Raw genomic sequence first — 72,089 nt, forward strand, 5'->3', positions numbered from 1 at the left:
TCAAGGGAAGAGTAGAGGTACAGCAATATTAATAAATAAAACGACTCCATTTATTGTCTCAAAAATAATGCCAGACTCCTATGGGAGATACATCATTGTGACCGGCAAACTTTATGATAATCTAGTTACATTAGTAAATATATATGCCCCCAATGTGGATGATGAACAATTTATATCTTCATTATTGTAAAATTACCAGATATAGATTCTCACCAACTGATAATTGGAGGGGATTTTAACTCGTATTGGATACAGTCCTTGATAGTCATCGCATAGACCAGCCACTTTATCTAAAACAGCAAAACCATACATAAATTTATGAAAACCTATAAAATAATAGATCCATGGAGAACTCTGTTTCCTAATACGCGTCAGTATTCTTACTTCTCTTCGGTTCATCATACTTACACCAGGATAGATTATTTTCTGATAGATAGCAAACTTTTTTCATTAATAAAATATTGCAATTATGAAACAATAATGCTATCAGATCATGGCCCACTTGCCTTACACTTAGCCTTTGGAAACAAGTATACATCAAAGATATGGAGGTTTGATAACAGCTTATTGTTGAATAAACAGGGAGTGGAAGAAAAAAATCAAATAAATTTTTATCTGTCGACTAACGACACCCCAGATACTACAAGATCCACCCTGTGGGAAGCATTAAAAGCATATGTTAGGGGGCAGATAATCTCATGGAATAGTTTGATAAATAGAAAACAAAGAGAGGGAAACCCAAATTATGAACGAAATAACAGAAATAGATAAACAACATTCATCTGACCCCTCATTAAATTTACAAAAAGAAATTGTCCCTTCAGACTGAACTTACTTAATTATACCACAAGACCATCCAACTCATTACCAATGCAAAATATAAATATTATGAACAAGGGGAAAAGACAGGGAGGGTTTTAGCGCAACAAATAAAGGAACAAGCTGCTTCAAGAATGATTACAGAAATACGTACAAATACAGGTGAAATCACAAGAGACTTAAAAGAGATAAATAATACTTTCAAAAGTTTTTATTCAAAACTCTATGCTTCAGAATCCAAGAAAAACCCTGCTCTTATAGATACATTTTTTGAAAAACTTGATATCCCAATAATTAGTCCAGAAATAAAGAACAATTAGAAAAACCCATAACAAAAGAAGAAATAGAACAAGCTATAAACAAAATGCAAAACTCCAAGGCCCCTGGCCCTGACGGCTATACTCAGAGTTTTATAAAGAATTTAAGAGTCAGATTTCCTCCCTATTATTAGACGTATACAATGAGTCATTGAGTAAAGGCTTTACCCCCAACTTTCTACCAAGCAAGCATTTCTTTAATTCATAAAAAGGACAAAGACCCCGTAGACCCAGGTTCTTATAGACCAATAAGTTTATTGAATGTAGATAATAAAATACTTGCTAAAATTTTAGCGACACGCCTAGAAACAATTTTACCAACAATAATCTCCCAGGACCAAACTGGATTTATAAAAACAGACAATTATTTTTTAACATCAGAAGATTATTAAATATTATTCATACTAAAGATAATGAAACCCTCACCCTGAGATCCTGCTCTCCTTGGATGCGGAGAAAGCCTTGACAGGGTTGAATGGGACTATCTATTTTCGACCCTGTCAAAATTTGGATTTGGCTTTAAATTATTTCTTTGATTAAATTATTATATGTTCAACCCCAAGCCTCAGTACAAACAAATAATGTACACTCCAGTTATTTCCCCCTTAGCCGTTCTACCAGACAGGGATGCCCCCTCTCACCATTACTTTTCGCACTAGCTATCGAACCTCTTGCTATCTCTTTGCGTGCAACAAAAGAATACGTTGGGATTAGAAGAGGGGAAACAGTGCATAAAGTGTCTTTATATGCAGATGATCTTTTATTGTATATTTCGAATCCTATAAAATCAGTTCCGGTCATAATGATAATTTTAAAAGATTTTGGAGCAATATCGGGATACAAACTAAATTTGTCCAAAAGCATACTATTTCCAATCAATTCCAAAGCCCGAAAAATAAGTACCTTCAGCACCTTTCCATTTGCAAGTTCACTTCAGTTTAAATACCTGGGATAAACATTACTCAGAATTTTCTGGCCTGTTAAAACATAATTTCTCAAAACTATATGACCAAACGAAAAAGAATATAGATAAATGGATGAATCTCCCAATTTCATTAGCGGGACGAATAAATATTATTAGAATGAACATTTTACCCAAATTTCTATTTTTATTTCAAAGCATTCCAATTTTGATAAATAAAGCTTTTTTCAATAAATTAGATACCTTATTATCTGGGTTCATATGGAATAAAAAAACTCCAAGAATTAAAAAGATTTTCTTACAAAGACCGAAATCTCAGGGAGGTATGGGACTACCTAACCTTCGACTTTATTATTGGTCTGTAATATTCGCTCTTTGTTTTTGGCCTTTGTACCCGAGAACCGAGTGGACAAGATGGAGAATCAAAGCTGTTATCCTTCCTCATTACAAGCATATATTTATTCAGCTCTCCCTATTCTAAGTTAAAATTTAAGAACCCAGTAGTCTCTCACACAATTACAATCTGGTCTCAAATAAGGAAGTATTATGGATGGGATAGTACTTCTTTATTAACTCCATTGATAAACAACCACATGTTTACACCATCCCTTTCAAACCAATTCTACCAGTGGAATCTAAAGGAATAAATTCTATAAAGATTTATTTATAAATAAGGTTTTCCCTACATTCCATCAACTACAAGAACAATATAACATAGATAAAAGAGACTTTTTCAAATATTTACAGCTCCGAAGCTTTGTAAAAACTATTTTCCGTCCTTTCCGATCAGCCTCCTGATTCCATAATGGATACACTGTTTTTGATTGATCCTTTTAAAAAAGGTGCGATAGCTAAAATTCACAACATGCTGTCACAGTTGGACTGTACTACCACATGGATCATTTAAAAAGGGCTTGGCAAGAGGATTTGGGTGTAGACATTGAATATAATCAATGGTTAAAAGCCCAAGAACGTGTTCATTCCTCCTCTGTATGCATCAGACACGGTCTTTTGCAATTCAAGATTTACACAGACTTCTCTATCAAAGCTGAAACTATCAAAGATGTTTCCCTCGGTAAACCCCTCCTGTGACAGATGTAAACAGGGGCCGGCCTCACTTGCACATATGTTTTGGAACTGTCCTGTGTTAAAATATACTGGACCAAGATATTTCAGACTTTATCCGAAATCTTAAAAAAACAACTTAAACCAGATCCTGTTTTTGCTTTGTTTGGTGTGAAGCCGGCTGCTGTAGAACTTTCCAACAACCAAAACAATATGATATGTTTTGTGGTGTTACTAGCACGAAGATTAATCCTATTAAATTGGAAACAAAAAACTTCTCCCACTCATTCAGCCTTAATGAGAGAAGTAATGAAACATTTACAACTGGAAAAAATAAATTTCATTAAAAGGGAAATTAAATGCATTCCACTTGACATGGCAACCTTTTATTGATTATTTTAATAATACAAATGTGTAAACAACTTAAAATTGGCGATATACGATGTCCTCAGATTTTTTTATTTTTTTTGTTTGTTTTTGATTTTTTATGTTCATTGTTTACTGCTGTCTGTGTGTTTTTGTTTTACTACGTGTTCTCATTTTTTGTTGCATTGAGCATAGTGAATATATGTGAACACGTCTTTATTGTCATATGAAAAAAACTCAATAAAGAGAATTAAAAAAAAAAAAAAAAACACAAAATGTGCCCTAGCAGCCAGTAGGAATGTCACAGAAACATGAAACAAATGGCAAAATGTTGGTCTGATTGAGCCCAACAAATCATACACTGACACTCATGAGCTAACTCCAACAGGAAGTTGGCAATCTGCCTTTGAAAGTTACTCTATGTTTCTGCAATTACTGCTTATTCATTTCAGAGTTTTGACATAAAAGTTATACCTCATTGAATTCCCACGAGTCTGCAGAATCCAAAAGTGAAAGAATTTTTCAGATACCCTACGGTTATGGAATTATGGCGATTTTTTGAAGACTATGTTTAGTTTCACTTTTCCAAATGGCAAAATCAGATCGCGGGGGAGGCGGAACGCTCGGTGCGAGGTCCCGCCCAATGCTGCTTGCAGCTTTAATTATATTATTATTATTATTCACACACCAGTTTGACCTGGATTTTGACCCACTGAACATGCACGAAACCTCACCAAATTTGGCACACATGTCAGGCCTGGCAAAAAATTTGATAAAATGAAAAAATTAACCCCATAGGTGCCAAAATGGGCTCTCTAGCGCCACCTATGTAAAAAAAACAGAAACAGCCCTAGTGGCCAGTAGGAATGTCATACAGACATGAAACTATTGCCAAAATTCTTGTTGGATAAAGCACTATAAATCGTCCGCTGACACTTATGACCTAACTCCAACAGGAAGTTCGCAATATGCCTTTCAAAATAAAATTTTTAAAACCAACTCCGATGACACCGTTTGTCGTATTGACTTCTAAATAGCACCAAAAGATAGAGTGAAACCTCCTCAAAAAAGTGATCTCTCACTTTTTCCGGAACTGTCTTGTTTTTTTTTTTACAACCCCGCAAAGTTGCAATGTTTGGAACTCATTTTTCACTTTGGAGTTTTTCCCCAAATGTGACATATCTACACGTTCACGGGACTCAGCACAACACTTACATGCAAAAATTCTTGAGATGCGATGTACTGTTATTGATTTATACCAATTTTTTTTTCATACTTTTTCCACTTTAGACTGCCATTTGACCCCTTTAACATGCTCCAAAACTCACCAAATTTGCCACGTATCTCATGGCTGGTGAACACTTTGATTCAATATCAAATTTAACCCTTGGGTGCCAAAATGGACTCTGTAGCGCCACCTATGTGCTAAAAAAACACACAAAATCTGCCCTAGCAGCCAGTAGGAATGTCACACAGAAACATGAAAAATGCCAAAATGTTGGTCTGATTGAGCCCGACAAATCCTACACTGACACTCATGAGCTAACTCCAACAGGAAGTTGGCAATCTGCCTTTGAAAGTTACTCTACATTTCTGCAATTACTGCTTATTCATTTCAGGCTTTTGACACAAAAGGTATACCTCATTAAATTCCCACAAGTCTGCAAAATCCAAAAGTGAAAGACTTTTTCAGATACGACCTACGGTTATGGAATTATGGCGATTTTTTGAAGACTATGATTAGTTTCACTTTTCACAATGGCAAAATCCCTATAAAAGTCTTGCTGGTGCATATGTTCACATGTCTCTCTGTAGTGCAGTGGTTCATGTAGCTACCTATGGAGCTCAAGGACCCTAGTTTGAGTCCCAGGCAATCCAAATTTTTTTTTTAATTTTAAAACAGGTTTTACTGCATTGTATTGTGGATATTGGAAATTTTGAACACATTCAAAAGTACACAGACCACATTTTTTCAAAATAAAACCCCAATTAACAATAATACAAAATGTCTATTACATAACTTCTTTTCATTTTATGACCAAACGCTCAACTGTTTGTACAATGTTTCTTCATTCAAAAGTACTCTCTCACAGACACACATGCTCACACAATAGCGTTTTTCCAAATAATAGCCTTAAATGTGATAAATCATCACTTATATGCTCAATTATTCATAAAATTTCACTTCATGTTTCAAACTGATTCTTTCTCTCACATACAAAAGAAATGAACATACACACAGTAGGGTTTCCAAAATAAAAGTCTCATTTAAAGGTGATGGTGGTTTCAGAAGAGGGTCACTGGTGTTCTGTACAGATGTAAGGGGGAAAGACACTAAAGGGTGGGAACTGGTATCGGGACGGAGAGGTGTGAGTGGAGCTGAGGCGTCAACAGTCACGGGAGGCGGATCGCGGGGGAGGCGGATCGCCCGGTGCGAGGTCCCGCCCAATGCTGCTTGCAGCTTTAATTATTATTAGGGACTGAGCCAAAAGGTAAGGCCCTCTCACACAGTGAGAGGCCTTGCCTGCAAGCAAGGTCCTATTGTTCTTCGTTCGTTTTTACATTATTATTATTTTTCCGTGACGCTTTAAACTGGATTTTGACCCCCTAAACGTGCTCGAAAACTCACCAAATTTGGCACACATGTCAGGCCTGGCGAAAAATTTGATAAAATGTAAAAATTAACCCCATAGGTGCCCAAATGGCCTCTCTAGCGCCACCTATGTGAAAAAAAACCATAAAAGCCCTAGTGGCCAGTAGGAATGTCATAGAGACATGAAACATACGCCAAAATGTTGGTTGGAACATGCTCTAAAAATGTTACGCTGACACTTATGACCTATCTGCAACAGGAAGTTCGCAATGTGCCTTTCAAAATAAAATTTTTAAATCTAACTCCGATGACACCGTTTGTCGTATTGACTTCTAAATAGCGCCAAAAGATAGAGTCAACCCTCCCCAAAAAAGTGATCTCGTACTTTTTCAGAACTGTCTTAGTTTTTTTTTTTACAAGCCCGCAAAGTTGCGATGTTTGGAACTCATTTTTCACTTTGGAGTTTTCCCTCCACATGTGACATATCTACGCGTTCACGGGACTCAGCACAATGCTCACATGCAAAAATTTTTGAGATACAATCTACGATTATTGATTTATAACAATTTGTTTATTTTCATACTTATTTTATTTTAGACTGCCGTTTGACCCCCTTAACATGCTCCAAAACTCACCAAATTTGCCATGTATGTCATGGCTGGTGAACACTTTGATTCAATATCAAAATTAACCCCTTGGGTGCCAAAATGGACTCTGTAGCGCCACCTATGTGCTAAAAAAAAACACAAAATCTGCCCTAGCGGCCAGTAGGAATGTCACAGAAACATGAAACAAATGCCAAAATGTTGGTCTGATTGAGCCCGACAAATCATACACTGACACTCATGAGCTAACTCCAACAGGAAGTTGGCAATCTGCCTTTGAAAGTTACTCTACATTTGTGCAATTACTGCTTATTCATTTCAGACTTTTGACCAAAAAGTTATACCTCATTAAATTCCCACAAGTCTGCAGAATCCACAAGTGAAAGAATTTTTCAGATACGACCTACGGTTATGGAATTTCGGCAATTTTTTCAAGACTATGTTTAATTTCACTTTTCACAATGACAAAGTCCCTATAAAAATCTTCTTGGTGCAAACTTGGCTGTGTCTGTCTATAGTGCAGTGGTTAATATAACTCCCTATGGAACAAAAGGACCCTGGTTCAAGTCCCAGGCAATCCAAATTTTTTTTTTTGTTTTTATTTTAAAACAGGTTTTACTGCATTGTATTGTGGATATTTGACATTTTGCACAAATTACAAACTACACATAGTACATTTTTTCAAAATAAAACGCCTATTGAAAAAATTAAATAATGTCTATGACATAACTTCTTTTCATTTTTATGACCAAATGCTCAACTGTTTGTACAATGTTTCTTCATTCAAAAGTACTCTTTCTCACAGACACACATGCTCACACAATAGGGTTATTCCAAAATAAAAGCCTTAAATGTGACAAATCATCACTTTCATGCTCAATTATTCACACAATTTCAATTCATTTTTCAAACTGATTCTTTCTCTCACATACAAAACAAATGCACATACATACAGTAGGGTTTCCAAAATAAAAGTCTCATTTTAAAGGTGATGGTGGTTTCAGCAGAGGGTTGCTGGTGTTCTGTACAGATATAAGTAGGACGGACACTAAAGGGTGGGAACTGGTATGGGGACGGAGAGGGTGAGTGGAGTGGAGCTGAGGTGTCAACGGTCACGGGAGGCGGATCGCGGGGGAGGCGGATCGCCCGGTGCGAGGTCCCACCCAATGCTGCTTGCAGCTTTAACTATTATTATTTTTCCTGGACACTTTGATCCCAAATTTCACCCGTTAAACGTTCACAAAAAGTCAATTTTATTTGACCTAAAATTCAAGCCCGGCAAAAAATTTTTTTAATTTGAAGTCGCAGAGAAAAAAAAAATTGCAAAATGACTCGGTAGCAACCCCTCAAAAATCAAATACATTACGCGAATGGGAGCCCTCCCCAAATATTTTCATTGTACAAACATGAAACTTGCTACAGACATAACCCATGGTAGGACAAGTAAAAAATTAATATGACCCTGCCCTAAACCCAGCAGGAAGTCAGCCATATTGGGTGGAAGTGTGGACCTCTAAAATCCGACCCCTCATACTTTCATCATCTCCTCCTAGGGTTTACATCCAATTTGGACCAAACTGGGTGAAAATCACCTACACACATGTATGATCAAAAGTTACCATTTACATTTTTGATCAAATGTTGGGCGTGGCTGTGATGACCTCACAATGAAGCTGCCATTTTTAGAAGTATAAAAGTGCATATATCTCGCACACAGAGTGTCAGATTGAGTTGGACCCAAGTAACATTTGTGCGGAATGACAGCTTGAACACGATGATATGGAACTCGTATGGTTGGATCAAAAAATGGCTCTCTCACGCCCCCTACAGTTTTTGAATGGGGTGAATTTTTTTTTTGACAAAGGATAAAGAAACTTGGCACACACATCCCTCATGCCAAACTGAACCAAAGAGCCAATGAGGACACACCCGTATTTACAATTGTGTTGCCATGACAACACCAATACTTTACCATTCAAATGAATGGGGTTTTATCACAAGGATGCAATTCATGAAAAACTCTCTGTGTTCCACTAATGGTACACAGACTGAAAAGTACACTGTGGAAAAGTAGAATTTTCCAGTAAGAAAAATTTTCAAAATATTAAAAAATGACTTGGTAGCGCCCCCTCAAAATATGAACATACATTTTGCGGATCAGAACCCACCCAAAAAAAATTTCAATGTAGAAACATGAAATTTGGTATACACATAGCCCATCGTAAGACAAGTAAAAAATTACATTATGGCCCCACCCTAAACACAACAGGAAGTCGGCCATATTGGGTGGAAGTTTGAACCTCTAAAATCCATCCCTCATACTTTCATCATCTCCTCCTAGGGTTTACATCCAATTTGGACCAAACTGGGTGAAAATCACCTACACACGTGATCAAAATTTACCATTTCCATTTTTGATCAAATGTTGGGCGTGGCTGTGATGACCTCACAATGAAGCGGCCATTTTAGAAGTATAAAAGTGTGTACATCTCGCACACAGAGTGTCAGATTGAGTGTGACCCAATGTAACAGTTGTGCAAAATGTAACCCTTAACACGATGATATGTAACTCGTATAGTTGGATCGTAAAATAGCTCTCTTAGCCCCCTAAAGTTTTTGAATGGGAGTGAAAAAAATGTTTTGACACAGGAAAAAAAAATTTGACACACATCTGTCATGCCAAGCTGAACCAAAAAGTCAATGAGGTCACACCCCTATTTACAATCGTGTTGCCATGACGACACCAAAACTGTTCCATTCAAATGAATGGGGTTTCCACAAGGACATAATTGCTGAAAAACTCTTCGTGTTCCACTAATGGTACACAGACTGAAAATTACACTGTGGAAAAGTAGAATTTACCAGCAAGAAAAATTTTCAAAATATTGAAAAATGACTTGGCCATGCCCCCTCAAAATATGTAAATACATTGCGCGGATGGGAACTAACCAAAAAAAAATTTAAACGTAGAAAGATGGAACTTGGTACAGACATAGCCCATGGAAGGACAAGTAAAACATTACTTTATGGCCCCGCCCTAAACCCGACAGGATGTCGGCCATATTGGGTGGAAGTGTGGACCTCTAAAATCCCACCCCTCATACTTTCCTCATCTCTCCTAGGGTTTACATCCAATGTGGACCAAACTGGGTGAAAATCACCTACACGCATGTGATCAAAAGTTATCACCTACATTTTTGATCAAATGTTGGTTGTGGCTGTGAGGAGCTTGCGATTGAGCGGTCGTTTTGAGAAGTATAAAATGATTTTCTCGCAGAATGTCAGATCCGCCCACGATACAGTGTCCTCTCACTGTTGGTGTACTCGGCGGTCGCATGGGGGAGACGGTCGAGCGGGAAGGCGAGGGCCTTAACACTGCTTGCGGTTTTAATTAGGGGGCCAAGCCCGCGGGGACTGGGGGACGCGTATGCCAGCATACGCGTTCCACAGTTCCAGCGGTGCTGTGGAACCCTATTGTTTTTGTACGGATTTTTATTATTATTCTTCATCATCGATTATTAGGGGGCCAAGCCCGCGGGGACTGGGGGACGCGTATGCCAGCATACGCGTTCCACAGTTCCAGCGGTGCTGTGGAACCCTATTGTTTTGTTCAGATTTTTATTATTATTATTATTAGGGGGCCAAGCCCGCGGGGACTTGGGGACGCGTATGCCAGCATACGCGTTCCACAGTTCCAGCGGTGCTGTGGAACCCTATTGTTTTTGTTCAGATTTTTATTCATCAATTATTAGGGGGCAGAGCCCGCGGGGACTGGGGGACGCGTATGCCAGCATACGCGTTCCACAGTTCCAGCGGTGCTGTGGAACCCTATTGTTTTTGTACGGATTTTTTATTATTAGGGGGCCAAGCCCGTGGGGACTGGGGGACGCGTATGCCAGAATACGCGTTCCACAGTTCCAGCGGTGCTGTGGAACCCTATTGTTTTTGTACGGATTTTTATTATTATTATTATTATTAGGGACCGAGCCGAAAGGTAAGGCCCTCTCACACAGTGAGAGGCCTTGCCTGCAAGCAAGGCCCTATTGTTATTCGTTCGTTTAGATATTATATTATTATTATTTTCCCGACGCCACTTTCAACTGGATTTTGACCCCTAAACATGCTCAAAAACTCACCAAATTTGGCACACATGTCAGGCCTGGCGAAAAATTTGATAAAATGTAAAAATTAACCCCATAGGTGCCAAAATGGCCTCTCTAGCGCCACCTATGTGAAAAAAATGGGAAAAGCCCTAGTGGCCACTAGGAATGTCGTACAGACATGAAACCAGTGCCAAAATTCTTGTTGGATGAAGCACTACAAATCATCCACTGACACTTATGACCTAACTCCAACAGGAAGTTGCAATATGCCTTTCAAAATAAAATTTCTAAAACTAACTCCGATGACACCGATTGTCATATTGACTTCTAAATAGCATCAAAAGATAGAGTGAAACCTCCTCAAAAAAGTGATCTCTCACTTTTTCCGGAACTGTCTTAGTTTTTTTTTACAAGCCCACAAAGTTGTGATGTTTGGAACTCATTTTTCACTTTGCAGTTTTTCCTGACATGTTACATATCTACACGTTCACGGGACTCAGCACAATGCTCACATGCAAAAATTTTTGAGATAGGATGTACGGTTGTTGATTTATAACAATTCGTTATTTTCATACTTTTTCCACTTTAGACTGCCATTTGACCCCCTTAACATGCTCCAAAACTCACCAAATTTGCCATGTATGTCATGGCTGGTGAACACTTTCATACAATATCAAAAATTAACCCCTTGGGTGCCAAAATGGACTCTGTAGCGCCACCTATGTACTAAAAAACACACAAAATCTGCCCTAGCAGCCAGTAGGAATGTCACAGAAACATGAAACAAATGCCAAAATGTTGGTCTGATTGAGCCCGACAAATCCTACACTGACACTCATGAGCTAACTCCAACAGGAAGTTGGCAATCTGCCTTTGAAAGTTACTCTACGTTTCTGCAATTACTGCTTATTCATTTCAGAGTTTTGACATAAAAGTTATACCTCATTGAATTCCCACAAGTCTGCAGAATCCAAAAGTGAAAGAATTTTTCAGATCCGACCTACGGTTATGGAATTATAGCGATTTTTTGAAGACTATGTTTAGTTTCACTTTTCCAAATGGCAAAATCCCTATAAAAGTCTTGCTGGTGCACATTTTCACATGTCTCTCTGTAGTGCAGTGGTTCATGTAGCTGTATGGAGCCGAAGGACCCCGGTTCAAGTCCCAGGTAATCCAAAAATTTTTTTTTTTTTTTTTTAATTTTAAAACAGGTTTACTGCATTGTATTGTGGATATTGGAAATTTTGCACACATTCAAAAGTACACGGAGTACATTTTTTCAAAATAAAACCAAAATTAAGAATAATACAAAATGTCTATTACATAACTTCTTTTCATTTTTATGACCAAACACTCAACTGTTTGTACAATGTTCTTCATTCAAAAGTACTCTTTCTCACAGACACACATCCTCACACAATAGGGTTTTTCCAAAATAAAAGCCTTAAATGTGGTAAATCATCACTTTTATACTCACTTATTCATACAATTTCAATTAATTTTTCAAACTGATTCTTTCTCTCACATTAAAAACAAATGCACATACACACAGTAGGGTTTCCAAAATAAAAGTCTCATTTTAAAGGTGATGGTGGTTTCAGCAGAGGGTCACTGGTGTTCTGTACAGATGTAAGGAGGACAGACACTAAAGGATGGGAACTGGTATGGGGACGGACAGGTGTGAGTGGAGCTGAGGCGTCGACAGTCAGGGTGGCGGATCGGGGGAGGCGGATCGCCCGGTGCGAGGTCCCGCCCAATGCTGCTTGCAGCTTTAATTATTATTATTAGGGGGCCAAGCCCGCGGGGACTGGGGGACGCGTATGCCAGCATACGCGTTCCACAGTTCCAGCGGTGCTGTGGAACCCTATTGTTTTTGTACGGATTTTTATTCTTCTTCAATATTATTAGGGGGCCAAGCCCGCGGGGACTGGGGGACGCGTATGCCAGCATACGCGTTCCACAGTTCCAGCGGTGCTGTGGAACCCTATTGTTTTTGTACGGATTTTTATTCTTCAATATATTATATATTATTCTTTTTATTTTTCCGTTGATAAAACTGTTACTGCAGCCTAAACCGTACATGGTACGGAGGTGCAATTTGGAGGGTTGGTCCAGACCCCTGCAGGGACCTCAGACGCAAAAATGCGCATATATTCACCAGTAGGGGGCGCTATAATCAAGGATAACGCGTTTTGGTCTATAACTCTACACCGTATGTCGCACATTCAAAACCTTACATCCTCAGATTCCCTGAATAGGACTGAATCACGTGAGCTTAGCCACGCCCATTTCCGCCATGACTTTTTTCCCCGTAAAATCGCGAAAACTGGAAAACCTTCTTTTTCGAACTCCGACTTGGGAGTTTGTCCGATCTGCGTGAATTTTGGCACATACACTCGTCTCATGCGCCTGATCTAAAGTTATTACAAGAATTTTCTTTGGTCGAAGAATGCGCATTTAAAAATAACAAATTTCTGTAGCTAGCTAAAAAAATGCTTACTCTTACATATCTCGGTCAAAATAAATGTTATCAAATCCAGATCTTAGATCCTTGGTTCTCATGTGACTCTGAGGGTATGAGCCGAATTTGGTGGATTTTGGCCACTAGGGGGCGCTGCAAATATGGAAAATTTATATCTCTGAAACGGCTGCACCGATTTCTACAAAATTTGGGGGTATGATGGAGGGCCTATCCTGAGGCCAGATCTTGAAGGTGGGTGTGGCTGAAAAATGTGGGCGTGGCTTATTTCAAGTTAAACAACAAACATTTCCTACAGCTGAACTGTTCTGCTGAGGGCTGTGAAATTTCTATGGACCCTATAGAATAGGACACAGATCTACCAGAGCAAAAACTGTGGATGTGCTCCACTAGGTGGCGCTATAACAGACAAATATGCGTTTTTGCCTCTAACTTCCACATTTTGAATGACACATTCATAAACTCTACATCTTTGTATTCCTTGGATAGAGATGAGTCTTTTGACATAGGCCACGCCCACTTCCACTGCACATTTTTCTTTCTAAGTTGCTAGATATTGAAAACATACTTTTTCGAACTCCTACTAGGGTTTAAGCCCCATTGTCTTCAAACTTTGCACAGACAATCTTCAGAGGCTTCTGATCTAAAGTTATCACAATCAGCTTGCTGCTATAAAAAATGTGCTAGTTATAAATGAACAAATTTTTTTTGCTAGCTAAAAAACACATATTGTTGCATATCTTTCTCAAAAAAAATGCTATCCACATCAAACTTTAGTTACTTGTTTTAAAGATCAACCAGAGGCTCTGTGCCAAATTTGGTACAAATCGGAAAATAGGGGGCGCTATAAACAGAGAAATATCAAGTCACAAAAAAGTTGGTCCGATTCATACAAAATTTGGTGAGTATGATGTGGGGTCACTCCTGAGACCAGCTGTAAAGTTTGGTAATGATTGGTCAACGTGGGTGTAATTTATTACAACAAATCCCAGTCCCACACATTCCTCCTTTTGCATTCCTCATGCATTGGTCCCATTCCAGTGAATGCAAGGAATCCGGCTCCAACTGTTCCTGCAGCCTAAAGCGTACATGGTAGAGCGCTGACATTTGGAGGGTTGGTCCAGACCCCTGCACGGAACTGAGACGCAAACAATTATATATGTCCACCAGCAGGGGGCCATAGAACCAAGGCATATGCATTTTGGTCTATAACTCCCACACTGTATGTCACATATTAAAAAACCTCATATCCTCAGATTTCCTGAATAGGGTTGAATCACATGGTGTGTTCAGGTAGATTTGGGGGACGACTTTTTTTCCGGCAAAATTGCGAAAACTGGAAAACCTACTTTTTGAAACTCCTACTTGGGATTTTACCTGATCTGTGTGAATCTTGGCATGTACACTCTTCTCATAGACATGATACTAAGTTATCAAAAGGGTTTTTTCGGTCAAAAAATGTTAAAATTATTAATGAATACATTTCTGTAGCTAGCTAAAAAATGTTAACTATTACATATCTCAGAAAATTTAAATGCTATCAACTCCAAATATTAGATACTTGGTTAACATGTCACTGTGAGGGTATGAGCCGAATTTGATAAATGTTAGCCTCTACTGGGCGCTGCAAATATGTAACATTTTTATCTCTGAAAACCTTTACAGATATCTTTGTAATTCGGTGAGTATGATGTGGGGTCACTCCTGAGACCAGCTGTCAAGTTTAGTAATGATTGGTCAACGTGAGTGTAATCTATTCCAACTAATCCCAGTCCCACATTCCTCCTTCCACTACTGGTGCATTTGTCCCATTCCAGTGAATACAGCGGCTCAGACGGTGGAATACTAACTCCAACTGTAAACCCTTATGAACGGGTCCCAGCCTCCACCAGCTCGGCCCCAGACCCACGTCCTTCGGGGACGACTTCCGTGGGCTCTGTGGGGCCTGGGGTCCGAGTGGGCGGGGAGGCTTGGCCCCCGTTCATAACTGCTCGCAGTTTAGTTATTATTCTTTTTATTTTTCCCGATAAAACTGTTACTGCAGCCTAAACCGTACATGGTACAGAGGTGCAATTTGGAGGGTTGGTCCAGACCCCTGCATGGACCTCAGATGCAAAAATGCGCATATATTCACCAGTAGGTGGCGCTATAATCAAGGATAACGCGTTTTGGTCTATAACTCTCACACCGTATGTCGCACATTCAAAAACCTTACATCCTCAGATTCCCTGAATAGGACTGAATCATGTGAGCTTAGCCACGCCCATTTCCGCCATGACTTTTTTCCCCGTAAAATCGCGAAAACTGGAAAACCTTCTTTTTCGAACTCCGACTTGGGAGTTTGTCCGATCTGCGTGAATTTTGGCACATACACTCGTCTCATGCGCTTGATCTAAGTTATTACAAGAATTTTCTTTGGTCGAAGAATGCGCATTTAATTAAATAACAAATTTCTGTAGCTAGCTAAAAAACTGCTTACTCTTACATATCTCGGTCAAAATAAATGCTATCAAATCCAGATCTTAGATCCTTGGTTCTCATGTGACTCTGAGGGTATGAGCGAATTTGGGGATTTTGGCCACTAGGGGGCGCTGCAAATATGGAAAATTTATATCTTGAAACGGCTGCACCGATTTCTACAAAATTTGGTGGGTATGATGGAGGGCCTATCCTGAGGCCAGATTGAAGGTGGGTGTGGCTGAAAAATGTGGGCGTGGCTTATTTCAAGTTAAACAACAAACATTTCCTACAGCTGAACTGTTCTGCTGAGGGCTGTGAAATTTCTATGGACCCTATAGAATAGGACACAGATCTACCAGAGCAAAACTGTGGATGTACTCCACTAGGTGGCGCTATAACAGACAAATATGCGTTTTTGCCTCTAACTTCCACATTTTGAATGACACATTCATAAACTTTACATCTTTGTATTCCTTGGATAGAGATGAGTCTTTGACATAGGCCACGCCCACTTCCACTGCACATTTTTCTTTCTAAGTTGCTAGATATTGAAAACATACTTTTTCGAACTCCTACTAGGGTTTAAGCCCCATTTCAAACTTTGCACAGACAATCTTCAGAGGCTTCTGATCTAAAGTTATCACAATCAGCTTGCTGCTGTAAAAAATGTGCTAGTTATAAACGAACAAATTTTTTTGCTAGCTAAAAAACACATATTGTTGCATATCTTTCTCAAAAAAAATGCTATCCACATCAAACTTTAGTTACTTTTTAAAGATCAACCAGGGCTCTGTGCCAAATTTGGTACAAATCGGAAATAGGGGGCGCTATAAACAGAGAAATATCAAGTCACAAAAAGTTGGTCCGATTCACAAAATTTGGTGAGTATGATGTGGGGTCACTCCTGAGACCAGCTGTAAAGTTTGGTAATGATTGGTCAACGTGGGTGTAATTTATTACAACAAATCCCAGTCCCACACATTCCTCCTTTTGCATTCCTAATGCATTGGTCCCATTCCAGTGAATGCAGGGAATCCGGCTCCAACTGTTCCTGCAGCCTAAAGCGTACATGGTAGAGCGCTGACATTTGGAGGGTTGGTCCAGACCCCTGCACGGAACTGAGACGCAAACAATTATATATGTCCACCAGCAGGGGGCCATAGAACCAAGGCATATGCATTTTGGTCTATAACTCCCACACTGTATGTCATATTAAAAAACCTCATATCCTCAGATTTCCTGAATAGGGTTGAATCACATGGGTGTTCAGGTAGATTTGGGGGACGATTTTTTTCCGGCAAAATTGCGAAAACTGGAAAACCTACTTTTTGAAACTCCTACTTGGGATTTTACCTGATCTGTGTGAATCTTGGCATGTACACTCTTCTCATAGACATGATACTAAGTTATCAAAAGGGTTTTTTTCGGTCAAAAAATGTTAAAATTATAATGAATAATTTCTGTAGCTAGCTAAAAAATGTTAACTATTACATATCTCAGAAAATTAAATGCTATCAACTCCAAATATTAGATACTTGGTTAACATGTCACTGTGAGGGTATGAGCCGAATTTGATAAATGTTAGCCTCTACTGGGCGCTGCAAATATGTAACATTTTTATCTCTGAAACACCTTTACAGATATCTTTGTAATTCGGTGAGTATGATGTGGGGTCACTCCTGAGACCAGCTGTAAGTTTAGTAATGATTGGTCAACGTGAGTGTAATCTATTCCAACTAATCCCAGTCCCACACATTCCTCCTTCCACTCTACTGGTGCATTTGTCCCATTCCAGTGAATACAGCGGCTCAGACGGTGGAATACTAACTCCAACTGTAAACCCTTATGAACGGACCCAGCCTCCACCAGCTCACCCAGACCCGCGTCCTTCGGGGACGACTTCCGTGGGCTCTGTGGGGCCTGGGGTCCGAGTGGGCGGGGAGGCTTGGCCCCCGTTCATAACTGCTCGCAGTTCTAGTATTATTCTTTTTATTTTTCGCCGATAAACTGTTACTGCAGCCTAAACCGTACATGGTACAGAGGTGCATTATTTGGAGGGTTGGTCCAGACCCCTGCAGGGACCTCAGATGCAAAAATGCGCATATATTCACCAGTAGGGGGCGCTATAATCAAGGATAACGCGTTTTGGTCTATAACTCTCACACCGTATGTCGCACATTCAAAACCTTACATCCTCAGATTCCCTGAATGGACTGAATCACGTGAGCTAGGCCACGCCCATTTCCGCCATGACTTTTTTCCCCGTAAAATCGCGAAAACTGGAAAACCTTCTTTTTCGAACTCCGACTTGGGAGTTGTTCCGATCTGCGGAATTTGGCACATACACTCGTTCATGCGCTGATCAAAGTTATTACAAGAATTTTCTTGGTCGAAGAATGCGCATAATTAATAACAAATTTCTGTAGCTAGCTAAAAAATGCTTACTCTTACATATCTCGGTCAAAATAAATGCTATCAAATCCAGATCTTAGATCCTTGGTTCTCATGTGACTCTGAGGGTATGAGCCGAATTTGGTGGATTTGGCCACTAGGGGGCGCTGCAAATATGGAAAATTTATATCTTGAAACGGCTGCACCGATTTCTACAAAATTTGGTGGGTATGATGGAGGGCCTATCCTGAGGCCAGATCTTGAAGGTGGGTGTGGCTGAAAAATGTGGGCGTGGCTTATTTCAAGTTAAACAACAACATTTCCTACAGCTGAACTGTTCTGCTGAGGGCTGTGAAATTTCTATGGACCCTATAGAATAGGACACAGATCTACCAGAGCAAAAACTGTGGATGTGCTCCACTAGGTGGCGCTATAACAGACAAATATGCGTTTTTGCCTCTAACTTCCACATTTTGAATGACACATTCATAAACTTTACATCTTTGTATTCCTTGGATAGAGATGAGTCTTTTGACATAGGCCACGCCCACTTCCACTGCACATTTTCTTTCTAAGTTGCTAGATATTGAAAACATACTTTTTGAACTCCTACTAGGGTTTAAGCCCCATTGTCTTCAAACTTTGCACAGACAATCTTCAGAGGCTTCTGATCTAAAGTTATCACAATCAGCTTGCTGCTGTAAAAAATGTGCTAGTTATAAACGAACAAATTTTTTTGCTAGCTAAAAAACACATATGTTGCATATCTTTCTCAAAAAAATGCTATCCACATCAAACTTTAGTTACTTGTTTTAAAGATCAACCAGAGGCTCTGTACCAAATTTGGTACAAATCGGAAAATAGGGGGCGCTATAAACAGAGAAATATCAAGCACAAAAAAGTTGGTCCGATTCATACAAAATTTGGTGAGTATGATGTGGGGTCACTCCTGAGACCAGCTGTAAAGTTTGGTAATGATTGGTCAACGTGGGTGTAATTTATTACAACAAATCCCAGTCCCACACATTCCTCCTTTTGCATTCCATGCATTGGTCCCATTCCAGTGAATGCAAGGAATCCGGCTCCAACTGTTCCTGCAGCCTAAAGCGTACATGGTAGAGCGCTGACATTTGGAGGGTTGGTCCAGACCCCTGCACGGAACTGAGACGCAAACAATTATATATGTCCACCAGCAGGGGGCCATAGAACCAAGGCATATGCATTTTGGTCTATAACTCCCACACTGTATGTCACATATTAAAAAACCTCATATCCTCAGATTTCCTGAATAGGGTTGAATCACATGGGTGTGTTCAGGCAGATTTGGGGGACGACTTTTTTTCCGGCAAAATTGCGAAAACTGGAAAACCTACTTTTTGAAACTCCTACTTGGGATTTTACCTGATCTGTGTGAATCTTGGCATGTACATTCTCATAGACATGATACTAAGTTATCAAAAGGGTTTTTTTCGGTCAAAAAATGTTAAAATATTAATGAATACATTTCTGTAGCTAGCTAAAAAAATGTTAACTATTACATATCTCAAAATTAAATGCTATCAACTCCAAATATTAGATACTTGGTTAACATGTCACTGTGAGGGTATGAGCGAATTTGATAAATGTTAGCCTCTACTGGGCGCTGCAAATATGTAACATTTTATCTCTGAAACACCTTTACAGATATCTTTGTAATTCGGTGAGTATGATGTGGGGTCACTCCTGAGACCAGCTGTCAAGTTTAGTAATGATTGGTCAACGTGAGTGTAATCTATTCAACTAATCCCAGTCCCACACATTCCTCCTTCCACTCTACTGGTGCATTTGTCCCATTCCAGTGAATACAGCGGCTCAGACGGTGGAATACTAACTCCAACTGTAAACCCTTATGAACGGGGCCCAGCCTCCACCAGCTCAGCCCCAGACCCACGTCCTTCGGGGACGACTTCCGTGGGCTCTGTGGGGCCTGGGGTCCGAGTGGGCGGGAGGCTTGGCCCCGTTCATAACTGCTTGCAGTTCTAGTATTATATTATATTTTACTTTCACCGCTTTGATCCCAAATTTCACCCATTCAGCATTCACAAAAAGTCACTTTTATCTGGCCAAAAACTTCAAGCCCCGCGAAAATTAATTTTTTGTGAAGTCGCCAAAAAAAAAATTTTGCAAAATGACTCGGTAGCGCCCCCTAAAAAATCAAAATACATTACGCGAATGGAAACCCAAACTGGGTGAAAATCACCTACACACGTGTGATCAAAAGTTATCACCTACATTTTTGATCAAATGTTGGGCGTGGTTGTGGCGAGCTTGCGATGAAGCGGTCGTTTTCGTAAGTAACACTGTGTGTAACTGGCAGAATGTCGGATCCAGCCCACGATACGCTGTCCTCTCACTTTCTGTCTCCTCGGTAGCACCATGGGGGGGCAGTCGTGCAGGAGGGCGAGGGCCTTAACACCGCTTGCGGTTTTAATTATTGTTGTACCATATTTTATTTTGTGATTTGGAATACAGTGTTACTGTTGGTAAATGAGAAAGAGTCAAAAATGTAATTAGGAAATCAATTTTATCTTGAAAATCAATATCTTTGGAAAAAAAATGCAGTTTTCTCAGTTTTTGCTCAAAATTCAGTTTTTCCTGAAAATGACCAATATTCAAATGTTCATATCTCACGAACGAATGAAGATAGAATAAAATCCTTCTTGTGTTAAAAGTTGAAGTTCTGTTCTTTCTTTTGATGTATTCAGTGTCACATACTCCTAACACAACATTTTCAGTCAGCCTCCAAAGATTAGCGAAAATGACCAAAAAGGCTAGTGCTAGCTACCAACTCACTGGAAAATGCTTGGCGGGGAAAGAGTTAAGTTCAAGTATGTATTCTTTGCACAGGCAGTGTTTACATTTGAAGCCTTGTGCATTTGAGAATGCATCCGATGGGGCATTACAATAAAATTAGGCATGATGTGTTAATCCATGACAGGAGATACAGTATGTGATGTTACCTAAAATTAGTTTAATATCCCAATATATCAGCAGTGATATCGGTATTATCGTAATCGGAAATTAAGCGTTTGAAAATATCGGCATATCGGTTTTGGCAAAAAAGCCAATATCAGACTTCCCTAATATACACACACATTATATATATATTATATAATATATATATATATATATATATATATTATATGTATACACACACATATATATATATATATATACATTTTTATATATATATATATATATATATATATACATATATATACATACATACATATAATACACACACATAATATATACACACACACATACATATATATATATATATATATATATATATATATATATAGATATTATATATAATATATATAATATATATATTATATATATATATATATACATCCACACACACACTTATACATTATATATATGTACAGTAAGGCCAAAAGTTTGGACACACCTCATTCTTTGCATTTTCTTTATTTTCATGACTATTTACATTGTAGATTCTCACTGAAGGCATCAAAACTATGAATGAACACATGTGGAATTATGTACTTAACAAAAAAGTGTGAAATAACTGAAAACATATCTTATATTCTAGTTTCTTCAAAGTACCACCCTTAGCTCTGATGACTGCCTTGCACACCCTTGCATTCTCTGATGAGCATCAAGAGGTAGTCACCTGAATGGTTTCCTAACAGTCTTGAAGAAGTTCCCAGAGATGCTTAGCACTTGTTGGCCCTTTTGCCTTCACTCTGCGGTCCACCGCTCCCCAAACATCTCGATTGGGTTCAGGTCCGGTGACTGTGGAGGCCAGGTCATCTGGCGCAGCACTCCATCACTCTCCTTCTTGGTCAATATCCCTCACACAGCCTGGGGTGTGTTTGGGGTCATTGTCCTGTTGAAACATAAATGATGGTCCAACTAACGCAAACCGGATGGAATGGCATGTCACTTCAGGATGCTGTGGTAGCCACGCTGATTCAGGTTGCCTTCAGTCTTGAATAATCCCCAACAGCATCCAGCAAAGCACCCCCCACCATCACACCTCCCCCTCCATGCTTCCGGTGGGAACCAGGCATGTAGCATCCATCCGTTCACCTTTTCTGCGTCGCACAAGACACGGCGGTTGGATCCAAAGATCTCAAATTTGGACTCATCAGACCAAAGCACAGATTTCCACTGGTCTCATGTCCATTCCTTGGGTTTCTGCCCAAAAAATCTCTGTTTGTTGCCTCTCCTGAGCAGTGGTTTCCTAGCAGCTATTTGACCATGAAGGCCTGATTCACGCAGTCTCCTCTTAACAGTTGTTGTAGAGATGTTCTGCTGCTAGAGCTCTGTGTGGTATTCATCTGGTCTCTAATCTGAGCTGCTGTTAATTTGCGATTTCTGAGGCTGGTGACTCAGATGAATTATCTTCAGCATCAGGTGAATCTTGGTCTTCCTTTCCTGGGGCGGTCCTCATTGTGAGCCAGTTTCGTTGGAGCGCTTGATGGTTTTTGCGACTGCACTTGGGACACATTCAAAGTTTTTGAAATTTTCTAGAACTGACTGACCTTCATTTCTTAAAGTAATGATGGCCACTCGTTTGTCTTTACTTAGCTGATTGGTTCTCGCCATAATATGCATTCTAACAGTTGTCCATAGGGCTGTCAGCTGTGTACAACCTGACTTCTGCACAACACAACTGATGGTCCCAACCCATCAATAAGGCAAGAAATTCCACTAAGTAACCCCTGACAAGGCACAGCTATGAAGTGAAAACCATTTCAGGTGACTACCTCTTGATGCTCTCAAGAGAATGCCAAGGGTGTGCAAGGCAGTCATCAGAGCTAAGGGTGGCTACTTTGAAGAAACTAGAATATAAGATATGTTTTCAGTTATTTCACACTTTTTTGTTAAGTACATAATTCCACATGTTCATTCATAGTTTTGATGCCTTCAGTGAGAATCTACAATGTAAATAGTCATGAAAATAAAGAAAATGCGAAGTGAGAAGGTGTGTCCAACTTTTGGCCTGTACTGTATATATCTATATATATATATATATATATATACACATATATACATACTATATATATTATATATATATATATATATATATATATATATATGAACTAGAAAAAATGAGGACAATAAAAATGTGAATGGTACATACACACACTAAAGTTTACAAAACCAAAGCCTCATTTAAAATGGTAATGATAAGTTTATGCTACCTGTTTGTACAATTTCAAGTCACTCAAACGGATGTGTCTGTCACACACACATTGCATACACACACAGCAGGCTTTTCAAAGAAAGCCTCGTTAAAAGGTGTGATGGTGGTTCAGCAAGGCGCAGGTGTTCTGTAGGGATGAAAAAGAGGACAGATGCAAAAGCGGAGGGGGCTGGGTCAGGACGGATAGGTGTGAGTAGAAAGAAGGTGTCGACGGTAACCTGGAGGCGGAAGCATGGGAGGCAGAACGCAGGAGGAGGAGTGCAAGGAGGAGGAGTGCACGGGGGCGAGAACACACAGGAGGCAGAACGTATAGGAGGCAGAAACTAACAGGAGGCAGAATGTAAGGGAAGTGGAATGCACGGGAGGTGGAAAACACGGAGGTGGATCGCCCAGTGCGAGGTCCCGCCCAATGCTGCTGCAGCTTTAATTATTATTTTCCCGACGCCACTTTGAACGGGATTTTGACCCCCTAAACATGCTCGAAAAACTCACCAAATTTGGCATGTAGTCAGGTCCGGCGAAAAATTTGATAAAATGCAAAATAACCCTTAGGTGCCAAAATGCGCTATCTAGCGCCATCTATGTCAAAAAAACACAGAAACTGCCATAGGCGGCCAGCAGGAATGTCCGAGAAGAAACCAATGCCAAAATGTTCCTTACATCGAGCACTAAAAAATATATAGGAGGACGCTATGAGCTATCTCCAAGAGGAAGTCAGAAAATTGCCTTTCAAAGTAAAACCCTCAGTTATACATATCACACATATATATATATATATATACATATATACATATATATACACATATATATATACATATATATACACATATATACACACACATATATATAATATACATACATACATATATACATATAGATATACATTATATATACACATACATATATATACATATATATACATATACATATATCTAGATATATATATATATATATTATATATATATATTACATATATACATTATAAATACTATATACATATATATATACACATATATATATACATATATATACATATATATATACACATATATACACACACACATATATATATATAATATATACATATATATACATATATAACATATATATATACACATACATATATACATATATATACATATATATACATATATTATACACTACATATAACATATATATATATATAATATATATATTATATATTATATATTAACTAGAATATAAATGAGGACATGAAAAAATGTGAATCGTATACACACACAAAGTTTTACAAAATCAAAACCATTAAAAATGGTAAAGTATGAGTTATATGCTCACCTGTTTGTAGAATTTCAAGTTACTCAAATGGATTCAGTCTGTCACACACACACTTGCATACACACACAGTGGGCTTTACAAAATAAAAGCCTCATTAAAAGGTGATGGTGGATTCAGCAGAGGGCCGCAGGTGTTCTGTAGGGATGAAAGGAGGACGGATGCAAAAGGGAGGGGGCTGGTGTCGGGATAGAGAGGTGCGAGTGGAGCTGAGTTGTCGACGGCCACAGGAGGCGGAACGTATGGGAGGCAGAACGAACGGGAGGAGGAATGCACAGGAGGCGGAATTCAAGGGAGGCAGAACGTACGGGAGACAGAACATAGGGGAGGCGGAACTCACGGGAAGCGGAACGTGCGGGAGGCGGAACGCACAGGAGGCGGAACGTACGGGAGGCAGAACGCACGGGAGGCGGAACGTATGGGAAGCAGAACGCATGGAAGGCGGAATGTATGGGAGGCGGAACACACAGGAGGCAGAACAAATGGGAGGCAGAACTAACGGGAGGCGGAACGCACGGGAGGCAAAACGCATGGGAAGCGGAACGCACGGGAGGCGGAACATATGGGAAGCAGAACGCATGGGAGGTGGAACACACAGGAGGCGGAACGAATGGGAGGCAGAACTAACGGGAGGTGGAATGCACGGGAGGTGGACCGCACAGGAGGCGGAACGCATGGGAGGCGGATCGCCCAATGCAAGGTCCCACCCAATGCTGCTTGCAGCTTAAATTTTATTTATATTTCTAAAACTGAATTTGAAGAAATCTCTCAGGAAGTTGCAACTTGGACAAAATGGACTGCAGAACAATGGTCCTAAGTATAATTCAAAAAACTAAGAGCTTGGTTTAGGAACAGAAGTAAAAAATTTCAAAATGGCTGATGTGGTTTATGCAAAGAGGTCCAGAAACCTGACTAAGTATAAGGGGGAACAGGGTCAAATTCATTTTTGGTGTGAAGCTTGAGTAAAGCTGCCTCAAGCATTTAACACAAAAACATTATTTAAAAGGTATGGCATTAAATGTTAACCCTTTAAGTATCAAAGTGGCAATATTTTCACCAGCAACATAACTGAATGAAACAGACAGCTTTTAGGAATCTTATCAAAATTGAATATTAAAAAAAAAAAAAAAAAAAAAAGATAAAATAAAATAAAATAAACATTTGACTCATGTCACCAAAATCAGATGGCAGGGCAACCTGAGCAAACAGATATATGCTGAAATATATACATTATATACTGCAATTAGCCAAGGTTTGTGTAAATATCCAACCTTAACTGTTCAGTATATTCCTGTGAAGTTATTTAATGAAGTTAACATTGATTATAGATGGTCTAGTGGATATCACAGACTGTATATGAGGATGAACACAGTGACAGCTAGGGCTGGATAATATGACAAAAAAGTGTAATAACAGACATAGCACTGGAATCCTCTAACAGCCTGATAATGCCCAAGCTAAAGAAAAAGGGTTCACTGTTTGAACTTCAGCATTTCCATTCTCTAAGTGTAATAACAGACATAGCACTGTGTTTAATTACAGGAAAACAACAATCTTTCCTTTTTTTTAAACAACTTTGTGGCTACTCGAGTCCAGAGTTTACTGGTCAAAATGATGGAGATGAATTTCAGTTTATAGGCTGCCCTGAATGCATCCATGTGCATGGTGGTCTGTGCAAAAGTCTACACAAATAATAGCAGGAACAGAAGCAGCAAATCAGTAAATGACACCAAAGCACAGAACAGCATCTCAGCAGAGTTTTTAACATCAGGATAATTTGGTACAAACATTAACCAGCCAGTATGCCAAGTAGCTTTTGAGATTTACTCAAATTCACAGATGTTGCATTTTTTTTCTTCAGAGAACAAGACAATTATTCCGTATTGAGTGAAAAAATATCCTAAACTTATAATCATTATGACTTTTTTGATCATGATCCCATTTTGAGATTGTTTTATTGCTACGCCCTTGTGATGGCTCCTTCAAATATGAAACCACAACATGTTGATCTCCTCCTGGTGGTTTGATACAAGTCATATACAAGTCATAAATCCCACCCACTTTCTATTTCACTATGGGACTTGGGTCAAAGTAAAAATCCCAAATGTAAATACAATTTTTTTTCATAAAGGCAATTTCTCAAGTTGTTCAAATCGTCATCTTTCTCAACAGTTTGTTATTTGATGTCATAAAAACAGGTGACTGACGGCTACTGATTGTCCAAAATCTCCAACCAAACAGCCAGTGGGTGAGCAGATGTAACGTCCCAGGTCTCTACTGCAGAGACTCATGACACAAATTCTGTAGAACAACATAGCAGCTCTGGTGACCACGGGAATTTTGGTTTTTTTACAAAGAGTGAAGAAACAGCATTGCTGTGTCTGCCTTTATATACAAGGATCTATGGTCTAAACACAGTAGGTCATGGCATGTGAATTGTCATGTGAACTAATTGGTTTAACATGTGGGAGTGTTAGTGTTGTCTGTTTGTAGTTTGTTTTCCATTATATGAGCTTGTTTTGACTTCCTGAGCTAGTGTTTTGAATAAACAGTTTTCTGTACTGCTCTCTATCAAATCGGCAACAATCCATATGGCATTAAAACACTGCCTGCGGCTGCTTCCAGTAACATATGTTTCAGCAGGACACCAATTTGAGGGTTTTAAAGTAGAATGGGCAGAAAGACATGTTGATTAAATCCTTTTATCAAATGATGCATCATTAAGCACACGCATGCATGTTGTGGTGGAAAAATTTACTTTTTATATTTTATACTCTTTATATTTTATACTGTTAGTACATCTTCTTTTAATGCTGAGTCATTATTCATTATGTGTGATGTTTACCACTCTGTAGCACCCCCAACCCAGGAACGGAGTTCTTGCCTTGAGTTAAAACCCAAACACCTAAATGTCTGAATGTGTAGATAGAGGATGGCGCCTGCACTCCAGATTGGATCCAAGCAAGGTTAGAGTGGAGAGGTCATGATGACCTCTTCACGGAGCAGAGAAGGAGTAGTATGGGTGGTACGATGTACGTAAGGAATGACATCATAGTTTGAGGGGGTTGGATTTGGTTCTATATAATCTTTAGTTTTCTCTTGTTTAATCAGACTTCACTTACAGAGTTTCTCTGTGATTGACTTCTCAATAAATGCATTAATTTGTTTTAACTTAACTTTCTCTCCTCCTCTTTGTGTGTGGGTTATCAGTTGAACATTTCCATAACAATGTAAACACACACACTCACCTGAGCTCATCTGGGTTGCCAATGGGCTGAGGGTTACGCAACTTAGAGTCCAAGTTGTAATAGATTCCTCCCACCTCTCGGACCCCTATCCAGTGCTGGCGTTTGAGTGGCAGCTGGAAAGGGCCCCAGCGCAGATTGGATGGTACGTTCAGAATGAAGCCTGTCACATTGGACAACTCAATGCTGCCTTCATCCCTATTAAAACGAAGAATAAAACATCCATAACAAGTATTTCACTGAAGTATAGCACACAAGCATAGTACTATGCCAAAGCCTTGGGCCACTTTTAGCTTTGTTGTTTTTGCAGGGTGTGTAAATAGCCTATATATTAATTATCAGGTCTCTTTATCCAAGAAATTGAGCAAATACACTATGTGCAGAAATATGTCCCCACAATATAAAAAATAGCTTCTACAGGTAGAAGTCACTGTTAGTGTGACCCCTAGTCTCATGAAAAGGTAGTCAAAACAATATGAAACATTTGACATGAGTTGAATCAAACCTGGTGTAAACACTAAGGCTAATGACATCTACACAAAAGATTCAAGACAAAGTAGGAGAGGCACAAATTCAATTAAAAAAAAAAAAAAAAAAAAAATCACCATAAGTGCAACACACTGGACCTTTTATTGTGTGAATTACAGGTGAGGGCAGAAGCTATGGGGGGAGCCATTGCTTGCCGTAAGTGACATACCCGCGTTGTTTCCGGATGATTGATGTGAGTAAACAAGCAGCAGTCATTCAAAAATTAACTAAATTATCATAAAAGAGTATATATAACAGTTTCAATATCATGACATCTTTGTCATGACATCAAAATTGACATCAATGAATGAATGAATATTGAGGTTTTGCATAAATGTCACATGATCACATGGTTTGCTGTTTATGACGCCATATTGGTAGGCAAGCTTTCTGTGAATCGTACAATGTGTTAAACGATGGACCTGCTAAACTCCTGTGCGCCATTATTACTTAGCTTTCACCAGGTATAACTTAGGCATACAGACCACTCGGTTCCATTGGTGGCAGCGGTGGTTCTGTTCTGCCGACCGCTGTTATAGTTATTATCGCGGTTAGTGTAGCTTCTCAGTATAGTTAGCCTGCGTGCCTGTTGCACTTAGCAGTGGGGAAAAAAAGAACTGTCATCATGTGGTTATGGCGATGAAGACCCCTTTAAACCTACCAGGAGGGCTTCCCCTGACCTATCACCCGTGTAGAGAGAGAGTGATTGTGGATTTACCTGCTCCCTTTGAGTTTCCTCGAGCTGGGTGAGGCAGCTGGAAGTGGCAGTTGGAGCTACGGCGGGTGACACTGGTGAGTTCAGTGGGGTGCTGGTGGCAATACTCCCCACCCGTCTGTGCCAAGTCTGCTTTTCTACTATGGGACAGCCTTTCCCGATGCAGTTAAGTCAAATTATGCAGCCGTGAAAGAGAAGATCGGATCAACTTTTGAACAGACAGTTAATGGACCGTTTTAAAGCCAACATATCGGCTCGTGCACGAGTTCCGGGGGAGAGCCTGGAGGTGTACGCGGCTGATGTGAGCTGGCTGGAGTTGGTACTCGTGTTTTTGCCCTCGAGTCACTGTTGTTAGTAAACATTTGAAACTCATGTATGGTGCCCTTTATCACAAGCAGACATACTCGCAAACAACAAAACACGCAAACACAAGTCCAAAGAAAAACACTATGTAAAGCAACAGTTCTGACTTTCTGGATCCAGATAGCATGCCTACCAATATGGTGTGTGTAAACAACAATCACATGACCAGTGATGTCAGCTGCAAGTCCTCAGTAGAGTTTGGTACTCAAGTGTCAGTCACTTCCATTCTAGCCTGCCTTGACAGCACTTTGTACCAGTAGAGTGAGGCACTGTAGCTTCAGGTCTGTTCCCAGACCCTCAATCATGTCTTCAGTTCTTAAGTTGTAGGTCCATTGGTCCTTGCTTTGACTACTCACATTGCATTTTAATCCCTCTTTTCAGAGTTGCAAGTTGAGAAGGCAAGGACTTGAGGAGAAAGTCAAGGCAACAGGTGTTTACAAAATGAGACATCTCATCTCTGAGCCATCATTAAATAAGTCAGTTAAATATGATCTGCAGACCACCTGCATCATTAGTCTTATTTCACAGGTGTCACACATACAGCCCACAGGCCCAAACTGGCCCACCTAAGTGTCCAGTTTGGCTGTGGAATGAATCTGTGAAATGCAAAAATTACACTGATGTTATGTACAATCATTTTAGTTGAGGTTCTACATTTCAGCCCAATTCCATCTCAAGTGGGTCACATCAGTACAATATTATCATAATAATCTATAAATACTGACAAGTCAAAATTCTTCTTTTTGTTTTAGTGTAAAAAAAAAAAAAAGTACAATTACATGAAAATGTTTACATTAACCTATTTCTTCACAAAAAATAGGACCAATGGCCCTGTAGCTTACCAGCCAAATTAAAAGCTTTGGGAAATGTATCCAGATGCCATTTATTATCACCCAGTTATGTGCATTTATTATATTACAGAAATAGCCCATGTTTTGGTCATATTCCAATCAGATCTGTAAAAAATTCAAATTCCAACTTGATATCATTGAAACTTACTGACTTATTGTATCAATCCACTTCCTATCTGTTATAATGGGAACATTTTTCTAAGTCACACCAAATCCACAATCAGATCTGGATCGAAATAATTGCAATACCTTGTGTTGACATCATCATAAAGAAGCTGTATACCAAGTTTGAAGTCAATCAGAAACTGTAGTTGGAAGAAAAAGATGATTGAAATGTTTTCCCCATAAGAGCCCATGTTAAATTTTCCGTAAGTTCCTGGATCCAGAAGAAGATCCTGATCAGCATGTGGCCATTATGTTTTGGTCATCTCCCCATCAGGGCTGCACTGTAGAAATTTCAACTTGATATCATTTATATTTACTGAGTTATTGCATCGATCCACTTCCTATCGCTTATAATGGGGAAATTTTTCAAAGTCGTACTAAATCCAGAATCAGATCCAGATCCAAATAATTTCACTAACTTTTGTTGACATCATTATAAAGAAGCTGTATACCAAGTTTGAAGTCAATTGGAACTGTAGTTTCGGAGAAGAAGACGATTGAAATTTTTGTAACGGACGACAGACGACAATGACAGACAACGCCGACGCCGATGGACGCCGCCTGACAACAATAGCTTACGGCCTGTCGGCCAGTAAGCTATAAAAAGGGAATAACCTGAACAAATATGAACGACCTGAAATGTCTTAAGCAGGGATTAAAGCAAAATTTTTCATCTAACTAAAAATTTTCTTCTGGTCAAAATCATTGGCCACTATTAAAAATGATGCAATACAATACTACTATAGCGTACAAGTTATATAGTCAAATTTGGCAATACTGTAAAACACACTGAATGGGAGAGTGTACAGGTGTAGAAAATTAGTAACATGGACAGAAAAAAATGTCATGAGTGGTATTGGTGGGGGGTCTGGGGGTCCTCCCCCAGAAAATTTTTAAAGCTTCAGGTCAATTTTGGTGCTCTCTGGTTAATTTTAAAGGGTATGAAAACCTTTGAAGCAAGTGAAAATAATATCTAGAAGAAAACCTTACGCAAAAAATGAGTGAAAAACTTTTTATTTAACAATTTAGGAACTCCTAAAACATAACTCCAACTCCAACAGCACATGAATTTTGGGGGAAAATGTCTGTGTAAATGTAACCCTAACCAACTAATCTTCAGCTTCTCAGATTGATGGCGGATCAGGACTTTTTTACCATTGGAATCATACAGAATTTTCTTGTGGCAAACTACGCACATGCACGCACCAGGCTGCTTCATTTTTTTGCACCATGATCTAATTGGAGTTCCATCATCTCCCTTCTCATCAAGCCATGCCCACCTCCATCTATTTTTCACGCATCTCTCAATAGTTACCACTTCAGCACCTTCCTCTACAAACGTGTCCATGATGTCGTATATGCTAGCCAAAATAATCTGTACGTCGTCAACCTGCGTCCACAACCCCCCCCCCCCGCCAATATCATGTTCTCTTTTGATTGGAAGAAATTACGTCAACTGAAACAGAAATTATATTCCATTACAGATACTCTGAGGGTATTTAAAATACAGTGGCTTTGCAAATACCAAGGGTGTTACTCAATTCATTCAATTTTATCTTCGTACTGTACCACACAGATAGAAATAAGATGCTAACGGGTCAAAATAAAGCACTTATGCAGTCGGGGGCGTAACCGCGTAAGGCCGCGGCACGCACAGCCGCACGCACGGGAAGGGCACATCCACACAAACACAAACACTAGTCATATACCGGCAAGAGGAGATAAGCTATGAACCCAAACATGAAGGTCCATGTAGATCAGTTCTGTCTTCTTCCCTTTTCGCTGTGGTTCTTTCATAATGAAAGCTACTTGTTAGCACTAAACTAAAGTCAGTCTGGAGGCTGAACTTCGGTAAAGCTGAACTTGTCCATGTGTTTCTGAGGCACAGAATGAGCAGCGTTTCCTTCCAAAGAGAAATAGTCATCAATCTCTCCTCCCGACATAAAAATACAGAAGTCATCTTATTATCATCACTGTTCAGCCTATCAGCCCCCTGTGCGTGGCGTGCCTGTGTTAAACACCTGCAGATTCTGGACAGGATCAAGGTGCCGACTGGACTCCACAAAACACGTGGGGAAGTTACTTCAGTATGACTTCCCCCCCCCAATTTTTTCCATTTGACGGAAATCCGTCGTGGTGACGGAGAACTTTAATTCCCTGGTCTTAAGAGAAATGTACTTTTACCAATGTTGTGTCTGTTACTAAATGTTGTTGTATTTGTTGATCCACTGTGATCTGTAAGTTGTAATGCACATGTGTAAATGATAAACTGAGGCATAATATTGGTTAAAATTGCACTTGTTTTTCTTAAGAATTTCAGGTTTTTCAAATTAAATTTTTTTAGGCTAGTTTGTGGAGGCAAACATTCCTTTAATTTCCTTAATGTATTTAAAAATTTTCCACTCTAAAATATGAGTAAAGTTTGGAATTGATATAATTTATTACAGTATTACTAGCTTAAATCCCCATGGATAAATCCACCACTCTAGCTGTGAGAACATTTCCCTATTTGAACTTGAATACACCAAGATATGAAAAATATACTGAATTATTATTCCTCCCCCAAATTTACCCCAAAAGACTTTTCCCTAATTGGAACAAATGCAGTACATTTGGATATTTTATTCAGTGACCAGTTAAAAACGTCTCAATTTGTCAGAACCACACACACACACACACACACACACACACACACACACACACACACAAACAGATGCTCTGAGACCTTCCAGTATTATGGTAAACTAGCAGAATCCACAACTAACATATGTTTCGCGTTAATGTGGTATTTTAAGCTGGAAGTGCTTCGGTGAAAAGAAAAGTCCTGCAGAGTGTGCATTATACTTTATGTCGGTCGACTAATCCATCTAGGGGTTTTTTTGTACTCAAATTTCCCAATGTGTTGTTTAGCATCTTCCATCTTTATCAGTTGGTTCTGCTGCCTGTCACTATTAACTGCCCGTTTGTGCATGTGCGAGGGTAACTTTACTTGGACAAACTGCCCCAAAATGCATTGCTAGAGACGTGATGGAGCATGAATTATTATACCAATATCAATGAATGCATGGTAGCAGTGAAGTGTTGCTGTACTGGGACCAGATTAACCATACTGTAGGTCTGATTTTTTTCCTGTTAAAGTCAAGTCAGAAAAACAGGAATATGAGTTTTCTGATAACATATACAGCACATTTTAATGATTAAAGGATGTCTGTGGTTGTTGTCAGTCACGTCGAGCTGATAACAAGGGAAGTAGGAATGCTGATAAAACAGTCTCACACACTTTGTAAACTCATGGAGCTGCTGACATATCAAAGACGCTGCTGGCCTGCTGTCTGAGGCACAGAGGACAACACGGGACATTTATTTTTACAGCATCTACCTGCCACCTTGAGTCCAAAATACCTTACATATGAGAGCTGAGATAAACATGACTGGAATAAATACATGACTACTGTCCTAATCACACATTGTTTGCACTGATTGCAAGAGCAATCATGTTTACTTCTGCAGAACATAACATTTATGACATCTTTGCTATTATTCCTTTGCACATACAGGTCAGTTCAGGTTCACACTAAAATCTGATATTGACCACATTTAAATAAAAAAAATGTACATAAATGGATGTCAGCAATAAACCTGAACAGTGCACCAATGCTTGCAGTGTAGTTGAATTAGCCATACATACCTTCTCTTATCCCACCAAACCGCCTCAAAACCCCGTGTCTGCAGGGCAGCCATAATGACATTTACATCATAGTTCCCATTTCCCAGCATGCTCTTCTTGTGAGGTGTCACTAGAGTGCTAGGAGAAAGCCTGCAATGAGTTCACAAGAGAGATTAGGTGGATCTCCACACCATTTTATGCACTCACACAAATAGTACTGATGGACAAACTGTATTTTCATCATTATTTGGACATGATGCAAATTTAACACTTTGCAAATGTCTGCTAGAAAAATGAATGTATGCTATGCACTCACCATTTGTCCAGTCAGATGAAGATTAATTGGTGTCAATATGGTGGTGGTAAGTAATTACCAGCAATTGGAAATCATTAATTCAGAAGAAGTGACATGTCACAAATGTAGATATTGTGTAAAACATGCTAGGAAACTGTAACACCTTCCACTGGAAAACAATTAAATATGTTAAAGGCTCCCACAGACTTACAATGAACTCTCTAAAAATCATGAGTCAGTGCTTCGGGCGGCTGCTCTCTTGTGAATGCAAATAAATAGGGTGGAAGAGATAGACGTGGGCACATGGGGATTGTGGTCAAAGGGGGGGAGGGCTGGGCTGGCTGTCCTCTTGCCTGCCACAGAATGTGGTGGGACCGGGAAATGTGTGTGTGCATGCATGTGTGTGTGGGCATTGGGGTGTGGTGGTTGCTGGTGGGGTGGTGAGCCGCTGTGGGGTTCCTGGCAGCTGGTGTTGCCGTTTCAGGTTCCGGTTGGTGCTGGGGCTGTGTTCGGCTGCCGCGCTTTGGGGGGGAAGTGGTGTTGCTCACTGCCTGGGGGTGTGGCAGCACTCCGGGTGCGCGTGTTCAGTTTGCGGTATTCAGCCTCTGGGGGGGACTGGTTGGGGAGGGCCACGTCAGCACTTCAATCCTAAGCATACTGGTGCCTCTGTGGGCAGGAGTGCATTGCACAGTTTTTTTTTTCTTTTTTTCTTTCTGGGGGAGGGGCCTGGTTGGGTTGTTGCAGTGGTCTTTGGGCATTTGGGGCATGGTGGTGATGGTGGCCGGGGTGATTGTGGTCGCAGGGGGCTGTGGTGTGGAGTTCTCATGTCATCACATCTCTAGTAGATGTGCAGGTGTGCGTGTAGGTGGCTGTGTGTGGATGTGTGTGCATATGTGGGTATGTTTATACATGTAGGTGTGTAGGTGGGTGAGGAAGGCTGTGGGTGGGTATGTGGGCATAGGTGGAGGTGTTTATGCACATAGGTGTGTGTGTGTGAGTAAGCAAACATGTGGGGGGGTAGGTGATGTGAGTGTCTAGCTGTCAGTAAGTTTGTGTGCATGTGCATATGTGGATGTGTCTAGTTGTGTGGTGGAATGGAGGGGGTGTGGGGTTTGAGGGTGGGAGATGGTAGGGATGGGGGCAGGGATGGGAAGGGACCTCTGGACCCTGGGGCGCTTGGCTGTGGCATTGGGGTGTGCACTGGCTCGCAGTGGGTGGCTGTCTGGGGCAGCATGGTCTCCCAGTGTGCTGGGTGGGACCCCTGCCCGGGGGGACGGGGCGCTCCTGGGCTTGTGGGCCAGCGCCTTGCATGTCCCTGGGTGGCCAGCCCCCGGCAGGGGTTCGTTGGCTGGTGTCCCTGGCCCCCTGGGGCCTGTGCTCGGCTGCTGTGGGGCCTCTGGTTGGGGCCTCTGTTGACTGTCTTCGGGGTGAGCACACTGTCACCTCTCGGGGGGCGGGTTACATCCCCCTTTCTGTGTTATCTGCTGGTTGGCCGGGCCTTGGGATCCTCTTTGTAGGCCCCTGGTCGTTGGAGGGGGTGTGGTTGCATGGCTGTGTTCTTCACTGAGTGCACCTCAGTTTCTTTGCTTTACTCTGATGCAGTCACTCTGTCACAGGAGATTAACCGTGAACAACTGCTGTTGTGTGGATTTGTTGCTGGTATAATTTGGGCTGTCATTGTTTATGATATTCTGTTCACGTTTTCTTTTTTTATGTTCCTCATTTAATTGGTCTTATTTTCTTGTAATTTTTTTTGTTTGTTTTTTCTGTCTTTCTCCCCAGTTTACTCAGTGCTTGTTCTAGTTATTGTTACCATTATAACTGTCACCATGAGATTGACAGATGCAGTGTCTGCAGTGATGCAGTCGCTGTATCGGTCGGTTGTGGTGAAGAAAGAGATGAGCCGAAAGGCAAACCTCTCGATTTACTGGTCAGTCTATGTTCCTATCCTCACCTATGGTCATAAGCTTTGGGTCATGACTGAAAGGACAAGATCCCGGATACAAGCAATCAAAATTAGTTTCCTCCGTAGGGTGGCTAGGTGCACCCTTAGGGATAGGGTGAGGAGCTCAGTCACCAGGGAGGAGCTCGGAGTAGAGCCGTTGCTCCTCCACATCGAGAGGGGCCAGCTGAGGTGGCTCGGGCATCTGTTCTGGATGCCTCCTGGACGCCTCCCTGGGAGGAGGCCTCGGGGAAGACCTAGGACATGCTGGAGAGACTATGTCTCTCGGCTGGCCTGGGAACGCCTCAGGATCCCCCTGGAAGAGCTGGAGAAGATGTCTGGGGAGAGGGAAGTCTGGGCATCCCTGTTTAGACTTTACCCCTGCGACCCGGCCCCGGATAGGCAGAAGACAATGGATGGATGGATGGATAATTATCACCATGGTTGTTATTGTTAGTATTGTTGGTAGGGCTGTGCAATTAATCGAAATTCAATTACGATTTCGATTATTACACGCAACGATTACAAAAATTATGTAATCGAGAAAAAACGATTATTAATTTTGAGTTGTTTTAATTCACACGCACGCAAGCTACCATGAGCTGCTCTGCCCTGCCCCCCTCTAAGCTACAGCTGCCAGCTAGCCAGCAGGTCCACCCCAAGAGGAAAGTTGTACCTAGCGGTCTGGAAAATGGCAGGAGAATCACAGCAGAAGTGCTTGGTAAACAAAAAAGGCAAGTCAAATTCAATTGTATGGAATCACTTTGGGTTTGATGAAGAAGACGAAGAGCAAAAACACATCACGTGCAAAAAATTGTTTCGTAGTTGTGTCCGCACCGACCACTAACACAACAAACCTTTTTAACCATCTAAAGTTTAACCACCGCCACCTTTATCATATTCTTTAACTTATGAAAAACTAAAACGCATAAAAACAACTTCGTCCGCAATGCAATCTTCAGTCTACGAATCTCTTTACGTTGCAACTCCCGTATTAACCTAACCCGTATAACCCTAACGTACGTATTCAACAGGGTGTCCCATAAGTCTCCATACATAGGAAAAATAAACGTTTCTTGACATAAACCATTTTTATTTATATAATATGCTCTATATGACTGCCATTTTGTCGGGAACACATTTCAATGCGTGTCCTCCACTGCTGAAGAACTATAAAGAAGAAATTTAAAGAAATACATGTTAGAACCATATGTATTATGTCTCCTATGTATGGAGACTTATGGGACACCTTGTAGATGGCTGATGTATACAGAAGGCCTTAACTGAAACCTCACGGCACGCCACTGAATTTACTATGTTTCATACTACATTGAACATACTTGAATTTATAATTTGCACTTTACGTGAGTTTTTTTTTTTTTTTTTTTATTGCTACAGTTCTATGGCAAGTCTATAGCAGTTTAATTACAGTGCACTATTTGTTTACAAAAGGAAACATACTTGAATTTACAGTACACTTATTTGATTTCAAAGATTTTTTTGTTTTGTACAAAAGTGAAAATACTTTGTTTTAGTGGTTAAAAGCTTTATTTATGTTTAAAGAGTATATTTTACATTGTTTTGCAAGAAAAAAATAAACAACTTTAAGTTTAACAAATAATCGTTTTTTAATAATCGTGATTTCAATTATTGCTAAAATAATCATGATTTTTTTTTTTTTTTTCTATAATCGAGCAGCCCTAATTGTTGGTATTTTGTTGTGAGGGTCTTTGCCACTTTCTTCTTCCCCTTTCACTCTTTCCTTCTCTTTTTTTCCCCTTTCTTTTCCTCTCCCCTGTTCCTCCATGTCAGGTCCGGCTCATAATGTGGTTCAAGAAAACTCATAATAAAGACAGTAGAATATCAAGGGGAGCCTCATATACTTTATAAAGTTTCCCTTGCCAAAGCAAATTTGTTCAGCACAAAAAGGCAGCCAGACTTCCATTCTGCTTTAATAATGCTGGACAAGACAAGTTATATAAAAAAAAAAAATCATGAGTCATTCATTTGTTGTAGGAGTGACTGTGGTCATTTATACCTTCTAATAAGTGTTGTGATCCTCCATCTTGAAATTATTGCTCTGTTAATAAGATGTTCTGTTGGCTTTTGATTGACTTTGACTGAAGTTGGACTTTTGGAGGATCTGTTTTTTGAATAAAATAGATTTGTATATATTTTTGCGACTGTAATTGTAGTTAACAAGTGACACTAAAAAATGTGTACAAATGTTTAATGTGTCAAGAAGCTGGAAAATATCATCATCTCTGATTTATATTTCATATATATATATATATATATATATATATATATATATATGTATAGTCTTCTAAGCAGATTTATGTTAGAGCATGGAGCACCAGTTTTCTCACCTCTGGTAAATCTCCTGTAAGGTGTCTCTACTGAAGGCCGTCCCATCCTGGAAGACATTATTGAGTGCATGTAGAGCACACAGCTCCCTCCGTTGTTTCTCATGATAAATAGCTAGAGGTGACAGAGATGACTGGGGAGGTGCTGAGGGCATCAGGGAGGAAGAAGAGGATGACAGTTCCTGCTGCTGATAATCTCTGGGATCCCTGCACCTCCTCTCTTCTGCTCCTACCACCACTTCACCTCCTCCGCCTACTCCTCCTCCTTTCTGCTTGCTGACCTTCCAGGGCATGCAGCCAGCTCTTGTAGGCTGCCTCGCCCCTTCCCCTTCAACTCACCTGCTGGATATGGAGCACTTCCCATGCCTGAGCGTTCAACGTCCCCAGCTCCAGCTCCGCCACTGCCTCCACAACTACTCCCTTGAGGACACTACATCAGCATCATGACAACCATTTCCATAGCAACCTCTCAACCTCTAGGAGGAGAGGAACTTTGTCTTTGTGTATGGTTAAGGGGAAGGTGAGGTAAATTTAACCCTCACTCTTTAACACAGCAACACCTCTTCTCCTGAAAGGACAGATGTGAAAAAAGATCACCGGAAAGGAGAGCAAAAAATGTAAGTGTAAGGAGGGATCACTGGCCAAAATTCCAAGAGCATACAGTTCAGGTGTTTCTAAATGAAAGGTACTTCCTCCAAAAACACCACAGCAGTGTTGTCAACACCCAAAAGCTACAGGCTTAAACTTCTGTGGCTCTCTGTGTGTTTCCACTTCCTCCATCCTATGGGTTTGTGAGCTCTTTCCATCCAGTTACCAAACCCACAGCTTTACAGGTCTTTCCATCACTGAACGGCAGAACATGGAGCGTCACATTCACTAAGAGTCCAACTGTGATTTTATGCTGAGCATATAAGGCTGCCAGAAAAATCCCTGAAAGAGAAAAATAGGATTGGGTCCATTGTTATGACATCCCCAAAACTATTTACTTCATATAAACACAGGTAAAACATCCTAAACAGTGCTGCTTTTGTTATTTAATTGTTCATCTACTGCAACACAAAATCATTCTCAACAGCTTCAGTGTCCTTTTGGTCAGGAGATTCCAAATTGAGAAGGTAAACATTTCTAACAGCCTTATGTGGATAGAGGAAGCAGGCTTTTCAGTAAGCTAGCAAAATATGACAACACCACCACACAAAACAAAACGCATTTTACGCAGTGAATACTTCGTTACAGAGAGTACTCACTGTTTTACACGTTAAAACATACATATATGGCTGCATCCGTGATAGTAACAGATATCTGGCGTCTTCTACGTGACTCCCGTGTCTACCGAAAACACACACAACCACAACGCCTCCTTGAACGTTACGCCTTATAACTTCATTTTCTTTCACCCGACATTTACCTGTCCTCGTCCTACCGCTGGTGCCACACCTGGGCTGCCATAAACCAGTAGAAAAACTGAGTCTCGTTGCTCCTGTGTCCCTGTTGACTGTCCAGCCCTTTGTCTTAACGACTTTTTTCCTGGTCTCTCTCTCTCTCTCTCTCTCTCTCTCCCTCTCTCTCTTTTAGTCTATCTGTAGCTCGCCCCGTGCAAACGCACGCATGCGCAGTAGCGTCTCTCTAGCTCCATATTGCTGTTACGGTCTGCGTCAGACAGAGGTGTCCCTCCCTTGAGACTGCAAAACCCTACATCTTACACTTTATATTCACCAGTGATTGAGACTCTCTTTAATTTAATAGGAATTAATCTTCAAAAATAGCATCAACATAAAAATGATTTACTAAATAAAGAGACAACTTTCACAGATCATGCATTTAAAATGACATAATTGTAACTACTGAAACACTTTTCAATACCATTAGAAGCACAAGAATGTTTAGTTTTCCTATGCAGTGACAAATTAGACAGGTTTGTGCGGTTGCCTCACACAGACAACTTGCCATTGTTAATTTTATTATGAAAAATGAAAAATGCTCCTGTACAGCCTTCAGATTTGTGCACAGCTAAAAGAAATCCATTGATGATTGAAAATATTCGATAACAATGACACCTGGCTAGATCCTTTTTTAAAAAAAATCAGTCCATTGACCTTTATGTGTTTCAGTAATTAAAATGCTTTACCTCGTTATCCAGACTGTATGATCACCGTTGAAATGTTATGTTAAGTAAAGGTTTCATCCATATTTTTCAGTGGTAATAGTAAACAAATTAGTTTATATATTTCAAGGCCATCTAAAAGTGTTGTATATAATAATAATAATAATAATAATAATAATAATAATAATAATAATAATAATAATAGTAATAATAACAAGACATGTGTTGAATTTGTGTCATATCTTACATATAAACTTTAACATATATTTAAAATAAAAGCTCTTGAAGTCAAAATGAGTGTAGAAAAAATACCAAAACTTGAAAGCACACTGTCTTTCTGCAGTACTGTGAATGAGGTCAACAGGGTTTGCAACCGAGTACTGCGATGTTCAGGTCTGAAGAAATTTGATCACAGATTGGCAGTTACAACTTCCAGTCACATATTTAATCCCCTGCCTGCCTGAACATGCATGTGAACATGGCAAGTCTCCTCTGCCTGGTCTCTTTGGTGTCCTGTGTCTGTCACTGGCTACCCTGTCCTTTTGTTTAGGTTCTTCTAGGGGAGATGTCATGTTCCCCACTCCAATATGTATATATATATATATATATATATATATATATATATATATATATATATATATATATATATATATATATATATATATATATTTACATATACATATTTATATATATATATGTATATCACCTCTGATGCTGAAGATAAGTTCATCTGAGTCACCAGCCTCAGAAATCGCAAATTAACAGCAGCTCAGATTAGAGACCAGATGAATACCACACAGAGCTCTAGCAGCAGACACATCTCTACAACAACTGTTAAGAGGAGACTGCGTGAATCAGGCCTTCATGGTCAAATAGCTGCTAGGAAACCACTGCTCAGGAGAGGCAACAAACAGAAGAGATTTATTTGGGCCAAGAAACCCAAGGAATGGACATTAGACCAGTGGAAATCTGTGCTTTGGTCTGATGAGTCCAAATTTGAGATCTTTGGATCCAACCGCCGTGTCTTTGTGCGACGCAGAAAAGGTGAACGGATGGATGCCTACATGCCTGGTTCCCACCGTGAAGCATGGAGGGGGAGGTGTGATGGTGTGGGGGTGCTTTGCTGGTGATGCTGTTGGGGATTTATTCAAGACTGAAGGCAACCTGAATCAGCATGGCTACCACAGCATCCTGAAGTGACATGCCATTCCATCCGGTTTGCGTTTAGTTGGACCATCATTTATGTTTCAACAGGACAATGACCCCAAACACACCTCCAGGCTGTGTGAGGGATATTTGACCAAGAAGGAGAGTGATGGAGTGCTGCGCCAGATGACCTGGCCTCCACAGTCACCGGACCTGAACCCAGTCGAGATGGTTGGGGTGAGCTGGACCGCAGTGTGAAGGCAAAAGGGCCAACAAGTGCTAAGCATCTCTGGGAACTTCTTCAAGACTGTTAGGAAACCATTTCAGGTGACTACCTCTTGAAGCTCATCAAGAGAATGCCAAGAGTGTGCAAAACAGTCATCAGAGCTAAGGGTGGCTACTTTGAAGAAACTAGAATATAAGAGATGTTTTCAGTTATTTCACACTTTTTTGTTAAGTACATAATTCCACATGTGTTCATTCATAGTTTTGATGCCTTCAGTGAGAATCTACAATGTAAATAGTCCTGAAAATAAAGAAAATGCAAAGAATGAGAAGGTGTGTCCAAACTTTTGGCCTGTACTGTGTATATATATATATACATATATATATATATATATATATACACACACACACACACACACACACACACACTCGCACAATTTTTTTTTTTTTTTTTACATAAAGGGTAAATTTTATATACAGTGATTAAGTGATTATCCAAAATTCTGTACACACAACACCTATTTCACAGTCTGTCTGTGGCTCTGTGGCTCTGTGGCTCTGTGGCTCTGTGGCTCCTCCTGAGGATTTTTCAGGAGTATTTCCCCACTCAAACCAAGGGCAAAGGGACAGAGGGTGTTGTACTTGTAAAGTGCTTTGAGGTGAATCTCTAATATGAGATAAGATTTTATCCTCCTAAGACCCAGCTATGGGTTTTCTGTCCACATTTGTGGACAAGAGTTTCACAACTTTATACAAAAAAAAAGAAAAGAAAACTGTCCACCACAAAGGACTATCCATAAAAATTTTAAAAAATAGGACCAATGGCCCTGTAGCTTACCAGCCAAATTAAAAGCTTTGGGAAATGTATCCAGATGCCATTTACTATCACCCAGTTATGTGTATTTATTATATTACAGAAATAGCCCATGTTTTGGTCATATTCCAATCAGATCTGTAAAAAATTCAAATTCCAACTTGATATCATTGAAACTTACTGATTTATTGTATCAATCCACTTCCTATCTGTTATGATGGGAACATTTTCAAAGTCACACCAAATCCAGAATCAGATCTGGATCGAAATAATTGCAATACCTTGTGCTGACATCATCATAAAGAAGCTGTATACCAATTTTGAAATCAATCAGAACTGTAGTTTGGGAGAAAAAAGATGATTGAAATGTTTTCCCCATAAGAGCCCATGTTAAATTTTCCGTAAGTTCCTGGATCCAGAAGAAGATCCTGATCAGCATGTGGCCATTATGCTTTGGTCATCTCCCCATCGGGGCTGTACTGTAGAAATTTCAACTTGATATCATTTATATCTACTGAGTTATTGCATCGATTCACTTCCTATCTCTTATAATGGGGAAATTTTTCAAAGTCGCACCAAATCCAGAATCCGATCCGGATCCAAATAATTTCACTAAGTTTTGTTGATATCATCATAAAGAAGCTGTATACCAAGTTTGAAGTCAATCGGAACTGTAGTCTCGGAGAAGAAGACGATTGAAATTTTTGTAACGGACGACGACAGACGACAGACGACGACAGACGACAGATAACGACAGACAACGACGACAGACGACAAACGACGACGATGGACGCCGCGTGACGACAATAGCATACGGCCTGTCGGCCGGTAAGCAAAAAGCTGCATCTGAAAAAATTGTTGCATCATGATGTTTCCAATACAGGCTGTTATTTAATAAAAAACAAATTAAAACTTGTACTTTGCTAACATTTCCTGGGTCTTAGGAGGTTAAAGATACAACTGAACATCTGTTGACAAGTCAATGTCACGGAGTGACAGCTGGAAAGATTCAGATTATGGACTATGCATTGCTGCCATTTAGCAATGAACAATGACACCCAGCAGTGGGCTGAGCACAGTGCTACACAGGTAACAGAAACTGATAATGCCGAGTGAACCTTTTGGATGGATGAGTAATAAGGTTGTATTTACTGTAAATGTTGATGATTTTTGATGTGCATATGTTTTGTTTTGTTTTGTTTTGTTTTAATAATACAGCATGTAGAGCTGTGCTTATATTTAAAACTTGGTTCACTTAACCGATGTTGAAATAATTTTATCCTGGATCACAGCTTTGAAAGTTCTTCTGAAGGCCATGATTACAGTCAGCCCACCATAAATGGAATGGGACACCTGTATCATTTAAATACCTACACATACTAAAAAAAATGCCAGTACATCTATTGGTTTCTTCATCATACAGGTTCATTTTCAGGTTTCTTTATTGGTACCCAAAGATACATTGATTTTGCAGTACAGAAAATCAGCATCAACTTGACACAACAAATAAATGCAATACATTACAAAAAAGGTGTATCACAGTGTGCAGGTAATTGCTTTTGGCAGCCCTGAGTTCTTTTATTTATAAGACTAATGACTGGATTAAAGCTGTTCTTGTGCCTTTTTATTTTACATTTTGGAACAGCCAATCTTTTACCAGATGGAAGCTGCAGCTGTGTGGTGTACAGTGATCCCAAGTTAAGCTGTGATTGTCTGATTTGCTGACTCGAACCATTCAGCAACATGGTTCTGAGTGGTGTTACTCTTTAAAGAAATACTCCAGAACCACAATACCAGGCAAAATGATAAAATTGACTACAAAGGCAAATAAGTCCAGGACATAAGAGGATGATCAACATTAAAAACAACTAGTTTCCAAAGGCAATATAAACACTGATGCCCTTTCCTGCAGTTAGCTTCAAAGTTCAGACTGGAGTCAGTAATTGTTCCCGAGTATTTATACGTGGTGACCTGCTCCTCAGTCTGACCTTTGATTGTGGTGGCTTTGTGATTGTGTGTACTTCTTCTGAAAACAATAATCATGTCTTTTGTTTTTGACACACTGAGCTGCAGGTACGTCTCCTCACACCATTTAACAAAGTCTTTAACTGTGGATTTCCTTATCCTGAAGTAAACTTACAATCACAGAGTCTTCTGCATATTTCAAGACGAATCTGTTCTCCCATTGGCTCTGATGCACATTAGTGCATAAGATAAAAAGCAGAGGCGAAAAGACACACTCTTAAGATGTACCAGTAGAAGTGTCAAGCCTGCCACCAGACGATAGTCTGGTTTTGTCTGTCTTTTCTGTTGTCTGTCATTTCCTGTTTTATTTTGTTAAGTTTCCCTCGTGTGTCATGTCTGGTGTCTTTGCTTCCTGTCCCTAATTGTGTCCACCTGTGTGATTACCTGACTCCGCCCTAATTTGTTCCACCTATGTCTCATTGTCTTCCCTCCCTTTTGCGTATTTAAGCCCTGTCTTTTCCCCTTGTTTGTTGCCAGTTCGTATCGCCTTGTGTGTTACTTACCAGCATTTGTGATCCTGTCTGTCTGCCAATCTGTGTTTGACCCGGTTTGCCATCTCGTTTTTTGCCTGTTTGCCTAATCCTAGTGGTGGGCAAGTGAAGCCTCATGAAGCACTGAGGCTTTTCCTAACAATTGTGCCGAAAAAGATTCAAAGCTTCAAGACTTCAGTGATGGTGACATCTGGTGGACAACTGATGCAATAGCAACCTCTAAAGAGCACTACTGAAGCACTGGCACTGGTTCAATCCCATGACAGCAATAAAAGTTCAGAAAAGTCTGTGTGGTCATTCAAGTATTTTGTTCATTCATACCAAATAATGATTATATTGTCATTACAATAAAATATGCAGATGTTCTCCCCCATACTCTAAAACAGATTCCAGATTAACCCAAAGAATAAATGCAAATGATATTAAGGGTTAAATGTTGGTTAAGGGTTTATTTAAAGCTTTGAGCTTTACTTAAAAACTGTACTAAAAGTCCCTAACAGGATTAGAGATCGTTCCTACTTTGCAAATGATCATGGTGTTTGAATTCAGAAACATTGTTTTTTTGTGTGGGTGAAGTGTTTTTAAGGAAAGCCTTTAAAGATAATGGTTTGTCATTTGGGGACTTTTGTGGTTGATTTGGAAGGATTATTCACAGAAGCAGACAAGTTATTTGTCCTCACAGGTTTTTATTGAGAAATATAATTTTTTCTACTGTTGCAGGCTTCAGTCGGCTCCTCTTCTGGCTGACCAGCTCCCCAGCTTTGGAATATATCCTTTCACAGGGAGCAGATGACGCTGTGATGCACAGATACTTGCATGCAAGTTTCCACAGCGTAGGATATAAAGTCTTTCTTGCCACCCAGTACTTCAGGGGATCCTCTGCTCTTGTCAGAATTTGTTCTTTCAAATATCTATGACACAGACAGTAAGAAAATGAATGACTGAATAAAACAACTGATGTTTCAACAGTAATCAACATGCATACCTCTAGATCTCCACTGCAGTGCTGGCAGATGCACTGCAGGTGAGGTGCGGAGACTCTACATAATTGTCCAGCAAAGCCCACAAGTTGTAATTTTCTTCACCAGCGCTGGCAGATGTTGTTGCCGTCTCCAGTGGCACATCTTCTGCCGACCCATCAATAAGACTGGCACACTCTCGTGTCAGCCTTTCTACAGCAGCTTGAGCGTTGCTTTGATTAATAAAGCCAACCTGTTTAAACCGTGGATCCAAGATGGTGGCCACAGACAGGGAGTTCACCTTTTCCAAGCCACTGAATTTTTCATTCAAATTATTTTTCAAATGGTTGGCAAGTGTGGCACCAATACAAGGAGCCATTTGGGCACATTCAGCTGAAATGACATGTCTCAGCATTTTGGCTATAGGAATTGCCTTTGACCCCGACACTCCTTTTCTCAGAAAGCTCAACAGTTGCCTGATAGAATGGCCTTAAAACTGTCAGGCACTGGTTGATTGCTGCATAGTCATCAGCAGTGAAAGGCACTACGTCAGTGCTGAGTGATGCCAGGGCTGCCCCTAAAGGTTCTCTCTGTTCATAAAGCCTATTGAGCGTGGCGTAAGTGCTGTTCCATCTGGTTTTGACCTCTTGAACAAGCTTTTTTTGGGGCATGCCCATTTTAGCTTGAATAGAGCACAACTTTTCCTTTGCTTTTGAACTGGATTTGAAGTGTGCCACTATTTTGCGGGCCCTACTGCGAATGTTTTCCAGCTCAGGAGTCTGACAGAGTGATTTTTTGACAATGAGATTCGGCATGTGGGCAAAGCAATAAATATGTTTAACGTTTAACTGAGTAACACTTGCCACAATATTGTGAGCTCCATCAGTAACCATCCCACAGACCTTTTCAGTGATTCCCCACTCTGTCATCAGATTTGCAGTTGCATCTGAAATATTAGCTGCTGTGTGGGTCAAAGGAAAATACTGCACACCTAAAACCACAGTAGCCAGATCTAGGCTGTCTGACACATAATGGCAAGTGACACCAAGGTATGCATCCATGTTGAGTGATGTCCACATGTCAGCAAGTCAAACTAACAGCTGAAGTCTGCTTAATTTCTGCCAAGGCCTTCTCTTTGGTTACAGTGTACCTTGCGTCCACCATTGCCTTTATAGTTTTGCGGCTTGGAATGGAGTATGATGGGTCCAGGATTTTAATGAAATTTTGGAACCCTTCATCCTCCACGACAGAAAAAGGCTGACCATCTTTAACTATTATGTCCACTAAGGCCTCATCCAACTTCTGTTTTCTGGACACTGTGTGGGAGAAAGGTTGCTATATGAATATAATACACAACATCTACAATAAACAGACACACACACACATACATATATACAGTATATATATTTATCTTACTGTCAGGATTTCAAGTGTTGACAGGGTCAAAGGTTTGCTGGGTATGATTGTCATCATGCCTGGCACGCAAGTGTCTCAGCATTGATGATGTGTTGTTGCTGTAAGACAACTCTTGTGTACAGAGCAAACACCGCACCTACAAGCAATTGCAATTTTGTGACCTATTTAAAAATTAAAAACACAATTCAATTATGGAAACATAAAATGTATGCCATAAACTGTATTATACCTTATTTGGTGGTATGAGATCAAAATGATCCCAAACTTTAGAACGTTGCTTATTGGTGGTACTCGCCATAAAACTTGCCAAAATACTCTCACTCTCACTCTCCAAATCTCTATCTCCTCACAACCCCATTTTGAAGCATAATGATGCATCTTATATAGCTGGTATGGCACCAAACCACTCAAATCTGTCAAACCTGTCAAGCTGTCATTGGCTCAGAATGAATTGAAACGCCATGAGCCAATGACACACACTGAAAGACTACGAGCCAATGAAAAGCTTCGAAACATTTTGAAGCAATGAAGCGTGAAGCGAAACAGGGATGACGTTCGAAGCGTCGAACATCATCGGTCGTGTGACACTGGTGTTTTGATACAAGCTCCGACACAGCATTTCGAATCACTCCGCTTCAGGAAGAGTGACACAAGCTCCAAAGCCTCGGTATCATTTGCCCATCACTACCTAATCCCTGTCGGTTCTTCTGCCTTATTCTGACCTCGAATGTTTGACCTCTTCGCCTGATTTTTTACGGTACGCGAGCTAGCCTGATCCTTATGTCCTCTTGCCTGTCTGACTGCCTACCCATGTATGACCTGTTTCCGCCACTGACCTCCCTCTGCTTTTCCCTAGTCGGGGTTCCAACGCGTACTACCGATCCGGACGGAGGGTTCTCATCCCCGGTCAGGTGTACTAACCCTGTGAAGAACCCAGCGTCCATTATCCTCAAGATTTTGGTCATTATCATTTTCATTGAACTGTCAGTGAGCTTGGTGTTGAATAAACACTGTGAACTTTTACATCTGTCTCTGGGTCATACATATGGGTTCAGTTTTCGTACACTGAGCATCACAAGAAGAGCAGACGGGGTCAGACAGAGTCTATGGACCATCACTCTCTGTGGTCTGCTAAATAGTTAAGAACCCACCCCTGACTTGGGTCTTAACCTCCTAAGACCCAGGACATGTCAGCAAAGTACAAGCTTTTTTGTTTTTTATTAAATAAGTGCCTATATTGGAAACATCATGATGTGACAGTTTTTTCACATGCAGTTTTTAAAATTTTTATGGATTGTCCTTTGTGGTGGACAGTTTTCTTTTTTCTTTTTTTTTTTTTTTTTTTTGTATAAAGTTGTGAAACTCTTGTCTACAAATGTGGACAGTGGGTCCTAGGAAGTTAAAATGTACATTTGCAGGAGAGAATGAATATGAGGCCAACTTCTTTGGTCCTTTCTCTCTTCCTGTTGACTTTAAATTGTGTGTTTCTTTTTTGTGCCAGCATTCCTATCCTATCCTCTTCAGTATTTCACCTTCACCTTGCAGGTGATCAACCACTCCTTTCTCAAAAGTGGCCATGGAGCCCTTATCAGTATGGCATGAATATTCGACACACATATGGTTTAACATGGTTACATACTTCATCGCACAACATTGCAAAATTTAAATGAACATATGAAATATATACGTTTGTAGTGTCCCATAATGCCACTTTGGGAAGCTGTACGACTTGGTCCAGGTTGTGGCTGCACTGTTTTCTTTGCTGCAGTATCCCTACTTCATTTTTGTGGAAAATGTTCTTCGTGGAGACGCTTTATATATGAGTGAACTTCAGATAATCAATAACAACTACAAAGAACCTGTCATGATCCACTTTGTTTGGTTGTGTCCTCTGTTCCCTCCCCTCCCCCTCTGCAATTAACCAGTTAATGGCACACACCAGGAGCTGATCTGCAATCAAGCTCTCCCCCGCTTATAAGCCCTGCAGCTCCTGTGATGTGTGCCAGAATGTCTTTGCTTCCATGCTGGTAAGGTGGTGTCTGTCTCATTTTGGGTGTACTTTGCATTGTGGTTTCCTGGTGCTTGAGTCTTTTGTTAATTTAGTCTGTGTCTGAGTTCAGACTGTCATGTTTCAACCCTCAGTCTCTATCTTGCATTTCTTTCCCTGTGTGTGTTTTTGAACACCACATTCTGCTGTGTTTCAGGTCCCTTGGTTCAGTTCGTGTCCATCTCCCGGTTCGGTGATGCCTTTGGTTCTCCTTTGTCAGAGTTTTGCTTTTCTTCAATTTGTTTTATGGACAAATGTTTAAATTGCATTTACACTTGTCTGAGTCTGTCTGTTGTTCACCACACGCATTTGGGTCCCCTAGTCTCAGGTTCTAACAGAACCACTAATAACCCCATTTATTATAATCTTGTCCACCCCGTATATACCAGATATACTAGGAATTCTATCTTGTCTTTCCATCCATCCTTCTGTCTCTGTGATTTTTGTCCCACCAATTTCTTGGACATTATTCACCCAATTCTTTTAAAATTTCACACACATGGTTTTTTACCACTTGTAAAAGTGCAGTGCACAGTTTGATGGCTGAATTTATTTTTTTTTTTTACATTTTGAAAATTTCCTCTTTAGACAATTTGTCCAACCAGTTTCTCTGACACTATTCACCCAATTCTTTTCAAATTTCCCCCACATGTTCTCTATATGTACTTTTCTGTCAATGTTTCCTCTTGCTTTTTTTTATTTTAATTTTTATTTTTTTATTTTTTATTTATTTTTTTTAACGAACTTCTAAAGTTTTTAAAAAGATTTAAAGTCAAGACAAAATTAATTCCTGGGTAGGCAGGGCATCAGGGACCTGGAGGAGCAAATTGTTGTGACAGGGCAGGGGTATTAGTAAGCGCTGCTTACTTTTTCACTTATTTGTTAGTTTTTGGAAATACTGTATTCCAGTTTTCTTCCTTCCCTTTGTCTGCAGGTGAACATCACCCTGATGCTGCTCATCCTTCTCGCCTCCATCAATCTTTGTCTACTTGAACTGTCCTAGTCTTGCTTCATCACAGGGTAGTAGAGACACTGCCTAATTACAGTTTGTAAAATTAAACCAAATGTGTTTAAAATCATCAGAGACAAGGGCTTACAGTAACCACAGTATTGTGCAGGTAATGTACAGGTGTAGTTATATATTTTTAGTGGAATTTTAAATTGTTCTTAACCTTTAGCATCAGCTTCATGATGCATTGGTTTCAAGTACCAAGACTAGGAATGTTCCACAGTAATGGGTGTACAGTGTACTGTGAATGTATTTCAAGCAGGATGGGGGTAAGGGGATAAGAATGTGGGTCAAGGATGCATATTAGTCTGTGTAACTCCCCCTGCTTGGCTCAGCAAATTATAACTATGTGCGCCTATTTCCAAATTACAAAACTATATAGAGAAGAGAGACAGCAGAGACAAAGAAGGTAAAAATGTGGGCTGTGTGGATTGCACAGAATAGAATGTTTTTAAAAGCACTTGTAATAACTTTGATAAGGTAACAGATGTATGTTGTTCTTATACAGTTTTCTGCACAAATATGATCATTCCCAGAAAAAAACTGTTAGACTGTATAATAACAATAAACCCAGGGTTAGGTGTGCTCTGGATAAAAAGTTGACCTTCAAGCAGGGAATTTGTGGGTGTCTGTAAATAGACATGCTATCTTCAGTCACATTTTTAATGCTTCACTGAAGGAACAAAGAGTACCACAAATAAGGAAGGATGCCAACATAGTCCCTGTTCCTAAAGTGAGTCACCCAAAAATGCTCAAAACGATTTTATACCCGTTGCACTTACCTCTATTTTCCATTAGAGGGGTCAATCTTTGGAATGGCCTGGAAGATCGATTCAAACTGTCTAAAACAAAACTTTTAAAAAGATGTACAAATCAACTAATATTCAAAAATAGAGTTTAGGATTGACTAAAGAAAATACTTGTTTAAAAGATTAGGATCAATATTGGTAGTTGAGATAAGGACTTGATTTACCAGAAATAGAATTAAATATGTATTCTCTTCTGTTGTATATTTAATAATTACATTGAATTTTTTATTTATTTATTTTTTTGGATGTTTGTTTTCTTGGGAAAACATTGTATTAATTGCAAATAGGGTTAGGCAAAATAAGTCTTGACTCCAGCCTAAACCCTTTCGGTCATATTGCATATGAAACAATGGATATGTTGTTTTTGTTTGTTGTTTAACACCCTAATAAACTACTACCACTATTATAATGAAGATTTTTGAAAAAATTATGAGGTCTGAAATTTTAAGACTGAAGTGGCACTAGACCTTCTACCATTTGCATATATGCGCACAGAGGAGTTGAGGATGCCACAGTCACTTTTCAGAATATGGTTTTAATCATCTGGAGGGACCCAGGCCTCAGGCTTTTATTTGTGGATTTTACTTCAGCTTTTAAGACCATCTAGCCCCATATTTTAATTTTAATAATTTAGCTTTTAGACAATTTTTAACTTGGGTAAGAATTTTTTTGGGGGGGGGCTCTTAACGTAACAGACCATGGATAGTGAGGTCCATGGAGTTGGTCTGACCTCATCTGCTCTCCTACTGACTCATCTTAAGGGTGTGTCCTTTCACCTTTGTTTGCATCAGAGCGGATAGAGGAACAGATTCATTTTGAAATATGCAGAAGACTCTCTGATTGTAAGTTTACTTCAGGATCGGGAAATCAACCATATAAATTTTGGAAAAGTGGTGTGAAGACTTGTACCTGCAACAGTTTGTTCAAAACAAAAGACATGATTATTAATTTTAGAGTGTGCACATACAGTCGCAAACAAACTTATTGGGCTTCTATTGAGTAAATTTGATCATTTTGCCTCGAATCACTTCTTTTCACACAAACTGCACGAAAATACCCTTTTCGGCTGTATCTATTAAATAGCATGGATATTTTAGTTAAATTTGCCCAATAGAGGATATCATGATAAATATGAGTCAAACATGTTATTAGGTCTTTCAATGTGAATATATAAATTGACTGAAACTGCTCAGGAAATGAATAAACTAGTGAAATAATCACATAAAACAACATAACGCACTGTAAAATCATAACATTTATTTTATGTCATTAAAATAATGAAATACATCAGAACGTGAGTGCCCTAGTGTGTGCAGCTTTGCACGTAGTTTTTATTAATGTCCCCTAGACAGAAGCAAAGTATCATCTACCGCAAACACCATAGCGCCCAACTGGGTCTGTCCCCCAACCGAGTAGACAAAACCTAATAATAAACACCACTGCTCCAATAGTTCAAATGTATGACAAAATAACATGCGACCCTCTGAACATCAGATCTTTGTCATCCAAAGCTGTACTAATAAACAATATATCAGATTATTATATAGTTTTATTCACATTTGAAAGCCTTATTCTATGCCTTTCTCACCTAACCTGTGAACACTTCAGCCTATGCTGTCTGTCCTAGTGTACCGTACTTTTGGTCCATACACTGAATTTTTATCAGAGCTTACTGAATTCCTATCCAGTCTAGTCCTTAAAACAAAGCAATTATTGTAGATGACTTGAATATATGCAGTGAAAATGACAGTAATGCATTTATATCATTATTACACCTGATTGGCTTCAGTCAGTGTGTACATAAACCCACTCACCACTTTAATCACACCCTTGACCTGGGGCCTCATGTACAAAGACTTGCGTGGATTTCATACCTAACCTGGCGTACATTTAAATTCAGAAAACTCCCTACGCACAAAAAAATCCAGGGGCCTCATGTACAAAGGTTATGTACACCCAAAAATGTGGCTTACGCCCATTTCCATGCTCATGTTCAGATGTATAAAGAATGAAATGACTGTGGAAATGTGCAGTGCTCCACGCCAAGTCCATGGTTATCATACACACATTTCTAGTGACGCTTAGCGGTGATACTGGAAAACTGTTAATAATGTGAAAAAGGTCATTCCTCAGAGTGATGTGCACATCAGAGATACACAGATGAACAATTAACATACCGGCACGTCATCCTACTACCACAACCATCCCCACCAGAACCAGACAAACCCTGGACATATCAATGCCTGGCAACAACCTAATAGACAGGAACACAAAATTCACTGGCTGATAAATGCATTTAATGTAGTGTTAATGTCTGTGAGAACATTTATAAGTTGGTCCAGGGGCTCATTGATGCCATCGATTACCCTCACGATGTCTTCTTGTGACTCGTGTGAGGATACGGCCGATTAGATGGGCATAAGCTGCTGGCTGTTGGCAGACTGGAGGACTGGGTGACACCGGGAGGCTGGAGGAAGCCCCTGGTCTGTGACATGAGGCTGGGAGGGACAGTCTGAAACACTCAATGTAAAAAGCTTAACATAGCTCAATGTGCAATCAGTCATCACCAATCTGATGGTTTTGATTTTTGTAGAGGTGAAAGTGGACATGATTACAGATTTCCATGCATCATTTGGTGATGACTGATCACTGTTTTTGGACATTAAGCTACAATTATCATTTTTACATAAAGCGTTTTAGACTGTCCCACTGGGACTGCATCTCACTATCTTCTGCCTCATTGTCTGTTTAAAGTAATACATTGAATAATTAAACATGAGTCAAAGTCTTTGATATCCTGATATGATTATGTGTGAACCTTTATCTTGTTTGGCTGTGATCAGATTATTGCATAACCCTGTAACCCTGTTGAATTTCATAGTTCAACTGTATTTCATAAATAGGTTCAAAGGTTAATAAATAGCTGAATAATAAATAAATTAATGTTAATAAATAGCATACAGGTTAATAAAGGGTTAAAATTCAGCCAGCAATGAAGCTATGTTATTTTATAAGAGAAAAGGATTTTGTGTAATGTGCCTTTGTTTTATTGAAAATGCCATGTAAAATGTTTATAATTTTGTGGGAGAAATTATGTTGAAATGTCTTTAAAAAAGTTTGTAAGAATGTAAAAAGAGACTACACAAATATTGGTGAATGTTTTATTTGTTGTTTGTTTTCATAACTCTATCAATATAAAAATAATAATAATGGATTAGATTTATATAGCGCTTTTCTATGAACGCATACTCAAAGCACACACAGTGGATCCATTATTCATTCACTCTCACATCCTCCCTCTGGTGGTGGTAAACTACATATGTAGCCACAGCTGCCCTGGGGCAGACTGACAGAAGCATGGCTGCCAACCTGCGTCTACAGCCCCTCCAACCACCACCGAACATTCACACACATTCATACACTAGTGTGAGTAGCAGCACCGGAGGCAAGGGGGGTGAAGTGTCTTGCCCAAGGACACAACAGCACATGGACAGAGCGGGATTCGAACCACCAACCCTTCGGTTATTGGACGACCTGCTCTACCAGCTGAGCCATGGCCCATGTTGTCGCGTATTACATTTAATAAAGATGCACATCAGACGAACTGTGAGCTGACATGTCGTTCTCTTTAATGAACACTCTTTGACATTAAGTTTCCTTCAAGAACCTCCCCCTCTTCCAGCTCATTGGTCTGTGCTACTTTCCCAGCATTCATCACTCTAAGCAACATTCAAGATCACACTGCTATGTGTTATCATTCACTAACACCACATCTCCCCTTTTTAAGAGAACAAAATATAACAGTATATTTTGTTTTTCTTTTTCCATTAACGTCCATACAACCTGCAAGGAAATATTGTTAGGCACCTAAATAATAAAAATAATAATGATGGATTGGATTTCATATAGCGCTTTTCTAGACACCCAAAGCACTTTACATTACTGATCCATTATTCATTTGCTCTCACATTCTCCCTCTGGTGGTGGTAAACTACATCTGTAGCCACAGTTGCCCTGGGGCAGACTGACAGAAGCATGCCTGCCAATTCGCACCTATGGCCCCTCTGGCCACCACCAAACATTCACACGCATTCATACACCAGTGTGAGTGGCACTGGAAGCAAGGAGGGTGAAGTGCCCAAGGACACAACAGCACATGGACAGAGCGGGATTCGAACCGCCAACCCTTCGGTTATTGGACGACCCGCTCAACCACCTGAGCCAAAGATCAAATACAAACAGAAACATGTACTTTAATTTTCAGCTAGTCCCCAGAATTATTATTGCATTGTTCAGTACTCAAACTAAACTCAATAACCTCTTTCATACCTTCCACCAAACCAATATTCATACCATAACATATATCATAACATGAATGTATACCAACATTGTATTTTCCTGTTTAACTTTCCCATTCACAGGCCTAATAGGTTTAACAACAGCTCTCCCAGACCTAGTTCTGAGAGTGAGAGTCTCTGTAGGTAAAACTGGTGTTACCACAGCAGGTGGCATGGGAGCCTGCTCTGGAACTGGCTCTGTTCCTTGTTGTTGTGATGGAGACTTGTCCTGTGTAGATGTCTCTAAAGGTGTCAGGTGTAGGCGGTTACGTCTCACCACCCCCTGAGGTAAATCCACTTGATAAGATCTTGGAGTGGAGTAATTCTTGATCACTGTTCCAGAAGATCTAGTGTCAGTGACCCAAACATGTTCTCCCAGTGTCAGGCCTCTGAGAGTTCTTGCGCGGTGACGCCTGTTGAAAGTCGCAGCATCCAACACCCTCTTCTCCTTTTCCTTCTTAGCCAGTATGCTGCTGTCAGGCAGCGTAGGGTCCAGCTGAGAAGGAAGAGTTGGCACTGTGGTCTGTAGACGTCAGCCCATAAGTAGTTCTGCTGGGCTGTAGCCATTCTGGAGAGGTGTAGCTCTATAAGCAAGTAGAGCCAGGTAGGGATCAGCTACCTTCTTCAAGAAATTTTCACTGTCTGAACAGCTCGTTCAGCTTCACCATTACTTTGTGGAAACCTTGGGCTGCTGGTAACATGCTTGAAACCATATAAGGCCGCAAAAGAAGCGAAAGCTCGTCCAGAGAACTGTGGTCCATTATCTGACATCATGACTTCTGGGATGCCATGGTGAGCAAAGATTGATTTTAGATGTGTGATGACATCAGCAGGTCTTGTGTGAGATAAGAAACCAATCTCAACAAACCTTGAAAATAATCTACAACCAGCCACGAAGTTTTACTTTCCAGTTGAAAAAGATCTGCCCCTAACTTCTGCCATGGTCGCTCGGGACAGTCTGATGGAATGAGTGGTTCACTGTGATTGTGTCACTCTTGCAGGCACGTTCTGCATTTTAGTACTATTTCAGTCAGTTGTTGGCTGAGACCTGGCCACCACACAGATTAGCGAGCACGTGCTTTACATTTCACCACTCCTTGGTCCTTCATGAAGTTTGGCTAGCACGTCATTCCGCACTGCTGATGGTATGACGAGTCTAGTGTCTTTCAGCAACAAATCATCCTTTACTGTAAGTGTAGCTTGTCATGCGTCGTCGTTTATGTTGATGTAGTTTTGGGTTTTTGTCTTTTCCTGTTTTATTTTGGTGATCCTTCCTGTTTAGTCTGCATTCTGTCAGTCTTGTCTCTGTCTTTCCTTTCCCTTCATTGTCTGCACCTGGTGTTCCCCTCGTAATTGTCGGCACCTGTTTCTGATCCCTGCCTCCCTTATATATTCTCCCCGCTCCCTTTGTCTCTTGTCAGTGCATTGTTTCTGTGATCTTGTGAAGACCAACTTTTGTTAAGTATCTTGAATCTAGAATCTTGAACCTCTTGTTTTTTACCTCAGGCTTTTTAGTTCATTTAGAGTACGTTGCTACTTCTCTTTTAGTTCATCAGGGTTTTTAGAGCACGTTGTGCTTTCTCTTTTTGTTATCCATTTTTGTGCTTTGGACTTTTGTAAAATAAATCTTTATTTTGACCACTGATCAAGTGTCTCGTTGCATTTGGGTCCACACCAAGTGTCATGCCGTAACATAGGTTGCTCTGGCCAATAGTTCTTCAGCACCAGTTCCTGTTTTGCATACAAATACTGTCTGTCTTAAGTTGCTCTCTGAGATTTTCCAAATATGAGGAACTGACTGGTAGGTTTTCGACAATACAGTCCACATATATGTTGGTGCTTTCCATCAGTTCTTGCTCATCTGGAGTCATTTTTGCTTTACCTGGCGAGCAGGGACATGCACAGGTAGACCTGAGGTGTCCCTCAAGACCTGCCCCTCTGGCCTCGGTGCCCTTCTGGCGATCGTTTTTTTTTGTTTTTTGTTTTTAATGTAATTTATTTTTGTCCTCATTCATAGAAGACAATAGAGTCCGCATCAACATGACATTATAACCATATTTTAATATTAAGTTAAATCCAAATAATTCCCAGTGCCTCCTGTCCTTCCCTGAGTCCGCCTCCTCTCACTGCCTCTCTCTCCTACTCTGCTTGTGTTCGACTAATGCGGTCGGAGCTCTGCTATTGCTGATCACACATTGCATGGCCTCGACTTTTTGCAAGAGACAAACTGGTAAGAATAGCGATGCCTTTGACTTACAACTGTTTAGGCAAATCTTTGTCCCGTTCCCCACAAGTTTGGCTGGTTAGTGTAGCCAGTAGCCCAGTACTAGCGTGTGTCGGGTGATTAGCTGTCGCTAGTGGAGAGGTCACGGCCCACGGCCCGGTGATGCTAATTCAGTGCATTTGATAATGTGAGGAGAGATGGAGGGGCGAACCAGCAAATCAACGAAAATCCTCTGCTACTTATTTGTGTGAAAAGTTGGGAGTATCCGGTATATTTCCAGAGTCACAAATGTATAATAGCCTATTAATCCAAACTGTGTCTAAAAGTGCGTGTTGTTGTGGTGTCAGGCTGAACAGAGGCGGTGTAGTTTGTAGTTTCTGGGGAGTGGACCAGAGGAGCAGATCAGAGGTGAGCACCCAGACGCTAGGCTTCATGCTACATTCGCATTGATTGGAGTATTACACATAATATGAAAGTTAAATCAAATCCCCTTTTTTGGAAATTATTGGGATGTGAAGTTTCAGATTATTAAATTATTGTCAAAGTCGTTTGTCATTATAAGTTACACAAGCATGAAAAAAAATCTGTATGTCTACAACACATGTGTCCAACATGTGGCCTGGGGGCCAAATCCAGCCCGCCAAAGGGTTCAATCCAGCCCCTGGGATGAATTTGTGAAATGCAAAAATTACACTGAAGATATTAATAATCAAGGATGTTAAAATCATTTTAGGTCATTTCAGTCTAAAGTGGATCAGACCAGTAAAATACTATCATAATAACCTATAAATAATGAAAACTGTAAATTTGTCTATTTTTGTAGCGTATAAAAAGTACAGTGATCCCTTGCCAATTCGCGCTTTAAGTTCCGCGGTTTTAGTTATTCACGGATTTTTCAGAAATATTCATCAAAAAATAAAAAATCAAGAAAAAATCGCGGAAATTCCGCAAAAATCCACCCCACAGCAGACGAGAGGCCACAGCTGCCAGCAAAACATCAAACGATGACTCACAGCCTCCTGTAAGCAACACGAGAAACGCAGACGGCCCAGCAACCGCCTACCCAAGCGAGAGAGAGAGAGAGAGAAAATGTAGAAATGTCAGTTCATGCATGCCCATGTACATGTGTTTGTGTGTGCTGATGCTCGAGACCAAAGAGAGAGAGAGAGAGAGAGAGAACTGATTCATTTCTTGTGCGTATGAGAGGAAAAGAGAGCTGGGAGTAGATGTGCGTGTGTTCGTGTGTACATATACGATGGATAAGCGTCACGAATGAAGAGAGGAGAGAGTACGTATCAGCTGTTAGTACGTATGCACGTGTGTGGGTTTTGTTGACTTTCTACATTCTTTTCTTTCAGATGTTTTACAGTACGTACATGTACATGTATCCGATCTATATATATGCATGTATACATGTACTAATCATTGTTTTCTTTTATATATATCTCATTTATTTCATAATTATTACCTCCGCCAAGGAGGTTATGTTTTTGCCAGGGTTTGTTTGTTTGTTTGTTTGTCTGTCCGTTAGTGTGCAACATAACTCAAAAAGTTATGGACAGATTTGGATGAAATTTTCAGGGTTTGTTGGAAATGGGATACGGAAGAAATGATTAAATTTTGGTGGTGATCGGGGGTGGGGGGGCCCACGGGGGGGGGGCACTGATAAGCCTTGGCGGAGGTCTGCGCTCTCCGAGTGCTTCTAGTTACATTTGCAGTATTTATATACTATTTATAGATACATATATACATGTACCTAGGTCTAGGATAGGCTCGGGGGGCTCCAGCTCCAGTTTGCGGATTTTCGATTTTCGCGGGGGGTGCTGGTCCCCATTAACCGCGAAAAATAAGGGATCATTGTAAAATTACACAAAAACATTTTACATTTACAGACAAGCTTTTTGCAAAAATGTGAATATCTGAAATGTCTTAAGAGAAGTATGTGGAATTTTAATAATATTCTGCCTGTTAATTAATGTTTTGTGTATTTGTAGATCCACTGTGATCTCTAAGTTGTGATTCACTTGTATAAATGATAAACTGAAGTGTAATATTGTTAACATTGCACTTATTTTACTAACAAATTTTCAGGTTGTTCTTATTTGTTCATGTTATGTTCAAGTACAATTCGTAGATGTAAACATTTTCATTACAGAATTTACTTTTTTTCACTCAAAAGTTCTTATCCTATTATTCATATTATTTTACTGGTCTGGCCCACTTTAGATCATATTAATGTATGTGGCCCCTGAACTAAAATGAGTTTGACACCCCTTGTCTATAATGTTCATTGTAGTGCGCAATTTGATGTTTCTTATTCATCAATTGCAGCAAAATGCCCAGAAAGGATAGAGTAAAGAAACAGAGGGAAAGAGACTTGCAGCAGGCAGCCCAGAGTAGCAGCTCTTTTCTGTCCTGGATCAAGCCAAATGTCAGTCTTTATGCACGGTTGTGTCAAGTGTGCAGTCCTAGATTGGTTATATCAGGGGTCTCAAACTCAGATCCTCGAGGGCCGGTATCCTGCATGTTTTAGTTGTTTCCCTCTTCCAGCAAACCTGACGGTCGTTGTCAGACTTCTGCAGAACTTGATGGTAGGCTTATCATTTGAATCAGGTGTGTTGGAAGAGGGATACATCTAAAACATGCAGGATAGTGGCCCTTGAGGACCGGAGTTTGAGACCCCTGGGTTATATGATATTGGTTTGTTCAGGTTGATAGAGGTTGTTCAGTAAATTAGTGATTGTCATGATTATGTGACCCAGTTTTGGCTTTGTAGATTTTTACACGGTGGGGTGGTTCATAATCCTCCTCTAGTCATTTTTTTTGCTCCTGGACTCTTAAGGCCTGTGCTCATTGTACTTTATACACTCAAAAAAATGAAACATCATATTTACTTAACATAGTTATGTCAACCGGGACCACGAAACTAGGTTGAATAAATGGGAAAAAGACTAGTCAAGTAATTACTACTACAGGCTTTTACGTAAATCTTAACAAACCGTTTTACCTAAATCCTTCATCATTCAGTTATGTTGATTTTACTAAAAACACTTATGTTAAATGTAATAAATATGTTTATGTTGATTCCACTAAATACAATTACATTAAATGTAATAAATACAGTTATGGTGAATTTACTAAACACAAACAAGTTGTATTTATACTGCAGTATTTCATTGACTGTACTTAATATGACTCCATCTTACTTGCTTTATCAATGTGAGTAGTTCAAATAAATACAAGTTAGTCAATTCACTTTACCTGACTTTATTAAAAACATTTCAGGTCATCAACAGTAAGACATGTGCCAAAAAAACAGGTCCTAAGAAGTAAAGCTTGACGCTAACTGACTTGGGGGAAGAAAAAAAAAAAACAAATAAAAAAAAAAAAAAAACACTTACCTTGCAACAAACTAAGAAACCACTGTAAACAAAACTATAGTATTCAGTGCTTAGCACTTTACACTTTGAAATAAATTGAGAAAAATAAATTAGAGAAAATATATTAAAGAGAAAAAAGTGAAAAGACAAAATTTACAAATGACCAAGCTTCAAAAACAATACTCTTGGTTCCTTTAAAGTGCACTAGTCATGCCTGGAAAAAAAAAAACTGTCTTCAAAATGTAAAAAACAAATTGGAGATAACCTTAACAATTACCCAACAATTAGAGATATTACATAAGAAAACAAAATCTCAAAACTGAGAAATGGCAAATAAGAAACCAATATAAACACAGTATGTAAAAAAAACTATACTATTTAGTGTTGTGCACTTAAAACATTCAATAAAATTAGAAAAAAAATTGATTAAAAAAAAAAAAAAAACAAATGTGAAAATGATGATCAAGCTTCAAAAACTGACAATACTCTTGGTTCCTTTAAAGTGCAATAGTCATGCCTGAATAACACTCTTTACCATGTCAAAAACTGTAAAAAAAGAAATTTTTCTTAACAGTTACTAGAAATTGATGTTGCACATCATATTTACAAAAATAATAATAATAATTCTCAAAAATAAGAAATGGCAAATGTATGTTATATTTGAAAGATGAACGACCTCTCTGCAGAAAAATTCACCACTTGAGGGTTAACAAAAAACAGGAAAAAAAAAACATATCAAATGTAATTAAAGCTGCAAGCAGCATTGGGCGGGACCTCGCACCGGGCATTCTGCCTCCCCCACGATCCGCCTCCTCCATGATCCGCCTACCTTGACCGTCGACACCTCAGCTCCACTCACACCTCTCCGTCCCCATACCAGTTCCCACCCTTTAGTGTCTGTCCTCCTTACATCTGTACAGAACACCAGCGACCCTCTGCTGAAACCACCATCACCTTTAAAAGGAGACTTTTATTTTGGAAACCCTACTGTGTGTATGTGCATTTGTTTTGTATGTGAGACAAAGAATCAGTTAGAAAAATGAATTGAAATTGTATGAATAATTGAGCATGAAAGTGATGATTTCTCACATTTAAGGCTTTTGTTTTGGAAAAACCCTATTGTGTGAGCATGTGTGTCTGTGAGAAAGAGAACTTTTGAATGAAGAAACATTGTATAAACAGTTGAGCGTTTGGTCATAACAATGAAAAGAAGTTATGTAACAGACATTATGTATTATTCTTAATTGGGGTTTTATTTTGAAAAAATGTAGTCCGTGTACTTTTGAATGTGTGCAAAATTTCAAATATCCACAATGCAATGCAGTAAAACCTGTTTTAAAATGAAAAAAAAAAAAAAAAAAAGAAAAAAATTGGATTACCTGGGACTTGAACCACTGTCCTCTTTTTCCATTTGCAGCTACATGAACCACTGCATTATAGACAGACACTTGTAAGTGTGCATCAGGAAAAGTTTTATAGGGATGTTGTCATTGTGAAAAGTGAAAGTAAACATAGTCTTCAAAAAATCGCCATTATTCCGTAACCGTAGGTCGTATCTGAAAAATTCTTTCACTTCTGGATTCTGCAGACTTGTGGGAATTTCAGGAGGTATAAGTTTTGTGTCAAAAGTCTGAAATGAATAAGCAGTAATTGCAGAAACGTAGAATAACTTTCAAAGGCAGATTGCCAACTTCCTGTTGGAGTTAGCTCATTAGTGTCAGTGTATGATTTGTCGGGCTCAATCAGACCAACATTTTGGCATTTGTTTCATGTTTCTGTGACATTCCTACTGGCCGCCAGGGCAGGTTTTGTGTATTTTTTAGTAAATACGTGGCACTAAAGAGTCCATGTTGGTCCCCAAGGGGTTAATTTTGATATTGAATGGAAGTGTTCACCAGCCATGACATACATGGCAAATTTGGTGAGTTTTGGAGCATGTTAAGGGGGTCAAATGGCAGTCTAAAGTGGAAAAATTATGAAAATAAACAAATTGCAATAAATCAATAACCGTACATGCTATCTCCAAATTTTTTGCATGTGTGTGTTGTGGTGAGTCCCATGAACGCGTAGATATGTCATATGTGGGGAAAAACTGCAAAGTGAAAAATGATTTCCAACCATGGCAAATTTGCAGGCTTGTAAAAAACAAAACTAAGACAATTATGGAAAAGGTGTGAAATCATTTTATGAAGGAGGGTTGACTCTATCTTTTGGTGCTATTTTGAAGTCAATACGACAAACGGTGTCATCGGAGTTAGTTTTAAAAATTTTATTTTGAAAGGCATATTGCGAACTTCCTGTTAGAGTTAGGGTAGGGGTATCTGTGTATCATTTGTAGTGCTTGATCCAACAAATATTTTGACACTGGTTCCATGTCTCTACAACAATCCTACTGGCCACTAGGCCTTTTTCCATTTTTTTTTCACATAGGTGGCGCTAGAGAGCCCATTTTGGCACCTACTGGGTTAATTTTTTCATTTTATCAAATTTTTCGCCAGGCCTGAAAGGTGTGCCAAATTTGGTGAGTTTTCGAGCATGTTTAGGGGGTCAAAATCCAGGTCAAAGTGGTGTGTGAATAATAATAATAATTAAAGCTGCAAGCAGCATTGGGCGGGACCTCGCACCGGGCGATCCGCCTCCCACGCGATCCGCCCCCCTGCGTGATCCGCCTCCCCTGCGATCCGCCTCCCGTGACCCTCCACACCTCAGCTCCACTCACACCTCTCCGTCCCCATACCAGTTCCCATCCTTTAGTGTCTATCCTCCTTACATCTGTACAGAACACCAGCGACCCTCTGCTGAAGCCACCATCACCTTTAAAATGAGACTTTTATTTTGGAAACCCTACTGTGTGTATGTGCATTTGTTTTGTATGTGAGAGAAAGAATCAGTTTGAAAAATGAATTGAAGTTGTATGAATAAGTGAGTATAAAAGTGATGATTTATCACATTTAAGGCATTTATTTTGGAAAAACCCTATTGTGTGAGGATGTGTGTCTGTGAGAAAGAGTACTTTTGAATGAAGAAACATTGTACAAACAGTTGAGCGTTTGGTCATAAAAATAAAACGAAGTTATGCAATAGACATTTTGTATTATTCTTAATTGGGGTTTTATTTTGAAAAAATGTACTCCGTGTACTTTTGAATGTGTGCAAAATTTCCAATATCCACAATACAATGCAATAAAACCTGTTTTTTAAAAAAAAATAAATAAATATTGAATTGCCTGGAACTCGAACTAGGGTCCTTCTGCTCCACAGTCAGCTACATGAACCACTGCACTACAGAGAGACTTGTTAAAAATGCACCTGCAAGACTTTTATAGGGATTTTGCCATTGTGAAAAGTGAAACTAAACTTAGTCTTTAAAAAATCGCCATAATTCCATAACCGTAGGTCGTATCTGAAAAATTCTTTCACTTTTGGATTCTGCAGACTTGTGGGAATTTAATGAGGTATAATTTTTTTTTTAAAAGTGTGAAATGAATAAGCAGTAATTGCAGAAACGTAGAGTAACTTTCAAAGGCAGATTGCCAACTTCCTGTTGGAGTTAGCTCATTAGTGTCAGTGTATGATTTGTGGGGCTCAATCAGACCAACATTTTGGCATTTGTTTCATGTTTCTGTGACATTCCTACTGGCCGCTAGGGCAGATTTTGTGAGTTTTTTAGTACATAGGTGGCGCTACAGAGTCTATTTTGGTACCCAAGGGGTTAATTTTGATATTGAATGAAAGTGTTCACCAGCCATGACATACATGGCAAATTTGGTGAGTTTTGGAGCATGTTAAGGGGGTCAAATGGCAGTCTAAAGAGGAAAAAGTATGAAAATAAACAAATTGTTATAAATCAATAACCGTAAATCCTATCTCAAAAATTTTTGCATGTGAACATTGTGGTGAGTCCCATGAACGCGTAGATATGTCACATGTGGGGAAAAACTGCAAAGTGAAAAATTACTTCCAAACATCGCAACTTTGCAGGCTTGTAAAAAAAAAACTAAGACAGTTAAGACTAAGCTACGAGACCACTTTTGTGCAGAGGGTTCACTCTATCTTTTGGGGCTATTTAGAAGTCAATAGGACAAACGGTGTCATCGGAGTTAGTTTTGAAAATTTTATTTTGAAAGGCATATTGCAAACTTCCTGTTGGATTTAGGTCATCACTGTCAGCATATCATTTTTAGTGCTTCATCCAACAAATATTTTGGCACTGGTTCCATGTCTCTACGACATTCCTACTGGCCACTAGGGCAGTTACCGTTTTTTTCACATAGGTGGCGCTAGAGAGCCCATTTTGGCACCTATGGGGTTTCTTTTTTCATTTTATCAAATTTTTCACCAGGCCTGACATGTGTGCCAAATTTGGTGAGTTTTGGAGCATGTTTAGGGGGTCAAAATCCAGTTTAAAGTGACGATAGTATAATAATAATAAATTAAAGCTGCAAGCAGCATTGGGCGGGACCTCGCACCGGGCGATCCGCCTCCCACGCGATCCGCCCCACCGCGTGATCCGCCTCCCCTGCAATCCGCCTCCCGTGACCCTCCACACCTCAGCTCCACTCACACCTCTCCGTCCCCATACCAGTTCCCATCCTTTAGTGTCTATCCTCCTTACATCTGTACAGAACACCAGCGACCCTCTGCTGAAGCCACCATCACCTTTAAAATGAGACTTTTATTTTGGAAACCCTACTGTGTGTATGTGCATTTGTTTTGTATGTGAGAGAAAGAATCAGTTTGAAAAATGAATTGAAGTTGTATGAATAAGTGAGTATAAAAGTGATGATTTATCACATTTAAGGCATTTATTTTGGAAAAACCCTATTGTGTGAGCATGTGTGTCTGTGAGAAAGAGTACTTTTGAATGAAGAAACATTGTACAAACAGTTGAGCGTTTGGTCATAAAAATAAAAAGAAGTTATGCAATAGACATTTTGTATTATTCTTAATTGGGGTTTTATTTTGAAAAAATGTACTCCGTGTACTTTTGAATGTGTGCAAAATTTCCAATATCCACAATACAATGCAATAAAACCTGTTTTAAAAAAAAAAAAAAAAAAAAAAAAATTTTGGATTGCCTGGGACTTCAACTAGGGTCCTTCTGCTCCACAGTCAGCTACATGAACCACTGCACTACAGAGAGACATGTTAAAAATGCACCTGCAAGACTTTTATAGGGATTTTGCCATTGTGAAGAGTGAAACTAAACTTAGTCTTTAAAAAATCGCCATAATTCCATAACCGTAGGTCGTATCTGAAAAATTCTTTCACTTTTGGATTCTGCAGACTTGTGGGAATTTAATGAGATATAATTTTTTTTTAAAAGTGTGAAATGAATAAGCAGTAATTGCAGAAACGTAGAGTAACTTTCAAAGGCAGATTGCCAACTTCCTGTTGGAGTTAGCTCATCAGTGTCAGTGTATGATTTGTGGGGCTCAATCAGACCAACATTTTGGCATTTGTTTCATGTTTCTGTGACATTCCTACTGGCCGCTAGGGCAGATTTTGTGAGTTTTTTAGTACATAGGTGGCGCTACAGAGTCTATTTTGGTACCCAAGGGGTTAATTTTGATATTGAATGAAAGTGTTCACCAGCCATGACATACATGGCAAATTTGGTGAGTTTTGGAGCATGTTAAGGGGGTCAAATGGCAGTCTAAAGAGGAAAAAGTATGAAAATAAACAAATTGTTATAAATCAATAACCGTAAATCCTATCTCAAAAATTTTTGCATGTGAACATTGTGGTGAGTCCCATGAACGCGTAGATATGTCACATGTGGGGAAAAACTGCAAAGTGAAAAATTACTTCCAAACATCGCAACTTTGCAGGCTTGTAAAAAAAAAACTAAGACAGTTAAGACTAAGCTACGAGACCACTTTTGTGCAGAGGGTTCACTCTATCTTTTGGGGCTATTTAGAAGTCAATAGGACAAACGGTGTCATCGGAGTTAGTTTTGAAAATTTTATTTTGAAAGGCATATTGCAAACTTCCTGTTGGATTTAGGTCATCACTGTCAGCATATCATTTTTAGTGCTTCATCCAACAAATATTTTGGCACTGGTTCCATGTCTCTACGACATTCCTACTGGCCACTAGGGCAGTTACCGTTTTTTTCACATAGGTGGCGCTAGAGAGCCCATTTTGGCACCTATGGGGTTTCTTTTTTCATTTTATCAAATTTTTCACCAGGCCTGACATGTGTGCCAAATTTGGTGAGTTTTGGAGCATGTTTAGGGGGTCAAAATCCAGTTTAAAGTGACGATAGTATAATAATAATAAATTAAAGCTGCAAGCAGCATTGGGCGGGACCTCGCACCGGGCGATCCGCCTCCCACGCGATCCGCCCCACCGCGTGATCCGCCTCCCCTGCAATCCGCCTCCCGTGACCCTCCACACCTCAGCTCCACTCACACCTCTCCGTCCCCATACCAGTTCCCATCCTTTAGTGTCTATCCTCCTTACATCTGTACAGAACACCAGCGACCCTCTGCTGAAGCCACCATCACCTTTAAAATGAGACTTTTATTTTGGAAACCCTACTGTGTGTATGTGCATTTGTTTTGTATGTGAGAGAAAGAATCAGTTTGAAAAATGAATTGAAGTTGTATGAATAAGTGAGTATAAAAGTGATGATTTATCACATTTAAGGCATTTATTTTGGAAAAACCCTATTGTGTGAGCATGTGTGTCTGTGAGAAAGAGTACTTTTGAATGAAGAAACATTGTACAAACAGTTGAGCGTTTGGTCATAAAAATAAAAAGAAGTTATGCAATAGACATTTTGTATTATTCTTAATTGGGGTTTTATTTTGAAAAAATGTACTCCGTGTACTTTTGAATGTGTGCAAAATTTCCAATATCCACAATACAATGCAATAAAACCTGTTTTAAAAAAAAAAAAAAAAAAAAAAAAAATTTTGGATTGCCTGGGACTTCAACTAGGGTCCTTCTGCTCCACAGTCAGCTACATGAACCACTGCACTACAGAGAGACATGTTAAAAATGCACCTGCAAGACTTTTATAGGGATTTTGCCATTGTGAAGAGTGAAACTAAACTTAGTCTTTAAAAAATCGCCATAATTCCATAACCGTAGGTCGTATCTGAAAAATTCTTTCACTTTTGGATTCTGCAGACTTGTGGGAATTTAATGAGATATAATTTTTTTTTAAAAGTGTGAAATGAATAAGCAGTAATTGCAGAAACGTAGAGTAACTTTCAAAGGCAGATTGCCAACTTCCTGTTGGAGTTAGCTCATCAGTGTCAGTGTATGATTTGTGGGGCTCAATCAGACCAACATTTTGGCATTTGTTTCATGTTTCTGTGACATTCCTACTGGCCGCTAGGGCAGATTTTGTGTGTTTTTTAGTACAAAGGTGGTGCTACAGAGTGTATTTTGGCACCCAAGGGGTTAATTGTGATATTGTATGAAAGTGTTCACCAGCCATGACATACATGGCAAATTTGGTGAGTTTTGGAGCATGTTAAGGGGGTCAAATGGCAGTCTAAAGAGGAAAAAGTATGAAAAGAAACAAATTGCTATAAATCAATAACCGTAAATTCTATCTCAAAATTTTTTGCATGTGAGTGTTGTGGTGAGTCCTGTGAATGCGTAGATATGTCACATGTGGGGAAAAATAGCAAAGTGGAAAATGAGTTCCAAACATCGAAAATTCATGGGCTTCTAAAAAAAAAACTAAGACAGTTAAGACTAAGCTATGAGATCACTTTTTTGAGGAGGGTTCACTCTATCTTTTGGTGCTATTTAGAAGTCAATACGACAAACGGTGTCATCGGAGTTAGTTATAGAAATCTTATTTTGAAAGGCATATTGTGAACTTCCTGTTGGAGTTAGGTCATAAGTGTCAGTATATCATTTGTAGTGCTTCATCCAACAAACATTTTGGCACTGGTTCCATGTTTGTACGACAAACCTACTGGCCACTAGGGCCGTTAACGTTTTTTTTGACATAGGTGGCGCTAGCGAGCCCATTTTGGCACCTATGGGGTTAATTTTTTCATTGTATCAAATTTTTCGCCAGGCCTGACATGTGTGCCAAATTTGGTGAGTTTTGGAGCATGTTTAGGGGGTCAAAATCCAGTTGAAAGAGACGGAAGTATAATAATAATAATAATTAAAGCTGCAAGCAGCATTGGGCGGGACCTCGCACCGGGCGATCCGCCTCCCACGCGATCCGCCCCCCCGCGTGATCCGCCTCCCCTGCGATCCGCCTCCCGTGACCCTCCACACCTCAGCTCCACTCACACCTGTCCGTCCCCATACCAGTTCCCATCCTTTAGTGTCTATCCTCCTTACATCTGTACAGAACACCAGCGACCCTCTGCTGAAGCCACCATCACCTTTAAAATGAGACTTTTATTTTGGAAACCCTACTGTGTGTATGTGCATTTGTTTTGTATGTGAGAGAAAGAATCAGTTTGAAAAATGAATTGAAGTTGTATGAATAAGTGAGTATAAAAGTGATGATTTATCACATTTAAGGCATTTATTTTGGAAAAACCCTATTGTGTGAGCATGTGTGTCTGTGAGAAAGAGTACTTTTGAATGAAGAAACATTGTACAAACAGTTGAGCGTTTGGTCATAAAAATAAAAAGAAGTTATGCAATAGACATTTTGTATTATTCTTAATTGGGGTTTTATTTTGAAAAAATGTACTCCGTGTACTTTTGAATGTGTGCAAAATTTCCAATATCCACAATACAATGCAATAAAACCTGTTTAAAAAAAAAAAAAAAAAAAAAAAAAATTTTGGATTGCCTGGGACTTGAACTAGGGTCCTTCTGCTCCACAGTCAGCTACATGAACCACTGCACTACAGAGAGACTTGTTAAAAATGCACCTGCAAGACTTTTATAGGGATTTTGCCATTGTGAAAAGTGAAACTAAACTTAGTCTTTAAAAAATCGCCATAATTCCATAACCGTAGGTCGTATCTGAAAAATTCTTTCACTTTTGGATTCTGCAGACTTGTGGGAATTTAATGAGGTATAATTTTTTTTTTAAAAGTGTGAAATGAATAAGCAGTAATTGCAGAAACGTAGAGTAACTTTCAAAGGCAGATTGCCAACTTCCTGTTGGAGTTAGCTCATGAGTGTCAGTGTATGATTTGTCGGGCTCAATCAGACCAACATTTTGGCATTTGTTTCATGTTTCTGTGACATTCCTACTGGCCGCTAGGGCAGATTTTGTGAGTTTTTTAGTACATAGGTGGCGCTACAGAGTCCATTTTGGTACCCAAGGGGTTAATTTTGATATTGAATGAAAGTGTTCACCAGCCATGACATACATGGCAAATTTGGTGAGTTTTGGAGCATGTTAAGGGAGTCAAATGGCAGTCTAAAGAGGAAAAAGTATGAAAATAAACAAATTGTTATAAATCAATAACCGTAAATCCTATCTCAAAAATTTTTGCATGTGAACATTGTGGTGAGTCCCATGAACGCGTAGATATGTCACATGTGGGGAAAAACTGCAAAGTGAAAAATTACTTCCAAACATCGCAACTTTGCAGGCTTGTAAAAAAAAAACTAAGACAGTTAAGACTAAGCTACGAGACCACTTTTGTGCAGAGGGATCACTCTATCTTTTGGTGCTATTTAGAAGTCAATAGGACAAACGGTGTCATCGGAGTTAGTTTTGAAAATTTTATTTTGAAAGGCATATTGCGAACTTCCTGTTTGAGTTAGGTCATCACTGTCTGCATATCATTTTTAGTGCTTCATCCAACAAATATTTTGGCACTGGTTCCATGTCTCTATGACATTCCTACTGGCCACTAGGGCAGTTACCGTTTTTTTTCACATAGGTGGCGCTAGAGAGCCCATTTTGGCACCTATGGGGTTTCTTTTTTCATTTTATCAAATTTTTCACCAGGCCTGACATGTGTGCCAAATTTGGTGAGTTTTGGAGCATGTTTAGGGGGTCAAAATCCAGTTGAAAGAGACGGAAGTATAATAATAATAATAATAATATAAAAACGAACGAATAACAATAGGGCCTTGCTTGCAGGCAAGGCCTCTCACTGTGTGAGAGGGCCTTACCTTTCGGCTCGGTCCCTAATTAAAGCTGCAAGCAGCATTGGGCGGGACCTCGCACCGGGCGATCCGCCTCCCCCGCGATCCGCCACCCGTGACTGTCGACGCCTCAGCTCCACTCACACCTCTCCGTCCCCATACCAGTTCCCATCCTTTAGTGTCTGTCCTCCTTACATCTGTACAGAACACCAGTGACCCTCTGCTGAAACCACCATCACCTTTAAAATGAGACTTTTATTTTGGAAACCCTACTGT

At 39.7% G+C, this 72,089-nt stretch overlaps 1 pseudogene; it reads right to left on the reverse strand.

The window, feature by feature from the left end:
- Positions 1–27,256: 27,256 nt before the first annotated feature.
- On the reverse strand, positions 27,257–40,331 carry LOC115410692 (josephin-1-like; annotated as a pseudogene).
- Between the last annotated feature and the right edge of the window lie 31,758 nt (positions 40,332–72,089).

This window comes from Sphaeramia orbicularis, chromosome 19 (genome assembly GCF_902148855.1).
Source record: "Sphaeramia orbicularis chromosome 19, fSphaOr1.1, whole genome shotgun sequence".
Taxonomy (NCBI): Eukaryota; Metazoa; Chordata; class Actinopteri; order Kurtiformes; family Apogonidae; genus Sphaeramia; species Sphaeramia orbicularis.